Genomic DNA, 72,089 nt, shown 5'->3' with positions numbered 1-72,089 from the left:
TTGGCTGCCAAGAAGTTTCAAATCAGCATGCAATCCGCTGTAGTGTGAAAATTCATTCTGTGGCAAAGCCATTTTTCCGCAATATATTTTCTTCCAGGAATGCTGGAACCTCACCGTATACAGCAGACCTTCTGTGAAGTATGAAAATCAAGAGAAGGCGCTGATAACCTCATCGTTGAGTGCTGATAAAGTAAAAACACACGCACACAAGGCAAAAGAAGAGGTGTTGCCGGTAGTGGGTGCGGCTTGTGCTTTGTTAGCTCAGTCGCTAAAGCATTTGCACGAAAAAGGCTAATGTCCCCGGTTCGTGTACCAGTCCGGCACACATTTTCATCTGTCTGGATGTTACAAATAAGCATTGTTGTGTACATAGTTCCGCGTAGTCAGCGCGTACACAACTTTCCCACTAGAGCGCGCCCCCGCGAATGCGCAGCGCTCGTCCGTCTCCGCACTACGAGATGGCGTTGTCTTAGAGACGGACCAAATTCTGCTTCCTCCGATCCGCCTATTAATATGTAACGCAGCCAATGAGATTGCTGCCAACGTAGAACCTTTTCTCCTCGCGGATCACACTCGCGCAGTGATACCTGAACGCGTGAGGTATTATAATGAGTGTACAGACCTCCAATTAGTCAGTCTGCATTAGTCTGCAGTCAAGTTTCAGTCTGCGCCTAATACGATTATCACATTCCTGTACATAGCCATGAAGAGAAATATATAGACACTTTGTCAAGTATCAGAGATATGTGAGAATAAGATTAACGTACCAAGACCAAAGGAACTTCAGATTGTTAGTTGTAAACAGCATCCTGAATCAAGTTACGTAATATCTATGCTTTTTATTATTTTAATGAATGTGTGTGAAAATTAATCAAGTTCTGTTTAAAGTTGGTCACCGTCAATCTGCTACTCTAAGCGTGCAAGTGGCATTTCTATCGTCTGACCTAATGGCAGAAGATAAACACGCCACGATAAGACCACGAGGCATATTGCTGACACTCGCCTACTTCGTTAGAGCAAAAAGTCAAATAATCTGATGGTGTGTGTACCGAAGGTCTTACAGTACGCACACCACAAGCATACACTCAGTTGCAGACTAAAAATTCATTCCGGCAACTGGTGAGTTTGGGTCAAATTCCAAACCCCTCACGAAGAAGGGCCAGGTATCATTGTCGACGGCGACGATGTTAAGATTCCAATGGTGTTATTAGAGAGGAGTGTGTTACGTAGCAGTACTGGGAGTCGTCCTCTCCTTAATTTCTATTATCGCGCGTGACCACATGAATCAAATGGTTCAAATGGCTCTGAGCACTATGGGACTTAACTTCTGAGGTCATCAGTCCCCTAGAACTTAGAACTACTTAAGCCTAGCTAACCTACGGACAGCACACACATCCATGCCCGAGGCAGGATTCGAACCTGCGACCGTAGCAGTCACGCGGTTCCAGACCGTAGCACCTAGAACCGCTCGGCCACCCAGCCGGCCCACATGAATCACATCGCAACACTGTCACAATTATTAGTCTGATGTACCTACCGTCTGAAACGGGACACACACGGAGGAAGGAGAAGGAAATCACATCTCTCACGACCATTTGAAATTTTCCGCAATGTCACTATGTTAGTATATAGGTTTAGTCAATCAAATTACAATGAAATGAACACCCTTAGCTGCTTACAGGCGTTGACATACGTCAACGGGGACAGATGAAAATGTGTGCCACGACCGAGACTCGAACCCTGCTTACATGGCAGACGCTCTATCCATCTGAGCCACCGAGGACACAGAGGACAGCGCGGCTGCAGGGATTTATCTCTGGCACGCCTCCCGCGAAACTCACATTCTCAACGTATTGTCCCGCACTACATTCGCAGTGCCCCCGCCCATTATACTCATTACCCGCGGCACGTTGCCGATTCCCGTAAGAGTTCGGGCACTGTTTGTGCATTCGCACAGAAGAAGAAGATGGTCAAGTGGCCGGTGAGCCTTAACTATATATTTACTAACAAGGGAACCTCCCCATCGCACCGCCCTCAGATTCAGTTATAAGTTGGCACAGTCGATAGGCCTTGAAAAACTGAACACAGATCAATCGAGAAAACAGGAAGAAGTTGTGTGGAACTATGAAAAAATAAGCAAAATATACTAACTGAGTAGTCCATGGGCAACAGAGGCAACATCAAGGATACTACGAACACAGGCGCGCCGTGGTCCCGTGGTTAGCGTGAACAGCTGCGGAGGGAGAGGTCCTTGGTTCAAGTCTTCCCTCGACTGAAAATTTTCCTTTCGCAAAGTTATGATCTGTCCGTTCGTTCATTGACGTCTCTGTTCACTGTAATAAGTTTAGTGTCTGTGTTTTGCGACCGCACCGCAAAACCGTGCGATTAGTAGACGAAAGGACGTGTCTCTCCAATGGGAACCGAAAACATTTGATCGCAAGGTCATGGGTCAACCGATTCCTCCACAGGAAAACACGTCTGATATATTCTACACGACACTGGTGACGGCATGTGCGTCACATGACAGGAATAAATTGTCGACCCACCTAACTTGCACACTTGGCGAATGGGTGAAAAGATTCTTCTACCTTGCCCGATTTAGGTTTTCTTGTGGATGTGATAATCACTTCCAAAAAATTGATGAAAACATAAGAGTGTGTCACATAAACTTCAACAAATGAATGCAACAGTTTCACAGTCGCACAGTTTTCTCTGTGCTCTGTCAAAACATAAGTTTTTAAGGTTTTCAAAATTTTCCGTGTGTAGACCGTCAAATCCTGCATATGTCCAAGCAAATCTGAACATGTCCTGGAATTTTGCACAGCGAAGTTGATTATATGTGAGTGCCTGAACTCTGATAATTGTCTGAAAATAGAAAATTTTCACCCGAGGGAAGAGTTGAACCAAGGACCTCTCGTTCCGCAGCTGCTGACGCTAACCACGGGACCACGACGCTCTTGTGCTGACATTGTCCTTGATGTTGCTTATGTTTCGTATGGACTGCTTAGTTTGTATATTTTGCTTATTTTTTCATAGTTCCACACAATTTCTTCCTGTTTTCTCGATTGATTTGTGTTCAGTTTTTCAAGGCCTATCGACTGTGCCAACTTATAACTGAATCTGAGGGGGATGCGATGGGGAGGTTCCCTTGTAAGATGGTATCTGTTCTTTCGGACATGTCCGGAACAGTGCCCGCACTCTTACGGGAATCGGCAACGCGCCGCGGGTAATGAGTATAATGGGCGGGGGCACTACGAACGTAGTGCGGGACAATACGTTGAGAATGTGGGTTTCGCGGGAGGCGTACCAGAGATAAATCGCTGCAGTCGTCCAATCCTCTGTGTTCTAGGTGGCTCAGATGGATAGAGCGTCTACCACCTAAGCAAGAGATCCCGCGTTCGAGTCCCCGTCGGGGCACACATTTTCATCTGTCCATGTTGACGTATATCAATACCTGTAAGCAGCTAAGGGTGTTCATTTCATTGTAATTCCATTCTAGCGAGCTGCTTGGTCACCGATTGTATGTGTTCTTTCGGGCAGATACCATCTTAGTAAATATTTAGTCAATCAACTTGTGATATGAAAATTTCTGGCTGAAACAGTTTTCTACTTTTTAGGATGTCTCAGGCATATGTAGTTCCTGCTTCAGAGTGAGTATAACGTTGTTTTGAAGTTGCCTGCTGGGAGGGTCTACCAGTAAAAATATACTTAACCTTGTTTTATTACAGTCATTATGTTATTTAGAATTTTGCTCTAAATTTTTGTTCACATATCAGCACAGACGAGAATGCTGCAACAGACAGATTTTCTTTGCTTTGTATGTTTCATCATCCGAGTATGAAAAAGCTGCAGCTAATAAACGTAGCCACGCGTATGTTACAGTGATGGTAATGAAATCTAACTAAGACTGGCAGAAATATAAAAATAATGCTATCTGTTATGCTGAATAATGAGTTATTATGTGCTGAAATTCACTACTGAGAATATTACACGTTCGTACTTCAAGTGTTTCCACGGTTTCTGTGTCTCTCCAACTCCCAAGGCCGGAGAAAAAAGACACGGCCTTCGCTGAACCAGACACGGATCTGTGGCTCCCAGAGAATGCTGCATACCTGCTGCTTTTCCTCTTGAAGACCATGTCTTGTTCTCCGGAATATTTCTTTCCTTCTCTGCTAAATGGATTGCCTACCTTCATTGGATATCTCATAATACCGAATGGAACAGCGTAGCAAAAAATGTAGTTGGCTAAACCCTCGACAATAGGAGGATTTTTGGGAAGGTGGGCTTAGTTACCATTTTCACTACAAGTGAATGCGACAAAGTCTAGAATGAAGCATCAAAGTATTCTGCTTAAGAAACTTGCCCCAGTGTGAGTCTGTGGTGATTATTTGCTGTTCATAAATAACGTCTGTTACTTGTCCAATTTAACTGATCCATCTCCGTGTACTCTTAATTGAAGCGTGTCATCTGATTAAGATTTGTTCGGCCTCCGCTGTGTCGACCATTATGTAAACCATTACGACGATACTACCTGTCGTGCTCTAGGCGTTCAACCTAATTCTTGAATCCACAGTAGAAAGATCTCATGTCTCATGCGAGCTATCTAAAATTTTTTGATTATTTATTCAGTTCACTAACAAGCTATACGAGACCTCAAGAATGTAGATAAGCAGATTGTCAAATCCACAACTTGCTTGGATAAAACATTTATTTCTTTGAATTTCTTTTCAGTGTCAAGTCCAGAGATGCACATCCTCATGTTCTCGTCGAGTTTTGAGATTTTTTTCCTCATTATGTGATCAACGAATAATTTAAGCCATAAACTTTGCATAACATTGTCATTTATTTATTTACTGCTGCAAAACAAGCACGAGAACGTAAGTTCCCATAACAGTCAACAAGTGTATTGAATCCTCCTCCTTACATCTCACGAAAAGACCAGGATGATAAAATTAGAAAGTTTCGAGCCCACACAGTGGCCCTAAATCGCTCCAGGCGAATGCCGGAATGGTTCCTTTAAAAGGGCACGGCCGTCTTCCTTCCCTAATCCGATGAGACCGATGACCTCGCTGCCTGGTCTCCTCCCCCAAACAACCCAATCCTAACAGCTGTAAATACGAAACCGGCAAATAATTTCAGTAAAGTAGTTTGTGACCAATACTCTGAGTTTTAAAAACTAACACCAAAATTCCTTAGAATATCTCTCGGGCAAAAATTAATATTGTAACACCAACTACTAGGTGTCCAACAAAAAGCCTGCAGTAGATTAATACCGCAAACTAGTAGAAAATGGACTGCATTCCTCTACTACTGAAACTTCTTAATACAAATTTTCACTTTAACTGAAATAACTGAGAAGGTGAAACTTCTAAATTTAACTCTGAAGCTGCTGAGTGAAACTTAAGTATTGTCTCTTTTCTTCTGTTTATCATTTCATTTCTGATCTACAGAATTATGCCTGACAAATACAACTCAAACGCAATCTGACTGCTCAAATAATTAACACAAAAGAATGGCCCTGAATTAGAAGAAATCCTAACAATAACCCATACATTTCATAAGCCACTTACCCTCACAGAAAATCTTCATTACACGAACTACAGCGATACAGCAAGCACCAATACATCCACCTAAATAAAAGATTCTAACTACTGTAGGCTCTAACTACTAATAGCCATGTGGTTAGCAAAGGAAAGATTTTGTTAGATAGCAAACAATGTATTTAGCAAATTTTACCTTAATAATGTGACATGCAGTTCAAAAAATATATATAATCGTCCGTGACATACAGTTCCAAAAATTATATAATCGTCAACAATATTACATTTCCATGACGGACACACGTCCAGATCGTCCGCTTGCGCTAACACTTCATACCTCTAACCTTCATCACTGCTAGCTATTGACATCCAACCTCCATCACTGCTAGCTATTCACCTCTGCCAGTCCCACCAGGCACACACAGTTTCTTGCAAAGGTGGGACAACGCTGTCGGAGTCATTAATGCAGTCTATCGCGCTGCCAACATACAGATACATAAACAGGCTACTTACACTATATTCCCCAACTACAAATCCATGAATCGATTTATCATCTGCCATGTAGTGTCCCATATTGAAGAATTATCGATTTCCTTTATTTATCGCAAACCTGACACCGAATACTCTGTGATTTTCTATCAGGGATGTAGTTCTGCTGCTCTTCTACCTTAATAAAAGTACGTCTCCGCAACCTTAGTCATAGACGCTCTACGTGTCCTGTTACTGCAAAATTTTATTCATTACCTCCGCCAGACCATGAAGTGAACCTAGACATCTATCCATTCTTACCGATTTAGGGGGATGTTATTTTTCGTTTCTACATCTTGGTTCTTCTCTTCCCCACTCTTCTCATTTCCTTTCCAAGAACTTGGTCTCGGACCTCTTCCGAACCGTGTCATTCACTTTTAGGGTTCTATGCCTCTATCGACAGAAACGGAAGCCTTGTAGGATGTCTTTGTTGTCCGGTTGTCTGTCTGTTTGCCTCTTTGTCCAACTGTTAAAAACCCTTTTACTCAGAAATGGGTCCACCACCAAGTAGATATCTGTGTCACATACTGTGGTCTACAGTCCCTTGGCGATGTAAAAATTTGAAGCTTCTGATTCAGTTCAGACAAACGATACGGCCATTTATGTCACGTATTCTGATACTCGCAAACTCTCTCATCAAAACTTATAAGGTACTTCCCGTTGGCCTAGAAACATGAAAGTTTTAAAAAAAGGAAGGTTTCGAAGTACAAACAAAAGTAAAAGTACGAAAACTGTTAATTTGTAATTATATCACACGTAAAATATTTCTTTTCTCATTTATCAGACGTCAGCATTTAAATTAAAACAATCAGTAGTTCTGCATTGAGGCAGACTGGGTTGTAATGGTAACTGTCAAACATCATGCAAGAACTGACTTTATTGCTCACATGACGCGTTTCGGAATTTATCCATTATCATATATCCAGGAGCGATTACTGCACGTAGATACGGCGTTTCACATACAGCTTAAACGCCATATTGACGTGCAGTAAACAGTCATGGACATCTGATGATGGGTAAATTTCGAAACGCGCCACGTGAGCAATAAAGTCATTTCTTGCCTAATGACTGCGACCTCGCCAGCCTGAATGGAGAACTACTGATTGTTATAACAATGGTCACCAGCCTCCTGCATGACTTTGCGTCACATTTATGTTAATGAAATTGAAACATTCTTGGAATCACTGAGATGGGCCTGTATCTTGCCGGTATCAATGTCGATAACAGACAAAAATGATCAAAAATCGATTCCCGGAATGGATGAACTATCTATATACATAATTAAGTCTGTGTAGTCCTACTGGCTCCTGGCCGTTTCTTTCCTCAGTCCCCTGCATAAAATGCCCATCACCTTTCCCTTAGAACGAACCCACATTTCCTCCACATCTCATCTTCAGTATTTATAAAATCCCACACCTCATACATATCTGCTCTCCGGTATTTATAAAATCATTTACCATCTACATCAATTAGGCGAAGTATTTGGTAAAAGTTTTCATCTACTTATATTTTGATACCATCAGCAAACTCTGCCTCTTACATCAAAACAAGTAATCTGTATTTTACTTTATGAAACGCGTGATACTATTACCTCGTCAGGATCTTTAAAGAGAACGTCAAGCCACTAGTTAGCTTTGGTCTTTTTATTTTTCTCGCAAAACTTTTTCATCTCGTCACTATGGGTACGACATCGCACCAGTAGCGTCCACCCAGTTTGAGACTGCTTTCTGTTAATTGTTTGAATGTTAACTTACGAGAGCCAAACTTCTGTCTGTATTGTGCCCTTGAAGTTGCCAGTTGGTCAACTTCCCTGACTTCAGATACTTTCTGGTATCAGCTAGGTATGATACTTTGATTTTCTGGGACCCGTTTATGACATTAGAGAAGCTACTAATTAAGCATGAGTCCTCCACCTGTGTTGTATGTCCGTAAAATATTCGGAAGTCATTTCCGTGCTATGAAACTCATCCGTTGTATCAGTGAATACAATTCCTCTGAACTTTTGCAGATCCGTATACCATCTTGGATTTTGGGCGCGAATGTTTCCCGCAATATCCGTCGTTCCATTTTCTCGATGAAAGTGCAGTTCCTCGCTATTGATGGAATACCATTTACGTGGGGTGCTCCTGAGGTGAGAACTGGTTGGTTGTTTCGTATTTTTGCTTTGGTGGAAAGGATCTTCTTTTTGCAAATATTCTACATATTCCAGATGATGTGTACGCCTTGTAATTGCCAGTGTTGCCTATAATTTGAACTAAGTAGTTGAAAATTGAAACTGAGTGACGAAGTTATATGTCGTGACGAAGCTGCGGTCTACGTGTTTGGAACCAATCTACTGTGTCTTTTCGTAAGAAATATGGCGCTCAGTTTTGACGACGATCTCAGCGTAGTTAGCCGGAGTGGTAGTCCTGCGAATTATTACTAGGTCAAGAGCAAACGTAAGTATTTGATAATGTTTCTTTTACTTTTTGTTCCCATATTTATTGCACGTACACCTGTCTAGGATATTTTGATCATCTCACCTAGCAGTTGATGGGTGACGAATGGCTTTAATATCAGAGAGTAGGTATGTATGAGGTATGGGATTTGGTAGATATTGAAGAAGAGGGCTGGAACATATTTTCTTTACACTCATTAATATTTTTAAACCGCTTTCATAAGTTCTGAAATACTTTGAATGTTTGGGGGAGGACGGTGGGGTTGCGGAGTGTAATGGTTACCTCTGGAACAGCAGTGGACAGGAGAGTGGCATCATGATCCAACACAGCATCAGATAATCTCCAGCGGCTAAATAGGCTTATGTTTGCCGATTTTTCTAATAAATAAAAAGTATCAATAGATGATTACAAATTAGCCAGCAGCCATAAACGCTGACGGATTTCAAGTAAAAATAAGATGCATATTATTTGAAATTTTCCAAACGACAAACTGAGAAGAACTGCCGTTAGGAAATAAAGTCATCAGCTATCGAAATAAACAGACCCTCCCGAGTAGGATCTCCGTCTGAGGATCACCTTTTGCCCTGAAGACGGCAGCGACTCGTCGTGGCATGAATGCCAAGAAGGACAGGTGGTTGCAAGGATAAGGTAGAGAAGGTGGGAGAATATGGGCTGGGGGAAATAAATGAGAGGGAGAGAGGTTTCTAGACCTACCACAAGCTTCAATTGGTTGTAGGAACACGTTCTTCCATAATAGTAAAACTAAGGGACGTAGCGAGATGACAGCTGGATTACATAATTCAGAAATCAGATTATGGGCTGCAAAGCACATCCACGTGCAGACGTAGTTCCTTATCATAACACAATCTAGTAGCGCTGGTCAGCAGATAAAAATCCGAGCGAGTGTAGGAAAAACAGTGTACGATGGAATGGAGTTTTCAGCAGGATGAGACGAAGTGGGAATTACCTGAGTAGTTTAGTAGACAGTGAGTGAAAAATACGCAAATACGGACACAGTAGATAAAGCGAAAGTAAATGCGAAGAAGTCATAGACGAATAGGAAAATAGTCCAGTATGTGGATATAAGAAGAAATTGACATGAAATGCTGACAAGCTAAATCAGAATAGATAAGAGAATATGTAACGATATTGAGAAAGCTATGATTGTTGGTTAAAATTACGCCTCGTACAGACAGACCTAACGAAAGGTAAAATGCAAACGTGTTAACACTCAGGTGGAAAAACCTCTATTAAATGCAGAGAATAGAGCAGAGACATGGCACGGATGGATCCAAGGTCTGTACGATGGAGAGGAATGGGTCCGAAGTGTAGTAAAAGACAAATTGATGTAGAAGAAATAAGTAATCACTAATACAGAAAGAGTTTGACAGAGCACTGAAATATCACAGCTTAAACAAATCAGCTGGAGTCAGTGATATACTTGATTAAAGTTTCGGACGTTTAGGAAATGGAAGGAGCAATCTATATTTGGAAGAACTTTTTTATAGTCAGGTTGGTATTAATTAATTTTTGTTGTTGACGACCGGTTTCGACAGTTGGAACCTTCTTGCCTTAAAAATCTTTTTGGTTGCAGGACGTGTTCCATTATGAGTTTATCACTCATGCCATATCGTCATCATGGTGGAGAATATACAGCACGTTATACATATGTTTGTCGAAAGTAAAACCACATACGGATGAAAAGCACCTTGTATACGGCGCAATTCCGTACTCTAATGTATACAACATGTCATTTAAACGTAAACATTTGTGCAAATGTGCTTTTTTACTTTATATCGTGCCCTGTAAGAACTAACAGACCTCAGGGAAGTGCCACGTGTTAATGAACATGCCCATTTGCACAAGGTGCTTTTTTCTGTATATGTTTCTACTGTTTACAAACCTGTGTATAATGTGCTATATATCCACCACAATAGTGACTACATGGCACTAGTGATAAACTCGTAACGGAACACGATTTACAACAACAACAACAACAACAACAACAACAACAAAAATATTTTGAAGATCAGTAGACGTTAGTTTCAACTGTCGAAACCGGTCGCCAGCAATAAACAGTACTACAAGAGATCTTGGCTATAAAACGTGTTTTGAATGATATACCTTCTGAGATGCCGGAATCTGTTGGAGGTGCAGGAACTAGAAGAATATTTGGTTTCGTGTCAAAAAACAATAAAACCGGTGACTTACCATCGGATTTCCAGAAAAGCATTATTACAACATTAGTGAAGAAACCACGTGCAGATAAATGTGAAAACTATCGGTCTGTTAGTGACACAACTGATGGTAGCAAACTACTGATCAGAATAAAAGACATAAGAATGGAAAGAAAAACTGAAGGTGTGCTGGTGGACGATCAGTTTGTTTCAGGAAGGGAAAAGCTATCAAAATCGTAAATCTGTCGTTGTGCTCAGCAAAGTTAAGCAGATTGAATAAAACTCTGGAGCAATCTGTTTTACATTGTACTTATGCTAATGCTGATAGATTGCCCTGACAATCCTTATTGTGCTGTGTAATTCTACAAATGACATGTGACGCAGTAAACAGGCGTAGGTCGCAGCTTGTTACGTCAGCCAGCCCTTGCACACGTAAGCAACATTCGCATTAGCCACAAAAACAGCCATTAAGGCTGCTGCCTGCGATTGTCTTGACCTCAGCAGACAGCAAAACCGACGATTAAACACGGAGACAGGGTAATGCTGTGGGCGAGCTTTGTTTGAAAAGCGTACAAGGCGAACCGCCAACTATCGTGAAAAGCATCTGTGCTTCACCGAGTTTCAAAGCTACATTGTCGCTCATGTCTTCGGTGAAAAATATTACTTTTCCTACCAGAAACAGCGTTGCAAGTCCTACATAGTCGTTTTTATTCGTTTTTAGCTCCATGCCTGTGATTACATGAAAATAATTTGTTTTACATAAAAAGGTCATTTCGAAACTGATGCATCCTGTTTGTTTTCATGGAAACTACAACAGACACAGAAAACACAATTAGAAGTTACACAGAGCAACATTACAGCTACATATCTTTATTATCCCGTATACGCACCATCATTCGCTATGCGCTTTTGATAACGACGAACAAGAGGCTTCATGCTGCATTCATAAAAATGCGTCGCACAAATTTCAAGACAGCATCTGAAAGTGAGAAATATTGGCCACGTGCTCCATCTTTCGTAATCCCAAAAAGATTGACGTCTGAAAGTGCTAAATCAGAACATGTGGATATCGAAGGGCAGTTGAGCCAAATTTGGCAACCAATTCTATGGTCCTAAACGGTTGTGGGGGACTCTAATTGTCGTCACACTTCATTGTAGTAACCATCAGCAGTTTATTTTTACCCTCAATGCATTGAACATAAAAAGAAATAGCTGAACACAATGTACAATGAAGTTTCACGATTATTTGACAGCTGTAAAGCCCTACCTCATCACAAACCTCTCTTTACCGTTTCCCAAGTGGAAGACTGTTCTCTTCTATGGACTGAACGGGCAATTCGTGTTTTCAGCCTAGTCAGTGTCGTCTTGCAGAATTCTGCATTGACACTTCATTTAGGCTGCAAGGTATCCAAAAGAACCACACCCTGCTTATACTAAAGACTGTGAACATCATTTTGACTGCCGATGGTTCTGACACGAACATCTTATTTGATGGAGAACCTAGATCTCGCCACTCTACGCACTTTTAGATTACGGCTCGCTGTGGCGACACCACGTCGTATCTCCGATGACGATGGTTTTTAGAAAATTGTCGCCCTCAACTTCGTATTTGTTGAGCAGTGACGAATTCAGTGATATATTTCTGACCCGCATCTTGAAGAGCACAACACATCATTTTGGTAGACTCCCCTGCTACTGCTACCTGTCTCATGAAATTAGCTGGGAGATACAAAAATTAGTACTTCCCCAATACGCTAGATTGAAGGGTCTTTTTTCTTTTTCCGTGTTGGTATTCCTGTTTCTACAGGTTATTTATCAATTGACATTTGTTGTTCCCCGTTGCTATTTGAGTTTATATATTGCTATTTTGTCGTTTAGAGATAGATAGTGGAGCAGTGAAAGTTAGAAAATGCAGTGAAAGGTGGAGAAATCGGAACAGTGCCGACATATTCTTCTGTTGGAGTTCAATAGAGGGGTGACAGCAGCGTTGGCAGCCAGAAACGTTTTCACCGTGTATGGGGATAATGCCATTGGACAGGACGCGGCAAGAAAGTGTTTTTCTCGTTTTAAGGAAGATCGTTTTGGTATTATTGAATTTTGACGTTGAGGAAGACCTTCTGGGTTTGATGAAGTTCATTTAAACGCATTAACCCACAACGATCCATGTCAGTGTATTCGAGAATTGGCAAATGTGATGATTCCACCATTGTGCGACACTTGCATGCGATGGTTAAGGCTCAAAAACCAGCTGTGTGGGTACCGCATGTTCTGTGTCAAAATCACAACAACCAGTGGGTGGCCATGTGTGTTTCTCTGCTTGCTCGTCATCAACTGGCTCATGAACAACACTGACCGTCCCTATCCTGTATCATTAGCTGTAGCGAGAAATTGTGTCTTTATGCTAACATGAGGAAAAGAAATGAATGGCTGAGCCCAAACGAATCAGCAAGTCCCCTTACAAAGACCTGCTCGCTTCCACAGAAGATAATGTTACGCATCTGGTGGAACAGCGACGGTGTGGTGTTCTGCGAATTGCTTCCCCGAGGTGTAACCATCACTGCTAAGATTTATTGTCAATAAGTGAGACGTCTTGCAGACGCAATCCAAAAACAACGACTAGGAAGACGGCGTGAAGTGATGCCACTTCACGATAACAACCGCCAGCATTCTGCTAGTCTGACAAAAAAACACTATACAGGAATTGAGTTGGGAAGTCATACCTGGTCTTGTGACCACAGATTTTCACCTTCTCCGCTCATTATCGAACAACCTTCAAAGAAATTCCTTTCTGGCTGAAAATGTGCTCCGAATGTGGTTCGACGAGTTCTTCGCCTCAAAATCACACGATTTCTGCAGTCGCGGAATCTGAAAGTTGCCCCAGCGTTCGCAGACTGTTGTAAATAGAAAAGGAGAATGTATTATTGTTGACTAAAATCTCTGTTACGTGTACTTCTGTTATTTATCAAACTTATGGAAAAACGCTACGAGCTGTGGTGTCACCGCCAGACACCACACTTGCTAGGTGGTAGCCTTTAAATCGGCCGCGGTCCGTTAGTACACGTCGGACCCGCGTGTCGCCACTGTCAGTGATTGCAGACCGAGCGCCGCCGCACGGCAGGTCTAGTCTAGAGACTCCCTAGCACTCGCCCCGTTGTACAGCCGACTTTGCTAGCGATGGTTCACTGTCTACAAACGCTCTCATTTGCAGAGACGACAGTTTAGCATTGCCTACAGCTACGTCATTTGCTCCAACCTAGCAAGGCGCCATATTCATCTTCAAGAATGTATTCTGAACAGATAATATTCTGAATCATGTACCGTCAAGAGCGACGTTCATCATTAATGGATTAAAGTTAAGTATCAAACTAATTACGTCCGCTTTCTGAATTCTCATTCCTTGTCATATTCCAGACCTCACGTCAATATACACTCCTGGAAATGGAAAAAAGAACCCATTGACACCGGTGTGTCAGATCCACCATACTTGCTCCGGACACTGCGAGAGGGCTGTACAAGCAATGATCACACGCACGGCACAGCGGACACACCAGGAACCGCGGTGTTGGCCGTCGAATGGCGCTAGCTGGGCAGCATTTGTGCACCGCCGCCGTCAGTGTCAGCCAGTTTGCCGTGGCATACGGAGCTCCATCGCAGTCTTTAACACTGGTAGCATGCCGCGACAGCGTGGACTTGAACCGTATGTGCAGTTGACGGACTTTGAGCGAGGGCGTATAGTGGGCATGCGGGAGGCCGGGTGGACGTACCGCCGAATTGCTCAACACGTGGGGCGTGAGGTCTCCACAGTACATCGATGTTGTCGCCAGTGGTCGGCGGAAGGTGCACGTGCCCGTCGACCTGGGACCGGACCGCAGCGACGCACGGATGCACGCCAAGACCGTAGGATCCAACGCAGTGCCGTTGGGGACCGCACCGCCACTTCCCAGCAAATTAGGGACACTGTTGCTCCTGGGGTATCGGCGAGGACCATTCGCAACCGTCTCCATGAAGCTGGGCTACGGTCCCGCACACCGTTAGGCCGTCTTCCGCTCACGCCCCAACATCGTGCAACCCGCCTCCAGTGGTGTCGCGACAGGCGTGAATGGAGGGACGAATGGAGACGTGTCGTCTTCAGCGATGAGAGTCGCTTCTGCCTTGGTGCGAATGATGGTCGTATGCGTGTTTGGCGCCGTGCAGGTGAGCGCCACAATCAGGACTGCATACGACCGAGGCACACAGGGCCAACACCCAGCATCATGGTGTGGGGAGCGATCTCCTACACTGGCCGTACACCACTGGTGATCGTCGAGGGGACACTGAATAGTGCACGGTACATCCAAACCGTCATCGAACCCATCGTTTTACCATTCCTAGACCGGCAAGGGAACTTGCTGTTCCAACAGGACAATGCACGTCCGCATGTATCCCGTGCCACCCAACGTGCTCTAGAAGGTGTAAGTCAACTACCCTGGCCAGCAAGATCTCCGGATCTGTCCCCCATTGAGCATGTTTGGGACTGGATGAAGCGTCGTCTCACGCGGTCTGCACGTCCAGCACGAACGCTGGTCCAACTGAGGCGCCAGGTGGAAATGGCATGGCAAGCCGTTCCACAGGACTACATCCAGCATCTCTACGATCGTCTCCATGGGAGAATAGCAGCCTGCATTGCTGCGAAAGGTGGATATACACTGTACTAGTGCCGACATTGTGCATGCTCTGTTGCCTGTGCCTATGTGCCTGTGGTTCTGTCAGTGTGATCATGTGATGTATGTGACCCCAGGAATGTGTCAATAAAGTTTCCCCTGCCTGGGACAATGAATTCACGGTGTTCTTATTTCAATTTCCAGGAGTGTAGTTCTTCCCTCCCCACGCCAGCCTGCGTGAGCTAAAACGCGTGCCTTTCGGCCTCGATTCGTAACACGGTGTTGGCTCTTCTGCTAACACAAAACGAGCGTGTGCACCAACGCAGTAATATGGCTGGGACATTCAAAGTCAACAGAAAATAGGAGACATTAGTTTGAGAATGACCCTCGAATGTAGGTAAACTTGACATCGAAAACGTTTGATTGTCACTTGTGAAATTCGTAGAACCCTATTTTCAACGTATGCTGATGACACAAAACATTACGACGACAGCTAACCGCAATACAGAATGGTGTCTGGTGACTCTGCGGGCACGGGACTTGGTAAAGTAAAGACATCAGCGGAGCAGACATGAATGGGGAATCATTCTAGCGAGGATACTGGCCCAAGTGTGGGAATCCACTGACGGTAGCGACTTTAGCGAAGAGGAGATTTTTTATGGTCTGGCTTGTGGGGTACGAACGTCTCGTGAACGGAGAAGTTGATCGGTTGCTCGCTTTCTGCTGTCGTGAGCATCTGTGGAAAGTAGTTGGAGGACAGTGACACCACAAGTAGGTCGCAAGGAGTTAGACGTCCACATCTCGTCAGAGAACCACATGGTCGGAGGCCTATTCGGTGTGTAAACCAGAATAGGCAGCAATCTGACAGATGTGACGAGTACAATACTGTTGCAGGCACAAGTGTACTCGAGCACATCGTTCAGCGCAGATTCTTGGGATGGGTCTCCGTGGGAAACGACCACCAGAGTATTCCCGTTTCGACCCAACTACATCGCCATTTGTAATTGCAGTGAGCCCGGGCTCATCGAGATTCGACCGTGGATCAATGGAAACCTGTCGCCTGCTCGATTGAAGCAATTTTCTTGCTACTCCAGATCGATGGTGAAGTCTGAGTAAGTCTGGATGAGCCATCATCCAAGCGAACATCTACTGGAAAAAATCTCCCTGCGGCGGACCCTTAAGGGACCTTGACAGTTGTGGACTACGTGAAAGGTATTGCGGACCACCTGCATACGGGGTATGGCTATACTCGTATAACAACGGGACTGACACTGTCACAGAGTAAGCACGCGTGCGCCAAAGATGAACGACCGATAGCTGTGAAGCGTGAAGCCTTCTCAGTGGAATGTGGCATCTGTAGTGTCTGTAGACAAAGCAGTGTGGCCACGGCATTCGTTTGTGTAAGAGCTGTTATTTTGCTTTACCGGAAAAATGACAAGTAATAATAGAGCAACGAACTGTGAAGTTTCTCATGAAACTTGTAAAACCTGCTACGGGAGTCTATCTGTTATTAAACGACGTGTATGCTGAAGACCGTTTATCACGTAAGCGAGTTTTTAAGTGGTTTAAGAATTTCCAAGAAGGCCGAGAAGATGTTGAAGATGACTCACGCCCGGGACGCTTTTCAACATCAAAACTGGATGAAAATACCGAAAAAGTAGGCAATCTGATTCGATCTGACCGTCGGTTGGGTATTCGAGCGATTTCTGCAAGTGCAGGAATTGACAAGGTATGAGTAAGGCAAATTTTTCATAACGAATTTAACACTGGAAAAGTGTGTGGGAAACTGGTGCTGAAAATTCTCACGATCGAATAAAAAGAACTCGTGAAAATCTTTGTTCTGACACTCTGAATACCACTGAAATGAACCTAAGTGGAAACCTGAGACGGATCTTGGTTTTTCACTTATGATCCAGGAACTAAGTGGCAGTCCATGACTGGAAGGTCCCAACTTCAGGAAAAGCGAAGAAAAAAGACTCTGATGAGCAAATAAAGTTTCAAATCGATAATGAAATGAGAGTACGGCATTGTTGGTGATCGTTTGTTTCGAGATTCATGGAACTGCTTACCTTCACTGGGTTCCTAAAGATCAAACTATTAATCAGCATCATTTCTTGCCCAACTCCGTGAGAAAATAAGAAAAAACGTGTCCGGATTGTGGAAGAACAAGTCACGGCGTCTCCGTCAAGACGACGCGCCGACGCTCACTGCGGTCCTCTTAAGAGGTTCTCAGCGAAGCGCAGCAGCCCACTGTTTGACCGGCCACCTTATCGTCCCATCTAGCAGCGTGTGTCCTTTATCTGTACTCTGAGGTCAAATCTGAATGAAAAGGAACAACATTTCATTTCTTTGAAGCGGTAAAGGGAAATGCGGCATGGGTCGTCAAGGAACTCACAGAAGAGAACTTCCAGCACTATTTCCTCATTGAAAAATTCGAATGGACCGTTGCAGAGATAGAGGAAGGGGAATTTATTGAGGATGACAATAAGCATATATGTATGTATCTGAAACAAAATCTTGTAGACTAATAGTTCATTTATGTTATAGCCGCGCCTCGTATATTATTGCTTGATTTCTTCCCCGACGGCAGAGGCATCTTCCAGCAGGATAACTGTCCGACTGTCCATGTCACAAGACATTTCATTCTTTGCACATTGCTCTCCATCAATAGCTTCATGGCAACCACTTTCAAAATCTGTTACATTTCTCCCATTGTTGTATACTAAAACTGCAAAGTGACTCGGTGTTTCGTTTGTTGTTTACGAATAATATTATTTACAAATCATGGACAAATCAGTCTTTGTTACATGCTCTATTGGTCAGCTAAAATTCACGTTGGCAGTCAGAACGGCGATATTGGTCCGTCAACGTGTCGTGTGTTGTGGGCTTTTCAATAATAGCATCAGTGATCCTTGATTTATTGCTGAATCTCTAAACAGCCATAGGTACCTGCAGTTTCTGAATCAGGGGCTGTCAAAGTTACTGGAAGACAGTCCAGCGAATTAAGGCAGTTCGTGTTGCAGCAACATGATGGATGCACCGCCCATTCCCCACAGATTGCAGAACTTCTTAACAGAACATTTGGAAATCAATGGATCGGACGTTCTGACAACACAATTAGTCTGCGCGCTATCCAGAAATAACACATCTGGACTCCCGAAGACATGAGATATGAAGTGACATTGGGATCTGCTGGAAAAGGTTCAGGTAAATTCCAAAATGCTATATTGTATGTCCGAAATCGCTTTATAGCATGTGCCATTGCTCACGGTCAGCATTGTGAGCACTTGATATGACTGTAATAACGTGAAACACACGAACCGCACTTGAGTCATGTGTCTGCTTGTATTTGGTGTAGAAGCGTCGACATCTGGGAAACCTGTTTTTCTGAAGCCGGGAAAGTGGTTTTAGGTGTCGTTATCTTGTTAACTTTTTATCAAGTTCCTCTCAAGTTATGTCGATGTCCTCCTCGAAAGCTCTTTCCAATGCTGCAGAAAACGTATAGAATCCCATATACTTACATTGTTCAGTCAGATTGTGGAGGGAGAGGAAATGGCGAGAGAGTTGTGTGCATCATACATATCTGTTATCTGTAAGAAAAGGAAACAAGAGCACCCAAATAATTATAGCGGAATTACTGTTATGGTATCTGACAGCAGACTTTTTAGGGCTGTACTGAAAAACAAGGTGGAGATTGTGAGGGAAAAATCCGACAAGCAGGATTTACTGCTGCTCAATCTTGTATGTATCATATTTTTAGCCTTAGACAAATAAGCGAAAGGTGTACTCTAAGGATCAAAAAGTACACCTAATATCTATGGATTTATAAAGCCGTATGATTCTGTACCCATTAACACACTATTGCAAGTAATGGAGTATACAGGGTGAGTCACCTAACATTACCGCTGGATATATTTCGTAAACCACACCAAATACTGACGAATCGATTCCACAGGCCGAACGTGAGGAGAGGGGCTGGTGTAATTGGTTAATACAAACCATAAAAAAATGCACGGAAGTATGTTTTTTAACACAAACCTACGTTTTTTTAAAATGGAATCCCGTTAGTTTTGTTAGCACATCTGAACATATAAACAAATACGTAATCAGTGCCGTTTGTTGCATTGTAAAATGTTAATTATATCCGGAGATATTGTAACCTAAAGTTGACGCTTGAGTACCACTCCTCCGCTGTTCGATCGTGTGTATCGGAGAGCACCGAATTACGTAGGGATCCAAAGGGAACGGTGATGGACCTTAGGTACAGAAGGGACTGGAACAGCACATTACGTCCACATGCTAATACCTTTTTATTGGTCTTTTTCACTGACGCACATGTACATTACCATGAGGGGTGAGGTACACGTACACACGTGGTTTCCGTTTTCAATTACGGAGTGGAATAGAGTGTGTCCCGACATGTCAGGCCAATAGATGTTCAATGTGGTGGCCATCATTTGCTGCACACAATTTCAATCTCTTGCGTAATGAATGTCGTACACGCCGCAGTACATCTGGTGTAATGTCGCCGCAGGCTGCCACAATACGTTGTTTCATATCCTCTGGGGTTGTAGGCACATCACGGTACACATTCTCCTTTAACGTACCCCACAGAAAGAAGTCCAGAGGTGTAATATCAGGAGAACGGGCTGGCCAATTTATGCGTCCTCCACGTCCTATGAAACGCCCGTCGAACATCCTGTCAAGGGTCAGCCTAGTGTTAATTGCGGAATGTGCAGGTGCACCATCATGCTGATACCATATACGTCGACGCGTTTCCAGTGGGACAATTTCGAGCAACGTTGGCAGATCATTCTGTAGAAACGCGATGTATGTTGCAGCTGTTTGGGCCCCTGCAATGAAGTGAGGACCAATGAGGTGGTCGCCAATGATTCCGCACCATACATTTACAGTCCACGGTCGCTGTCGCTCTACCTGTCTGAGCCAGCGAGGATTGTCCACGGACCAGTAATGCATGTTCCGTAGATTCACTGCCCCGTGGTTTGTGAAACCCGCTTCATCGGTAAACAGTTAGAACTGCAACGCATTCTCTGTTAATGCCCATTGACAGAATTGCACTCGATGATTAAAGTCATCACCATGTAATTGCTGATGTAGCGACACATGAAACGGGTGAAAGCGGTGACGATGCAGTATGCGCATGGCACTACTTTGACTCAGTCCACCGGCTCTCGCAATGTCCCGTGTACTCCTGTGTGGGTTCATAGCAACAGCAGCTAACACACCAACTGCACCTGCTTCTCCTGTGACGGGCCTGTTACGGACCCGTTTGCGTGCTACGATCATACCTGTTGCATACAGTTGGCGGTAGAAGCTTTGCAATGTGCGGCACGTTGGATGCTCTCTGTCCGGGTACCGTTCTGCATACACCCTGCAGGCTTCAGCTGCATTTCGTCGACACTCGCCATAGATGAGTATCATCTCCGCCTTTTCAGAGTTCGAATACACCATGGTCACAGTTCCTACAACGCTACACTATCACAGACGTCTGCTAACACGGTGTACTACAATTGGTCTGCGTGAGGAGACGAATGCAGAATAACAATAGCAGCAAGCGCTACATGCGGACAGTGCGACAGCTAGACCAAACCACAACAGTGCACTACAGCCACACTCGTTAACACGGTCGTCACCGTAAACATGTCCCTGCAGATGCTGCTCGCCGACCGTTGCCCGTGTTTGTTACAACACTCAACTGAACGTCGGAGGTTTCAAGCGTCAACTGTAGGTTATAATATCTCCGGATGTAATTAACATTTTACAATGCAACAAACGGCACTGATTACGTATTTGTTTATATGTTCAGATGTGCTAACAAAACTTACGTGGTTCCATTTAAAAAAACGTAGGTTTGTGTTAAAAAACATACTTCCGTGCATTTTTTTACGGTTTGTATTAAACAATTACACTAGCCCCTCTCCTCACGTTCGGTCTGTGGAATCGGTTCGTCAGTATTTGATGTGGTTTACGAAATATATCCAGCGGTAACGTTAGGTGACTCACCCTGTATATGTGGAGAAGCACAATAAATATCCCCCATTCGAAGAATATGGCACAAGCCGCACGTAGTAGCCAAAGTAGGAAGAAAGTTGGGTGAGACATTCCAAGCATCGAAAGGACTTAGACAGGGCGGGAATATGTCGCTGTTCGCCGGCCGGAGTGGCCGCGCGGTTCTGGCGCTGCAGTCTGGAACCGCGGGACCGCTACGGTCGCAGGTTCGAATCCTGCCTCGGGCATGGATGTGTGTGATGTTCTTAGGTTAGTTAGGTTTAACTAGTTCTAAGTTCTAGGGGACTAATGACCTCAGCAGTTGAGTCCCATAGTGCTCAGAGCCATTTGAACCAATATGTCGCTGTTCTTGTTTAAAATATATATGCAGTACGTATTGGAGTGGTGGAATCAGTCATGAGGAGATTCGGGAACTCCTTTCCAACATGATGGTATCTACTCATTTGCAGATGACCAAGCACTGATAGCACAAAGTAGAGAGGAGAAGATTTTAATGGAATCATTTCAACGAGGGGGCTTAGAGTAAATATGAGCAAAACAGAATATGTCGTAATGGGAGGAGATGGAAGGGAAATAGGACAGCCGCAAGGAATTATTAAAGGTGTACAACAGTTTAAATAATAGGATCGATTATCCACTCCTCGGGAATCTGTAAAAAATGGCTCTGAGCACTATGGGACTTAACATCTATGGTCATCAGTCCCCTAGAACTTAGAACTACTTAAACCTAACTAACCTAAGGACATCACACAACACCCAGTCATAACGAGGCAGAGAAAATCCCTGACCCCGCCGGGAATCGAACCCGGGTACCCGGGCGAGGGAAGCGAGAACGCTACCGCACGACCACGAGCTGAGGACTCGGGAATCTGTGAAGTAGATGTTGAACGCAGGGTCCAGCAGGCAGGAGAGACAAATAAAGTGCTAAACGGAGTTCTGTGGTGCCGAGTAACATCAAAAGAAACAAGGGAGAGAATTCTGCAAACAGTAATGGAAAGTATACTAACATATGGTGCAGAAGAAAGGACCCTTGGGGAGCAGCAGAGAAATAGACTTTAGACAGTAGAGATGCATGGAATAAGGCGAGCAGCCAGCGCATGCAGAACGAAGAGGAGAAGAAATGTGGGAATTATGGAGATAAACTTGGAGGAAGGGAGTAATGGGAATAATGAGAAAGGGAAGACTACCATGATCGTGAACTGACGAATGGAAATACATGGCAACTGCTGAAGAGTGAAGAAGCCCTTAAAAGTGAGTAGAAATGACATCATGTAACATATAAAGGCGCTGTTTAATTTATTCTTTATCGTGTGACCGGTTTTTGTATGAGTATTTGTAACTCTTATTGTCAGCAAAAGTCGCACAATTAAGTTGACATTGAACGGCAGCTTACGGTGTTACGTGACGTAATTTCTACAGTGAAGTCATTGCATAATTAGATAGCTATAAATGTCGAAAATTACTTGCGTACGTCAGAAAGTTTGTCACATCGCCCGCTGTGACTTACGGAAAATCGCACCTCTGAGTACTCACATGGTCGCCATGTATTTTGTGTCGCTGTCTCAGTTGCTGCCACCTGCATTGTAAAAAGTGATTCGGCAATATATCAGGCGAAAACTTAAGTCTGTGTTTTGCACATTATTTAAATCCCACGCAAATATAAAGAATCCTCTTTTGAGAGCTAGGGTAGAAATTTAAATCACGTCTCCCCTCTACCACCAAGGTAAAGAGTAAGCTACTTACGACAGACACACGGCATGAGACTTCCAGAAGTAGTTTTAAACTGTCAGCGTGGAGGGGAAAGGAAACTCGAACGACCATCCAAGGGGTGCAAATTAGCCGTAACTGGCTTTGGTCATTTATTTACTTAACCTGATCTCTTACATTAGATAGGGGTTTCACACATATCATACCTGTTTACATCGTCTTTTCCGAAGAAACAATAATTTTAGTATGATAAATAATATTAATATGATTTGACTGTTTGAAGTGGAAATGTGAGAAAATAATACTGAGTATGAAGTAATAAAGTTAATGCTGGCATTACTTGTAGCACAGCAGCTGCTGCCAATAATAGTGATAATAGCGATAATAAGGACAATAATACCAATAATGGTAGTGGCAGGTATAAAAAGAATTTATCGATGTGTGAGATAAATATTTTATGGTGTAGTTAGTTCTGGGGAAAAAAAATTTAAGGAGTCTGCATCAGCCAAGAATACCTGGAAAAGAGGATGACCTGGTTGGCAAGAACGACGTACAAGGGTAACACGTAGGTACAGGGACAGTAGCAATCCTTATTGTTGCTTTAGCAGATAGGCCTTAATTGTCCTCTGAAGCTGCAGATGTTATTCTTTCTCTAATACGAGAGTTGTCCAGGAAACAATGCACCGCACTGTTTCTTCAACAATTCCTTATTGAACATAATGAGAATTACACACACGAAAGAATGGTGTCTTATTTACACACACTATTTTTCCACGTAATCTGCATCCCGTTCTATGGCCTTCGACTAGCTCGAAACAAGGGCGTGTATGCCCTCTCGATACCAATTCTTGTCCTGGCAGTGGAGCCAGGGCTTCATTGTGTGAGTCACCTCCTCATTGTCCTCAACATCATCTCAGGTGTGACAGTCGTGGCCGGTCTACCCGACCGCTGCAAATCTTGGAGCTCCACCGAACCGCCTTCTGATGACCCCACCCTCCATGCCCAGAGACTACCTGTACTTCTGTCGACAGCAGATGTTCCATAGGCGTCTGTGAATATTCCCCACAGTTTCTTTCTCTGAAGTGAGAAATTCATTGACGGCTCGTTGCGTGTCACGTACATCACCTATAGGCGCCTGTCGGAAGTGGTGGGAACTTGGTGCGCTCACTCAGGAGACTTCAAATAATACATACGTAACGTTTCTCATTTGTAGCATTGTTTTCTGCTGAGAAAAAAATGCGGTGCATTACTTTCTGGGCAACCCTCGTACAATGTGGAAGGCAATTCCAGAGTCAGGTTCCTGCTACTGAGTAGGGACATAGAGGAAAATGTCTAAATGATGGTGTGGGAGAGGAAGCAGTTTGCTCTGATGGGACCCGGTGTTTATGTCGCGTTGTTCACATAAGATCGTTAAGGTAGAGATATGATGGGCATTATTCGTTGATGAAACTTGTAATATATCGATTATTCCTTGCTACTGTAGTGTTATCTTGAAGCTGTGGGGAAGGAGGACAGGCGCTCCAAGGCGCGGAAGCAGAGACGATGCTGAGGGCATACGAAACTAGGGAAGATATTGTTACATGAAGTAAACCGTAAGAGGAGAGCCTTGAGAAAATGCAGACGCCCCCAGAAGCGGTCCCAGGGCGTTAGTTACTCTTCAAGGAATTAACATGTAACTTCATATGTCGTCTAGACGCTGTAGTAGGTTGTCACCGTAGAACTTAGTAACCAACAGGCACGTACTAGAGTATAAAGCCAGCTTGATACCAGCCCTGAAAACAGCAACGTCGGTAGGCTCACAAGGGCTAGTAAGAGAGCGAAAACGCCAAAAAACTGTTGACCTATCAGTGCCTACTCTGTGGAGCCGGAGGGGCGGGGCTAAATGACGTATAACAATAATGTTGCAAGCCTTATTTGGCAGAGCCGTTACGTTTAGCTTTCAGCTGAACAATGTTGATACAAAATACGGACTCAGTGCAACTGTATTAACATCACCGCCTTAGGAGCAGTAGAGGGGACCTAACTAAACCATGAATGGCAGGCACCTGCAAGAGACCTACGGGATTGGCTGTGTGGCTTTAAGTGGGAAAAACAGTGCCCCCACGCGACTCTTTAGAAACACTAGATTCCCCATTTTGGCAGAGTTCTCAGACAGACGATCTGGGAGCCGAATCCGCGTCCGTCGACTCCAGCCTCCGTCCAGTTCCGCGTAAATCTGCTCTCTCTCTCTCTCTCTCTCTCTCTCTCTCTCTCTCTCTCTCTCTTGGAGTGCCTCAGTGAACATTGTCACATTCATTATGTTTTGTTTTGAAACTAATTTCTTGCCTTAAGATGCTGCTAGTATGAGATAATCACTCTGCGGCGGAGTGTGCGCTGGCAGATTCAAACTGTGTGCCGGCCGAGACTCGAACTCGGGACCTTTGCCTCGTGCTCAACCCAAGCACGACTCACGTCCCGTCCTCACAGCTTTACTTCTTCCAGTACCTCGCCTACTACCTTACAAACTGTACACAAGCTCTCCTGCGAACCTTGCAGAACTAGCACTCCTGAAAGAAAGGATATTGCGGAGACATGGCTTAGGTACAGCCTGGGGGGTGTTCCCATAATGAGATTTTCACTCTACTTCGGAGTGTGCGCTGGCTGAGCCGGCCGAAGTGGCCGCGCGGTTCTGGCGCTGCACTCTGGAACCGCGAGACCGCTACGGTCGCAGGTTCGAATCCTGCCTCGGGCATGGATGTGTGTGATGTCCTTAGGTTAGTTAGGTTTAACTAGTTCTAAGTTCTAGGGGACTAATGACCTCGGCAGTTGAGTCCCATAGTGCTCAGAGCCATTTGAACCATTTTTTTTTTTGTTCGCTGGCTGATATGAAACTTCCTGGCAGATTAGAGCACTTGCCCGCGAAAGGCAAAGGTCCCGAGTTCGAGTCTCGGTCCGGCACACAGTTTTAATGCCAGGAATTTTCATGCTTCTAGTGTTTGCTACTGTGGTTAGCATCCCTTCCTGGGACTACTGCACCGGCTTCTGTTGTAACAGTATCATCCATGCTTTTTCTAACCCTAGAACTAGCCTCCAGTGTATTAGTTAGTCCTGTCTGGAATAAACAACTATTTCAAAACCTTGTTTGTCCAAGAGTCTCCACGAGTTCCCTACCGAGTCTCACCACCTGCATTTCTAGTAAATGCCTGTACCAGTGCTGGCTCAGATAGAAGAAAACAATCAAATGCCTTCACTGTGAATTGTCCTTCTGCGTTCTGCTCTGTACCGCTCGGAAGCGCAGACTGATCAGCAACCCCTTTTTCCCTCTCCCACCTGTCAGGACACGACAGACTGTAGAGAAGGACATGGAAATCTTTTCGCTTGTCTGCACGCAAGCAGGATAGCCGTACGTATGTTGGTGAAATATGGCCAAAGAGTCAAACATCACAGATATAACGAACACAAGCATTCATAACCAGTTGTAGTCGCCGTGAGCTTTCCTGAGAAAGATCTCGCAGGGTAACATCGCCGTAATCAGTAAGGGTAAGTGTTTGCACAAGTTTCTTTTTCAGACGAAGGGGGAAGACCTTTTTATATTTTTGTAGGGCATGGAGAGATGCTGATGCCTTCTTGCACATCGTAGTTACGTCCCCAGTACAATTTAGATTTTCATCTGCTATTCCTCCTAGACTCTTTGCTGGAGAGACGTTTATATTTGTCCCATTTATGGTTAAAGATTGTAGGGATTCCAGATATGTCGGCCAATGAACCTAGAGTGAGCAACCAGTACCGCATGGGTACCACGTTTCCTGTTTGCCATTTCGATAATGCACACAGGCCGTTATTGAGATTCTCGATACCTGTCTTGAGGGTCATTGGTTTTGCACTTAGATGCAAATGGAGGTCATCAGCATACAAGTGTTATTTGCAGCAGAACAAAACTTATGACACATCGTTTAAGTGCAGTGAAAAGACTATATGACCTAACACCGAACTCTGGGAGGGACCTGACACTACTTACCTCCATTATGACTTTATGGTGCCGGACATCATGCACTGCCGGTGTGACGTCAGGAATGAGCGAAACCATGGCACTGCACTTCAGTGCTTAACACTTCACTGCTTAACTTTCTACATGCGGACGACTTGTCTCGCCTAGCGATAAATGATTATCTACTAAAAACTTCCTCGTGGATCAATTCATGTGTAAGTGAAAACCATACCAAAAGCCCTACAGTAGTTTTTAAGATTAGTCTTCACATATAGACTCCAAAACGAAGTGGGGGACTTATCATATTTTAGCCAGTTTGCGCAAAAATGTACAAATTATGTACACAAACCTTCCGTGGTGTCACCGCCAGATACCACACTTACTAGGTGGTAGCCTTTAAATCGGCCGCGGTCCCTTAGTATACGTCGGACCCGCGTGTCGCCACTAAAAGTGGTTGCAGACCGAGCGCAGCCACACGGCAGGTCTAGTCTAGAGAGGCTCCATAGCACTCGCTCCAGTTGTACAGCCGACTTTGCTAGCGATGGTTCACTGTCTACATACGCTCTCATTTGCAAAGACGACAGTTTAGCATAGCCTTCAGCTACGTCATTTCCTACGACCTAGCAAGGCGCCCTATTCAGTTACTATAAGAACTATCTTCAAGAATGTATTATGAACAGATAATATTGTGAATCATGTACCGTGAAGAGCGACGTTCATCATTAATGGATTAAAGTTAAGTATCAAACTAATTATGTCCGCTTTCTGAATTCTCATTCCTTGTCATGTTCCATACCTCAAGTCAGTATAGTTCTTCCCTCTTCACGCCAGCCTGAGTAGGCTAAAACGCGTGCATTTCGGCCTCCACTAGTAACACGGTGTTGGCTCTTCTGCTAACACAAAACCTTCCTTGTGAATCTGTGTATTAGAGACAAGCAGTATCAATCCGTACAGTACTTCCTGAGATTAGCCTTCACATACCTACGGACAAACGCGGTGGCGGCGCTTTCATTTAGTAATATGTCCACATGACGGAGGGACGGAGAAGAGGAAAAAGAAGAGGAGGGGGAGGAACTTTTATTAGCATCTGTAGTATGTATCAGTTTTTTAAGTGATCCCTTTATTTCACTGTACATATACAGAAGTGCCCAGAGAAATATTTTTCTGCAAGGTAAATGGTTGGAGGACTTAGCAGCTTACCGGTAGAGTTCACATACTACGTTGAGGTGCTTGCACCGCAGTAAAAATGTTTGTGGAAGGTCAGAGGCGAAGCTTTGTAGTGTCAAGGCGCGGTGTGTACCTGCGGCTGCGTGGTCGTGACTCACTTGCCGCCTGAACACATTCCTTGTGTCGTGAAGCCACTGACGTCTGCGAGCAACTGAGGCTTCCTCGAATGTATGCGTAGTGCACGTCACAGTGACACCCAGGGACGTTTCTCGAATGCATCCTCAACCCACGTTTAATGTTCACTGTAATCGCTGCATACTCATACCTCTGGTAACTTTCCAGTTCGAAACGCTGTGAAATAAAATCACATACACGGTTAAGATTTTTTTTTTTTGGTAGTTATTTCCTGCTCGTTACTTTTCTTTTCTCTCTTTTCTTTTTTCTGCCATATCCAAAAGTGGTGGTATAGCGGGTAGAACACTGGACTCCGGGCCGGCCAGGGTGGCCGAGCGGTTCTAGGCGCTACAGTCTGGAACCGCGCGACCGCTACGGTCGCAGGTTCGAATCCTGCCTCTGGCATGGATATGTGTGATGTCCTTAGGTTAGTTAGGTTTAAGTAGTTCTAAGTTCTAGGGGACTGATAACCTCAGAAGTTAAGTTCCATAGTGCTCAGAGCCATTTGAACCATTTTTGAACTGGACTCCGGCCCTGGAGTTCGCCGTTCGCTGTGGCCAAGCGGTTCTAGACGCTTCAGTCCGGAACCGCGCTGCTGCTGCGGTCGCAGGTTCGAATACTGCCTCGGGCATGGATGTGTGTGATATCCATAGGTTAGTTAGGTTTAAGTAGTTCTAAGTCTAGGGGACTGATGACCTCAGATGTTAAGTCCCGTAGTTCTTACAGCCATTTGAACCATTTGAACCCTGGAGTTCCCAGGTTGCATCCCGACTAAAGGCGATGACCTTTCCTCGCTCCAGTCCCTCTAGAACAGCCACAGGTCCACTCAGCCTGCTATCAAATCAGTACTGGTGAGCTTTGCAGTGGAGTGAGGGAAAGGGGGGAGGTAAGGGAGGAGTGGGGGAGAAAAGGTGATCGAGGCTGGTGTCCTGTAAGCTACGCACGGTGAAGTCTGCACCCAGAAATGTCGACGAAAGATCCACTAAATCCTCCTGTCCGAACTCCTCAACTTGCCAGGCAGGTACCGGGTGATTCCAAAACACGGAACAGATTGAGTTGTTTGTTGCATGCAAACTACGAAAGAAAGAAACACAATCCGCATGTCGCTGGATAGAGGGAATTTCAAAATTTTGACACAGCTGCGCTATTGTTTCTTTGTAGCAACATCGCAACTACACCACAAGAGAAATCATTTTGTGTGTTGGAATTTGCGTGAAGTCAAACCATTATTCAAGTGAAACGTAGGTGCCACTGTCGATTCAGCAAGAAGCCGCCTCTGCAGAAGCAGATTTATGATTGGCATACAGAATCCTTCAAGTTGGTTGCATATGGAAAGGGAAGAGCACTGGTCGGCCATGGATCTCCGATGAATACAGGGTGAAAAGTATTTAAGCCGACAAACTCTGGGAGGTTGTAGGGGACATCAAAACAAATATTTTTCCCTAATGTCATTTTTTCCTATGAAGAGTATTTAAACCGGTAGAGGAAGATTTCTCTGGCGACAAATTAACTAAACCAAGAAACACTTTTCCCTTTTTTTATGACAAAGAGTCAACACATTAACACAACCCAATTTCAGTTCTAGTAGATTTTCAAAAATGCCTCCATTGACGCGTAAACAAAGGTTACACCGTCGGATCATGATCTGTCTGACACGGGCAAAAACCCCAGGAGTATCCTGAATTGATCCTGCTGCTGCTACTATCCGGGCAACCAGATCTTCTTCTGATGGAACAGGAGTTGCGTAAACAAGGTTGCGCATCTCTCCCCACACAAAAAAGTCCAGAGGGGACATATCTGGGGATCGAGCAGGCCATGGTACGGGACCACCTCTGCCAATCCACGTTTCTGGGAACCGTCGGTTCAGGAAACGACGCACACGACGACTGAAATGTGCCGGCGCCCCGTCATGTTGGAACCACATGCGTTGTCTTGTAGGGAGCGGGACGTCTTCCAGCAATTCTGGCAATGCTCTGGGTGGATAATCAACTGGTTCCAGGTTTTGGACACGCTGTAAGTGAAATGGACGTAACAATTGCTCTCGAAGGACTGTTCTTACATTCGTCTGATTCGTCCCCATGCTCGTGCAATTGCACGAGTGCTGATTGAAGGATCCCGCTCCACATCCTGCAAGACAGCTTCCCCAAATTGCAGCGTTCTGACAGTGCCACGGTGTCCCTGTCCAGGTAATCTGCTAAATGACCCGGACTCACGCAGACGTTGGTACACAGTAGCAAAGGTCGTATGATGCGGGATACGGCGATTAGGATATTGTTGTTGATAAAGGCGCTGTGCAGCTCGTCCGTTGTGGTGCGCTACGTAGTACGCACTAACCATATCAGTGTATTCACTCCAGGTGTGTCGCTCCATTAGTAAACAGAGACAATGCACTACTACACTGGTGGACAGCAGTTGCCTACAACTGAAGAGCGTAATAAGCCCTCTAACAACTGAAGATAGTAAATACGGCCTCCACCGGTTTAATTAATCCTCATAGGAAAAAATGTCATTAGGGAAAAATATTTGTTTTGATGTCCCCTACAACCTCCCAGAGTTTGTCGGTTTAAATACTTTTCACCCTGTATGTCGAGCGCACGCCACATGTGTTCATACGGAGCACTCGGAAGTCCACAAGATGGGCAGGCCATAAATTTCAACTTCTTTAAAGAAAGTTGTGGCGTGCTCTGAAACAACGCCTGCATATGAAGCCTTACAGATTACAGTTTCTGTTGAATCGCATCCGAGCGACCATAACGGAAGGTATGAATTTTGCATTTCATTTCACCAGGATATGGCAGAGGACCTTTTTTTTTCGAATGACTCATCTTTTCGGACAAATCGACGTTTAATCCACTGGGTAAAGTAAACCGCCACAATGTAAGCATTTGAGAGTCACAAAATCCTGGCATCGTCGTCGTCGAACATGAAAGACTCATCGAAACTGAATGCGATTTGTACCAGTTCTGTTCACTAAATTTATGGATCTTTCTTTTTTTGTGGTGACAGGAGTGGCATAGCTGGACATTCTCCAAAGTTTGTTGTTTCTCTGTTTCACGAAGATTCCAGTTATTTCATTTTAATGCGTGACGGTGCCCCCTTCACTTTCACTTCGAGGTGCGGCGCTACGTTAACAACACCGTCCCAGAACGTTGGACTGGAAAAGGTGGACAAGATCTTGTTCATTGTTTTTGACCTCCTGGGTCACCAGACCTCACATCCAACGATTTTTTTTCTGTGGGGGTACAAAAAAAGACAGACTTTGTCCCTCCTATGACAGCTACTCTTCAAGAGTTGAGAAATCGAATTGTTGAAGCTGCTAATTCAATAAACAGGGTCCTGTTGATTCATGTGTCGAACAAAATGGACTACCGTCTCGATGTTCCTCGTACAACGCGTGGTGTTCATGTTGACTGTATGGCGCGATGTCGAGTGTGAATGTAAAACTTGGAATCTTTCTATATCCACCGACAAGTGCGATGTGTTTCTATTTTTCATTGTTCGTTAATAATAAAAAACTAAATCTATTATTTCTTTTTGAAAGAATGTGTAGAAGAGCCGAGGGCTCCTTAGTTGAATACTTATGAAGAGGACTTGAGATACTCGAAGAAGAGCCAAAATTTTTATAGTCGGAAGTGATTATAATTTTTCTTAATGTTTCATACCTAAGACCAGATCATCAGAACCAACATAAATCGAAAACAGAAAAACAAAACTACAAACAACGATTTGAAAAATCATTTCTATTCTACTTGACAAAGAATACCTTAAAATAAATACAAAATTAAAAATATCTATACTCGGAATTCTGAAATATGGACTTAGTTTCCAACGAAAAATTTTTGGGAAATGTGTTCAAGAAAGTGAAGCCATTAAAAGTAAGTTTGCGAATTGGCAATGAAATCCTAAAACAAGGCAAGACATTCACCGTTGGCAATAAAATCCTCAAAGAAGGCAAGTCACCGATGGTGATTACATAAGAGGGGAGGTGCTTTTTAATTACAGCTAAAGAACAGTTTCCTGACGAAATCTGACAGTGAAAAAGCAGTTACACTTTCATTAAATACAGTGCCACGTCGAGTTGGAGATACTGTTTACAATTTATCAAGTTAGTTACAAGAAAAGATACATAAGTTTTCTTGGTAATGAAGAGCCCTGGACGAATCTACAGACGTCTATGATATTGCTCAAGCCCTGTTGTTTCTTACAGGTATCAACACAGACTTGGGAGACACTGAAGAACTAGCAGGACTGATTTATTTGCAGAGTAAAACAACGAGGGCTACAGTTAACTTCAGCTGAAAAGTACAACCTTTGTCTTTCTCAGCGTAAGTACGTTACAACAGATGTGTGACAAATATGCAAGATTTATTGGAAGACCAAATTCAGAATGCGGAGCCAGTGATGTTATCATATCCTTGACAGAGCACTGCGTTCTTCATCAGAAAGCACTTTGTGCAAACTCAGTGAATACATTGTATGATGAAGTCTGTAATTTCTGTTGTCAATCTCATTCGATATCAAAGTCTGAAACATGTCAGTTCAAGTCTTTCCTAGAAGAGATAGTAACTTTGTGAAGTGATCTCCCTTCTTTGAGAACAGAGACTGAAATATTTCTGATTGAGGAACATAATTCTTTGGAAGTACTTTGGGACAAAGAAGGTTAATGGAAACTAACTTTCTTGACTGGTGTTGCTCTCCATTTGAATAAACTGAATAAAAAACTTGAAAGGAAGAACATTATTTGTGATTTTTACACACGTTTCGGTCATAAACTTACACTTCTTGAACACAATAGCAAGTAGAAAGTTTGCTCACATTTCGCCAATTGCCAGTCGTTGAAGGTTGCCACTCTTGTTCGCAATGGAATTTCTTGGTGACATGAAGAAAGAGTTCTCTTCCTGGTCCTCACACTTAGATGCTGATTGCAAGGAGATCCCAGTTTTCCAGAACACCTTTTCTTGCGACGTGTAAGGTGTACAGGCAGCGCTGCCAATGAAAATCATTGATCTGCTGCCGGACGAAACTGTGAAGTAAAAGCTCTAACAATGAGGACACGTAGCAGTTTTGGGAGTTTCTTCCAGGAGAAAACTACCCCAAGATCAAAGATACTGCACGAGGTTTTTTTTTGTCTGTATTTGGCACCACCTACAGGTGTGAATAAACATTTACTTTGCTAAAATTTATAAAATCTAAATACAACGGTATCTAAGTACGGATATTTACGAGATATTTTACTCGTACACCAGACTAAGCTAGAGCGGCAGTTTGAGAAAATTTTGCATTCAAAGCACAAATTTTACAGCTTTCACTAAGTGTACCAAAGGGGAGTAAACTGCACATGAGGCTTTCACTGAATATTAAGTTTGTGTCAAATGACATTAAATTTCACAATAATTTTCTTCTTTCATTTCTGAGAAAATTTGTTATCCGCCCCCGAGTCAGATTCAAAAGTTGATTTGTGGCCCTCATGGATTAGTAATTAGGAGACCTCATGTATATGATGCATTTAATGCAGATAATATCATTATCATACAAACAGAAAAGGCTTATGCAGAAAAGGATTATGCACTTGTGTATGTGACGTAAGGTGTTCATAGTTTCTTTTCCTCTGCGTGTGGCTTCAAAACATGAAAACAGTTCTGCATATCAATGTCTTTATTAACAAGCGGAGATTAATGATCATTATAAAATCGTATATCACGTGAGACATTCTTTAAATGGACAGGGTATGCCCTAAAAATTACATTATCGACAACATCTCCGTCGACGGCATCCGGCGCGACGTGCGCCGCTCACTGTTGAGCGAGAAATACGGGCTCCGCAACGAATTTGTGACGTTAGACTAGTGCATTGTCCGCCATACTTTCGATCGCTCGGCTCCGTGCAGAACCCACGGGAAATCAATAAGTCAATGAAAAGGTACCCACTAAAGGTCTTAACTCTGTCACGCGCTATCGAGAGCTTGCATGCATTTAAACCCGCAGTTAAGAATTGTCAAACTCGTCTGAAACAGTTACTCGCTTCCTGCCAAAGGCGGGCTGCTGGCACTCGTAAGATCTGCAGAGTAACGTCCCGTGACGTGCGCGCCGCAGCCTGTATTTCTCGTGGGCCTCGGGTGTCGCATCCCCTATCGAGGAAGGAAACAGCTGTCCATCAATTTTCGTGACCGTACGGATCGCTGCGCGGAGTAGCCGCACGGTCTCGGGCGCCTTGTCACCGTTCGCTCGGCTCCCCACGTCGGAGGTTCGAGTCCTTTTCTCGGGCATGGATGTGTGTGTGTTGTCCTTAGCGTGAATTAGTTTAAGTTAGGTTAATTAGTGCGTAAGCTTAGGGACCGATGACCTCAGCAGCTTGGTCCCATAAGACCTTACCACAAATTTCCAATTTTTTTTTTATTTTATTTTTTTTTCCCCGTACGGATCACAACACGTGAGGCGGGCATGACGTTCAAAACAATAACATTCGTCTCAGTTAGAGCGAACTGGAGGTTATGATTTTTCTTTACTGCAGGTTACTTTAACCTCGAAGTTACATTGCTTATAAATGTGTATTCATGTGGACTGGATTGTGGATAAGGGAGAAATTGAAGCGTCTGCAAGAATTAATTCCAGAGCTTATTTAAAATGTTGTACAAACTATTTTTCCTTATACGCCTTCATCAACCCCGAATGTGAGATGGCCATGCTGATTTACAAGCAAAAAACAGGCCAAATCCAGCCAGCACCAATTCCATTTAACATACGCTATTTAATCGACGTTGTTCAGTACTGTGTCTTGACAACGTAAGTCTAGGTTTAGAAACTCTGAATAGGAGATCCATTCTGGCAGACGAATCAAAACGATTGTTCATTTATTTTGTGTTCTATGATTACATGCTGTTTCAAAACACCAGTACACTGAGGTCTCCCGAAAACGCGTCGGTATAAGTACAATTTGTTGCAATAAGATGACAAAATACAACATATTAGTGGTTAAAGGTGTAATTTAAAGAAGTATCCTAAGGGTACTAACTCGTAAATTTTCTTTTATATTTTATAGATGACTCAGACTAAGATGCCTTTTAATTCTTTTGCAAATGTCTTCACGCTTTTTATTCTGCGTGGTAGTTTGTTTTACCAGATGATCAACGTGGTTTGAATATTTATTCGCATTTGCGTGTTTCATGCTTAATTTGTAAATTACTGATAATGACAACTTACTCCTGAGTGAGCAGCCTTATATGTACATATAACACATCGATTGATTATATGTACCAATAACCAATCTATGTGTTCTCCATACAGCCTACCTTCTACATACAGCAGTATTCAAAGAACTGCGACTGACGCCCGGACAACAGGGAATTCAAATGTATCGAGACTAGAAAAGAGTGCACTGATAATGGCTAGGCACTAGCCGAAATCTGGATCCGCCAAATAAAACCTACAAAAAAAGGACGACTGATTGCTCCCCTCTATAATTTATAAATAATATCACAGACGATGAGTGCACCAAATTTCCTAATGGAACCAGACTTGCCGACGTGGTGTTCACATACGGAAAGGCAAATGTTCAAAGTGGTTCAAATCGCTCTAAGCACTATGGGACTTAACATCTGAGGTCATCAGTCCCCTAGACTTAGAACTACTTAAACCTAAGGATAGCACACACATCCATGCCCGAGGCAGGATTCAAACCTCCGACCGTAGCAGCAGCGCGGTTCCTGACTGAAGCGCCTAGAACCACTCGGCCACAGCAGCCGGCAAGGCAAATGTCAACGGGCGGTAGGCAGCAAGGTTGTATCAGGAGACCTACCCCAGTCAACAACAACAACCACCGCAGTCAATGTTTACAACAGTGTTTCACCGTTTGTCTGAGGCAGAGTCGTTTGAGAAAACAGGAAATCATGAATGACGTACCCGAAATGTTCGGACACCGGACTTGGAGGAGAATGTGATTAACACTGTGGAAGGCGACCACCGTGCTAGTACGAGGCAGTTGGCCCACCAGTACAGGGTAAGTCAGACGACCGTGTGGAACATTCTCCATGGCAACTGTTACTACCCTTTTCATTTCCAGCGTGTGCAGCGCTTACTAGCGACAGACTTTCCACATCGGAAGCATTTTTGTCAATGGTTTTTTCACCAGGCAACCAGGATTCCGGGATTTGTGTCATCCATCCTTTTCACGGATAAGAGGAGTGGTTTCTTCAAAAACAGTCATTTTTGGGATAGTATGCGGAACCTCCATGATATGGTGACGAAGTACAGGCGGAATGTGTGGGCCGGGATTATTGGCGACCGTATGTGGGGACCAGTCTTCCCTCCAGGTTGTCCAACAGGCCGTAACTATCGGCGTGCCTTGCGGGTGACTTTGCCTCCACTGCTAGGAGATGCTTCGAAGGGTTATATGGCTGCTACATGATGGTACTCCAGCCGACTTCGCCATTAAAGTCAGGCCGCATCACATTCGTGTCTTCCCTGATCGATGGATCGAACGAAGGCGTCTAGTTGCGTGGCCTGCTCGTTCACCGGATCTCAACCCGTGCTATTTCTGGTTATGGGGCCACCTCAAAAAGTATCGTGTGTGCAGAGCCAATTCCACATGTGGAGACACTGGACCGGACGGCGTATTTTCTCATCGATCAATTAAAAAAATGGCTCTGAGCACTATGGGACTTAACATCTCAGGTCATCAGTCCCCTAGAACTTAGAACTACTTAAACCTAACTAACCTAAGGACATCACACACATCCATGCCCGAGGCAGGATTCGAACTTGCGACCGTAGCGGTCGTGCGGTTCTAGACTGTAGCGCCTAGAACCGCTCGGCCACTCCGGTCGGCTCTCATCGATCAATCCCTAGGGTTTGTACACGATGGAAAAAATCATCCTTTATATCGAGAGGAATACAATTTTACTTAAAAGTAACTTAAGAGTTGGTATTTACTCGTTTCAGTATAATGAGGATGTGAAATTTGTTTTATGTCGGAATGTGTCGTTTGTTAAGCGTAAGCATCTTTGTACCAGATTACGACTTCAACAAATATATACTCTGAATAGGTAAAATATTTCCGGTGTTGGAGTTATGTATGGGTACTTTCCGAAAGCCAAAAATTAAAAAAAAGAAAAGAGGGTTCGTATTAGTGGTCTTTCACAGGTTCTTTTTCTTCTATTGCATTGCGCCTATGCAGTACATAGGGGGAACCCGAACTTCTCCGACAAAAAACTGGTAGGTTTTTATTGATATTCTTGAGTATAGCCAGCTGCTGGTGGCCGAGCGGTTCTAGGCGCTTCAGTCCGGAACCGCACGACAGCTACGATCGCAGGTTCGAATCCTGCCTCGGGCATGGATGTGTGTGATGTCCTTAGGTTAGTTAGGTTTAAGTAGTTCTAAGTTCTAGGGGACTGATGATCTGAGATGTCCCATAGTGCTCAGAGCCATTTGAACCATCTTGAGCATAAGAGACCCGTGGTCTCCTGTGTCTTAAAAAAAATGGTTCAAATGGCTCTGAGCACTATGGGACTTAACATCTGTGGTCATCAGTCCCCTAGAACTTAGAACTACTTAAACCTAACTAACCTAAGGACATCACACACACATCCATGCCCGAGGCAGGATTCGAACCTGCGACCGTAGCAGTCGCGCGGCTCCGGACTGAGCGCCTAGATCCTGTGTCTTATTACAGATTAACTGCATTTCGTTTGACTGTTGCCGACATATTTCTTACGAGACTCTCCACAATCGTGGTTAAATTAAAAATTTGTGATTTTCTTACCGTCTCAGCTGCACATTTGTTTTATGGTATCGTCACCTATGGACCTAAAAATAAAACAAGTTGATAGTAAGTACCTATCTTCTATTGTGTTCTTCGTTTTTTCTCCTTATTGTTATTTCATACCCTCGTCCTATATGGATAGCGAATCAGATGTTTGCCGTACAACATTCCGCTCTTAAGCCAATAGCCTTTTGAAACATATGACAAAGACGAAAACAAAATATTATTAAAGCTGAAAAATTTAAAATTCGTTTGACATATAATATAAAGGATGAATTTTGATAAAGCAGTAAAAAAGTTAAGACTGTTGTCTTTTCTTTCTATATTCAAATAGCTAAAAAACAAAAAAATATGTATGTTTTAAAACATACTACAAGAAACTGACGTTTTTTTTTTTTAGGAAAAGCAGTGCTTTTGCGCTTAAAAGCTGAAGGATCCGTACTGAGAGAAAAGAATCTAGGGAGGAGAGAACATACCCTATACGTTTAAGCGAACTGGGTAGAAAAATATAGCGGTCCGTTAGGTAAGTAAACTATGGAGGTGAATATTGGTGTTGGGGTGGACTGTGGGGAGACAGAAGGAGAGTAGGAGTTTGGTGTATGGATAGGGCAGCGGCAAAGGGAGGAAATGGATAGGGAGATATGGAGTGGGATAGTTGGAGAAGATACAGTTGGTAGAACGGATGAATACTGGGGCGGCTATCACTGTCTGCCAGAAGGAGTCGATTGAATTTGCGATGGGATAGGATATGGAGCGTGTGTAGGTGTAGTGACAGTTGGATGCGTTTGTAAAGGCGTGACACCATAACGAGACTGGTGATCAGACGTGACACAATCGGGTTGTTGGAATCTAGTTTGCGAATAGAGTAGGATATGCGGAGGTGTTCAACTTTAGCACATGGGAGAGAAGAATAAAAAAGAGAAACCATGGGCAGAGTAGGTGAACTAAAATTCATTTACGATGTTTGGCTTATACAGACAATCTAGCGATTCTTTCGAACAACAGAGAAGACACATTAAGTTTCTTGAAAAATTCCTTGAAATAGCAGCTAAAAGTAGACTGAAAATTTCTTATCGAGAAACCCGGTACATGGTCAGTTCTCCTCGATACCTAGATGGACAGCCGGCCGCTGTGGCGAGCGGTTCTAGGCGCTTCAGTCCGGAACCGCGCGACCGCTACGGTCGCAGGTTCGAATCCTCCCTCGGCCATGGATGTGTGTGATGTCCTTAGGTTGGTTAGGTTTAAGTAGCTCTAGGTTCTAGGGGACTGATGACCTCAGATGTTAAGTCCCATAGAGCTCAGAGCCATTTGAACCTAGATGAACAAAGCATGTTGACACAGTATGGCAAAATATCTCAAGAATCCAAATTTAAACAACTAGGAGAAATCATGTGGTTCATGGTGTGGGTTCCTGTAGTCATGTCCTAGTTCATGAACCACGGGCAACATATGCGTGGCCAGGTAAGTGGTCCCGACAGTCGGGATACCAGTTACTTTGGAATAAGGCTGGGCATCTCGGACATATTCTGAGTCGTGGTCACCTTTATGCTCATACGGCAAAGACTACCAAATCCACCGGTTAGTCCCTCAGCCGTTAGGGGTAAAACTCAATGGGACTCGGGGCAAGTAAGGCTAGCAACCTGCTTTCTTGGTACTTTAAATATGATGCTGGCAACAATCAGAGCAAAATGCCTCGGACCTTGACAAACCAGGGACTCCTAAGATACGACTTGGCAAACAAATGGTAATGAGATGGGGAGCTATTAATATCAATGGGGGCTACTCTGGGAAGAAGGTAGACCTGGCAGAGGCTGGAAGTAAGATGGGGCTGGACGTTTTAACTGTTAGTGACATTCGGGTAGGGGCGAGAAAGAAGAGGAAGTGGGAGAATACAAGGTCTACCAGTCAGGAGTCAAAGCAGGAATAGCACAATGGGGTGTAGGGCTTTACATCAGGAAAGAAATGGAACCCAGCGTAGTTGCAATAAGGTATGTAAACGAACGACTGATGTGGATAGATTTGACAGTGTCTAGCAAGAAAATTAGGATTGTGTCAGTATATTCGCATTGTGAAGGGACAGATCAAGATAAGATGGATAGTTTTCGTGAGGCACTCAGTGAAGTAGTCGTTAGAGCAAAGGACAAGGACAGCGTTCTGCTCGTGGGTGATTTTAACGCCAGGATTGGAAATCGAACAGAAGGGTATGAAAAGGCTATGGGTAAATTTGGAGAGGATATGGATGCCAACAGGAACGGGAAACAACTCTTGGATTTCTGTGCCAGTATGGGCTTAGTAATCACAAACTCCTTTTTTAAACATAAGAACATTCACCGGTATACTTGGGAAGGCAGGGGAACCAGATCTGTCATTGACTATATAATAACAGATCAGGAATTCAGGAAGGCTGTGAGGGACACGCGTGTATTCAGGTGATTCTTTGATGACACTGATCAGTACTTAATCTGCAGTGAAATTGGTATTGTGAGGCCGAAACTGCAGGAGGTCAGGTCCATATGTAGGAGGATAAGAGTGGAGAAACTTCAGGACAAGGAAATCAGGCACAAGTACATAACAGCGATCTCAGAAAGGTACCAGTTAGTTGAATGTAGTCAATTACAGTCATTGGAAAAGGAATGGACAAGGTACAGGGACACAGTACTAGAAGTGACTAAAGAATGTCTTGGAACAGTAGTGTGTAAAAGTAGGATGAAGCAAACAGCTTGGTGGAATGACACAGTCAAGGCAGCCTGTAAAAGGAAAAAGAAGGCGTATCAAAAATGGCTACATACTAGAACTCAGGTAGACAGAGAAAGTTATGTTGAAGAAAGAAACAAAGCCAAACAGATAATTGCAGCATCCAAGAAGAAATCTTGGGAAGACTTTGGAAACAGGTTGGAGACTATGGGTCAAGCTGCTGGAAAACCATTCTGGAGTGTAATTAGCAATCTTCGAAAGGGAGGTAAGGAGGAAATGACAAGTATTTTGGACAGGTCAGGAAAACTGCTGGTGAATCCTGTTGATGCCTTGGGCAGATGGAGGGAATATTTTGAAGAGTTGCTCAATGTAGGTGAAAATACGATCAGTAATGTTTCAGATTTCGAGGTAGAATGGGATAGGAATGATGATGAAAATAGGATCACATTTGAGGAAGTGGAGAAAATGGTCAATAGATTGCAGTGCAATAAAGCAGCTGGGGTGGATGAAATTAAGTCGGAACTCATCAAATACAGTGGAATGTCAGGTCTTAAATGGCTACACAGGATAATTGAATTGGCCTGGGAGTCGGGACAGGTTCGATCAGACTGGACAAAGGCAGTAATCACACCAATCTTTAAACATGGAAACAGAAAAGATTGTAACAACTACAGAGGTATCTCTTTAATCAACGTTGTGGGTAAAATCTTCTCAGGTATTGTTGAAAGGAAAGTGCGAGTATTAGTTGAGGACCAACTGGATGAAAATCAGTGTGGGTTTAGGCCTCTTAGAGGTTGTCAGGACCAGATCTTTAGCTTACGGCAAATAATGGAGAAGTGTTATGAGTGGAACAGGAAATTGAATCTATGCTTTATAGATCTAGAAAAGGCATATGACCGGGTTCCTAGGAGGAAGTTATTGTCTGTTCTACGAGATTATGGAATAGGAGGCAAACTTTTGCAAGCAATTAAAGGTGTTTACATGGATAGTCAGGCAGCAGTTAGAGTTGACGGTAAATTGAGTTCATGGTTCAGAGTAGTTTCAGGGGTAAGACAAGGCTGCAACCTGTCTCCACTGTTGTTCATGTTATTTATGGATCATATGTTGAAAACTATAGACTGGCTGGGTGAGATTAAGATATGTGAACACAAAATAAGCAGTCTTGCATATGCGGATGACTTAGTTGTGATGGCAGATTCGATTGAAAGTTTGCAAAGTAATATTTCAGAGCTAGATCAGAAATGTAAGGACTATGGTATGAAGATTAGCATCTCCAAAACGAAAGTAATGTCAGTGGGAAAGAAATATAAACGGATTGAGTGCCAAATAGGAGGAACAAAGTTAGAACAGATGGACGGTTTCAAGTACTTAGGATGCATATTCTCACAGGATGGCAACATAGTGAAAGAGCTGGAAGCGAGGTGTAGCAAAGCTAATGCAGTGAGCGCTCAGCTACAATCTACTATCTTCTGCAAGAAGGAAGTCAGTACCAAGACTAAATTATCTGTGCACCGTTCAATCTTTCGACCAACTTTGTTATATGGGAGCGAAAGCTGGGTGGATTCAGGTTACCTTATCAACAAGGTTGAGGTTACGGATATGAAAGTAGCTAGGATGATTGCAGGTACTAGTAGATGGGAGCAATGGTAGGAGGGTGTCCACAACGAGGAAATCAAAGAAACACTGGGAATGAACTCTATAGATGTAGCAGTCAGGGCGAAGAGGCTTAGATGGTGGGGTCATGTTACACGCATGGGAGAAGCGAGCTTACCCAAGAGACTCATGGGTTCAGCAGTAGAGGGTAGGAGGAGTCGGGGCAGACCAAGGAGAAGGTACCTGGATTCGGTTAAGAATGATTTTGAAGTAATAGGTTTAACATCAGAAGAGGCACCAATGATAGCACTGAATAGGGGATCATTGAGGAATTTTATAAGGGGGGGCTATGCTCCAGACTGAACGCTGAAAGGCATAATCAGTCTTCAAAGATGATGATGATGAGGAGGAGGAGAAATCATCTAAGCCTCTGGATTAAATCGTGAAGTAAACAAAAAAGAAAATCGGTGTATTACAGAAAGCTTGTAGAAATACAGGGAAGAGATATAATAAAAAATCAATATCTCGTAGCGCATAATTAAACATTAATTAAATAGTTATATCCGACTATAATCTCTTTAGGTAGAGCATTAAATAAAGACACAGACAAAGAAGAATAGGAAACACTAAGGAAAATTTTTGGTTCTATTTGTGTTGTCTTTGGAAAGGAAGTGTGACTAGGTACATAAAAATTTGGAAAAATTCTCCGGTACTTTCAGGAAAAGAAGATTGAAATTTTATGGCCGCTTTCTCAGAATGAACTATAATAGACTGCCCACAAGGATTCTCTACCGTGCCCTCTCAATAAAAGTTGTAATCAACAGACTACTTGAAACTTAAAAAAACTTCAGGGAATAGGCATTACAAGGAAAATTCTACAGGACGGAGTTGCATTCGAATTTTAAGTTGACAAGCATCAGTTTCAAGCCATACCAAGTATTCTATGTAAGAGAATGTGGACAGAACAGCGCAAGGAAACCACTGTAAGAACAGATTTTGGGAGAAAAAGAAAGGAAGTACATCAGCGAGATAAGTTCAGTCGCGCTCCGTAGCTGGACATAACGACGTGAAAAGACGTACATCCTTGAGCTTATTCGACATTCTAGAGATCACTCTCCGTTGGATCTATGGAATACGACTATTCTAATGTAATGTAAAAAGTGACACACGCGTTGTTATTCCACTGTTGTTCCTTGCTTCTCTGTGAATGTCATAAGGCATCGATACAAATGAAATTTCAACTTTAGAGTGCATTCTGAAGATTGACGACAGGTACCGGTATTGAAGCTCCAAGAACGGCTATAATCAGATGTGACTCTACAGGAGACGGGAGCTGCAGCGCAAAAGAGAAGCAGTATCGACCGGCAGACAGTAACGAGTGGCTTGTTTAGTAGTCAGGTCGCATGCGAGGGGATAATAGCCGTCTGTCGTTAGGTCGTTAACTTCGACGTTGGAGGTCTGCATGATGTCGTCTGGACAACGGCATGGTAAACAGCGAGCAGTTTTTAAAACACAAGTAGATCTTGTAGCTTCTTCAGTTTAATAAAACTTAACTGTTCAAGACATTAAAAAGTAAATGAAAAATCACCTCATATCACATAATTCTTGTGTTAAGCGATATGCTGTTATTTTGTGTTTTAATTTAAAATGTCACCGATATTTAAAAAAATCAATATATTGCATTTATTACCTGGCCCCTAGTAAATGTTAAATGTAACAGGATATAGCACAATGTGAAATTCTTAGTGCTGTACAAAATCGTTTCTGAAAAATAAGAAGTTACAGAAAAAACTATATGAAAGCAACCACCGATCCCTCTTCCGCCGATCCTTTGTAGATATTTTTCACATTGACTGATTGCATAAGATAACTATGGAATTGCTCTCGTGTTGACAACTGGTACAAGGTAACTTGCGTGGTACAAACCAGCATGAAGTTCAAAATTTTAGAGGAAAGAAAGTAGAGTAGATATGTAATGTTAGTGGATAGACAGAAAGTCAGCAATATTTGACAGTGAAATTAATAGTAAAGCTGAGTAGATACAACATCCAATAAATGTTTTAAAATTAGACATTGTACTAATAGCCCTACATAGCCGCATGCGAAGACAAGTGCAGCAAATGTTCGCAGTAATTGTAACTGCAAATATATAATCTGTTTATACTTTCCCAAAACTTGCAGTTTCAGTTTTATTCTGTTGAAAATAACGTACACAGAAGTTAACATTAAAACAAAGAGACGGGCAAAAATGCTTAATATATAAAGAGAGGAAAAATGATTAACTAGAGTCCCTATGTACACAACCCTTCTGTCGCCAATTCCTGTCGAAAAGTCTTTTCACGTACTATTTCTAGTAACGCAACACGATAAAGGTTTGTTGTGGTAGATAGAGATATATTTTCCAACAACTCTGGGTGCACGCATGTACCTAATGCAGACATCGACACTAACGAATGAGAACCACAAAAGTAGATCTTGTTAGTCAAACTGCTTCAGTCAGGGCACAGTCTCGGCGCAAATACATGAAACGGTATTTTAGTGGTCGAGAATAATCTGCCTTATTTTAAAGTGCTTGACTGAGCAATATGGTAAGTAATATTTACAAAACTTTGAAGTCTAATCTAAGCCAGATACGACCACAATAATTCTGTAAGTTTAAAACGTCATCTTAACAACTAGAGGATGTTATGAGCGAATAATATTGATTTTCGTCAATAGTGAAAACAACGAAAGCCCTTGTAAATAGGGACAACTTACGGGAGATGGCAAAGGTTTCAATTTTTACAAATGATGATATGGGAAGCTCACTCATACGCCACACATGCAGGTCTTTCCACACAAACTGTATACGATATGTTTAGTGTTATTTTGCAAATGTCATTCGAGTGTACCAATGCCACTGATTATTCTTACCAACCGAAATCACACGTCAGGACACTCCAACGTACCTCTGTTCAGTGCTGTAATAATCTTATTAGGCCTGCATAGGGACAGTGAAGAAATACATTTTGCAAAGTTCCGTAACACGTCGTTTCATCAGCCTTTTAAAAATTCATTAAGTTCATGAACGTCAAGTGGTGGGCACTAGAAAACAAATTTGTATAATTCTTTAATAGCTACACATTTCCCTAGTCATTCGCGTACAGACTTCTAGAAATGCTGAGAAAAAATTGTGAAATACTTGATTATATTTGGCCTTGAGGACCCATTAAAGAACACACAATAAGAAATAAAACAGCTCGACGAGCTTACTGCGTATCTTCAGTCACGATTACAATAGTAACATTTCGCATACCAAGGCGAAAACGTCGCAACACACAGTGTAGAAATTTGAATAGTGTACATGAGTACTTTCGTTTCACGGAAACTAAAGATGGCTCTGAGCACTATGGGACTCAACTGCTGTGGTCATCAGTCCCCTAGAACTTAGAACTACTTAAACCTAACTAACCTAAGGACATCACACACATCCATGCCCGAGGCAGGATTCGAACCTGCGACCGCAGCAGTCACACGGTTCCGGACTGCGCCCCTAGAACCGCGAGACCACCGCGGCCGGCGGAAACTAAAGACAAAAGATCGAACTCGTTTTTGTTCCACAGATTATCCTGTTGAAAATGGAGCCGTTTATCAATCGCCCATGCTCAAAGACTTCAGTGAAAATTAAAAAAAAAAAAAATGTTTCGTAAAAGAGAAATAATATGTGATTCAGAAACTAATCACTCACTCATCATGCACTGGGCGAATAATGGACTTGAGACCCTATCAGAAATCAATCCACGGTAATGTATTTGTATCACTAATAATACCTGCTAATATAGCATACCAAGTATTAAACTGCCGCTGTAAAATTTTAGAGGTGTGCAAATGTCTTTAAATGTTGATTACAGAATTTAACTTACATTTCAGTGCCTTGAACAAGTGGTTCTCACGTGACTGGGCTGTTTGTAGGCTTCGTAAGAGTGTTACTTTTTTGTCAGGTCAAGTGAAAGGTGCACTTTTCATAGGCTTTTTTGATGTCACTGACTACTCAGTTCTAAATGTCATAGTGTACGCAGAGCGCTAATGAGAATGCACATCTCTGGTGTCGGAGCTCAGGCGTTTCAGCGAAATCCTTGGGAGGGCGCCGTGTTTCCTAAGCGCCCTCTCCAAGTCGTTATGCTTGCTTTGCACGTCAACGGTGTCATCATGATTTGACGCGTAAACATTTTGTTTGTTTGCTAGAATTCCGCTTGGGCAGTAATTATAAGAAGCGGGGAGGTTAACGAAACACGCCGTCGTGTTGTCCACAGTTTCACTGCTGAGGTACGTTCAGGTAATTGTTTCTTTAGCATGAGGAGCAAAACTGCAGACAATAGTGTGAAGTAATTATGCGCTTTCAGCCTTTTGTAATTTTAAAGGCTGTAAACGCGTCCTCCTACAACAGTAGGTTCCAACCATTACTATAAAAGTTATCCCTCACCGAAATCAAATATTAGACAATATATATGAAGATAGTAACTGTTCTCGAAAGAACAGATACCATTGATTACCGTGCAGCTTCTTTAAAGTAAATGAAAATTAATTGAAACCCACAGCTGCCGACAGGTGTTGTTGACATACCTTGATGGGGACAACTGAAAATGTGTGCCCCAACCGGAACTTGAACCCGGGATGTTCTGCTTACATGGCAGACGCTCTATCCATCTTTTTTTTTTTTTAATAACATTTTGTTCGTTGCATCTGCTCGGAGCGGACGTCGCAAGACAACCGTTTCAGTTCGTCGTTGAGCTATTAACTCAGTTTCTTTTATTACAGAGGGCAGCTAGCCCCTCTGACCGAAAACGCTGATTTACCGTGCTGGCATTAATTACCATTGATTCTAGAGAAGCTGCACGGTCATCAATGGTATCTGGCCTTTCGAGAACAGTTACTATCTTCATATATACACTCCTGGAAATTGAAATAAGAACACCGTGAATTCATTGTCCCAGGAAGGGGAAACTTTATTGACACATTCCTGGGGTCAGATACATCACATGATCACACTGACAGAACCACAGGCACATAGACACAGGCAACAGAGCATGCACAATGTCGGCACTAGTACAGTATATATCCACCTTTCGCAGCAATGCAGGCTGCTATTCTCCCATGGAGACGATCGTAGAGATGCTGGATGTAGTCCTGTGGAACGGCTTGCCATGCCATTTCCACCTGGCGCCTCAGTTGGACCAGCGTTCGTGCTGGACGTGCAGACCGCGTGAGACGACGCTTCATCCAGTCCCAAACATGCTCAATGGGGGACAGATCCGGAGATCTTGCTGGCCAGTGTAGTTGACTTACACCTTCTAGAGCACGTTGGGTGGCACGGGATACATGCGGACGTGCATTGTCCTGTTGAAACAGCAAGTTCCCTTGCCGGTCTAGGAATGGTAGAACGATGGGTTCGATGACGGTTTGGATGTACCGTGCACTATTCAGTGTCCCCTCGACGATCACCAGTGGTGTACGGCCAGTGTAGGAGATCGCTCCCCACACCATGATGCCGGGTGTTGGCCCTGTGTGCCTCGGTCGTATGCAGTCCTGATTGTGGCGCTCACCTGCACGGCGCCAAACACTCATACGACCATCATTGGCACCAAGGTAGAAGCGACTCTCATCGCTGAAGACGACACGTCTCCATTCGTCCCTCCATTCACGCCTGTCGCGACACCACTGGAGGCGGGCTGCACGATGTTGGGGCGTGAGCGGAAGACGGCCTAACGGTGTGCGGGACCGTAGCCCAGCTTCATGGAGACGGTTGCGAATGGTCCTCGCCGATACCCCAGGAGCAACAGTGTCCCTAATTTGCTGGGAAGTGGCGGTGCGGTCCCCTACGGCACTGCGTAGGATCCTACGGTCTTGGCGTGCATCCGTGCGTCGCTGCGGTCCGGTCCCAGGTCGACGGGCACGTGCACTTTCCGCCGACCACTGGCGACAACATCGATGTACTGTGGAGACCTCACGCCCCACGTGTTGAGCAATTCGGTGGTACGTCCACCCGGCCTCCCGCATGCCCACTATACGCCCTCGCTCAAAGTCCGTCAACTGCACATACGGTTCACGTCCACGCTGTCGCGGCATGCTACCAGTGTTAAAGACTGCGATGGAGCTCCGTATGCCACGGCAAACTGGCTGACACTGACGGCGGCGGAGCACAAATGCTGCGCAGCTAGCGCCATTCGACGGCCAACACCGCGGTTCCAGGTGTGTCCGCTGTGCCGTGCGTGTGATCATTGCTTGTACAGCCCTCTCGCAGTGTCCGGAGCAAGTATGGTGTGTCTGACACACCGGTGTCAATGTGTTCTTTTTTCCATTTCCAGGAGTGTAGTTAAATGGCTACCCGGCCATTGACCTTCGCCTGTGCGAGTGCGCACAGGTTGCCCGAACTATTACGGGAATCGTCAACTTAAGTGGGTGCGAGTAACGAGTGGATGGACAAAGTATCTATTAGGTACATTACGTATGTAGATTGTGCACAGTTGGGAATGTGGGTCTCACGGGAAGCGTGCAAGGCATAATTCCCTGCAGTCGCGCTATTCATCTGTGTCTCGGTGGCTCAGATGGATAGCCGGCACGGTAGCTCAGCGTTTTCGGTCAGAGGGTTAGCTGCCCTCTGTAATAAAAAAAACTGAGTTAATCGATCAACAACGAACTTAAACGGATGTCTTACGACGTCCGCCCCGAGCAGATGCAACGAACAATTATGAGATTAAAAAAAAAAAAAATGGATAGAGCGTCTGCCATGTAAGCAGGAGATCCCGGGTTCGAGTCCCAGTCAGGGCACACATTTTCAGCCGTCCCCATCAAGCTATGTCAACAACACCTGTCGGAAGCTAAGGGTTTCAATTAATTATCTTTTATTAGACAATATCCCAACAAATTTTAGCGTCTAATTGATTTTTGACTGAAAAAAATATCCTCTTCTACTTTCAAAGTGACGGAAGATAAATAATATTCAGTTAACACTTGAACAAATAAAACACCTTGTTTTTCTACGTCATCTTACTAAACATGAAAATAAGTCGATCAAAGAGTAGAAACTAAGTGTTTCTAATTTTTCTTTCAAAATGGTTAAAATGGCTCTGAGCACTATGGGACTTAACTGCTGAGGTCATCAGTACCCTAGAACTTAGAACTATTTAAACCTAACTAACCTAAGGACATCACACACATCCATGCCCGAGGCAGGATTTGAACCTGCGACCGTAGCGGTCGCGCGGTTCCAGACTGTAGCGCCTAGAACCGCTCGGCCACTCCGGCCGGCAGTTTTTCTTTCAAAATCTGTTTGGATTCGCCAACATACATCGTACGTAATGCTCCAAAATCAGTTCAATTCTTTATTGATTTATTTTTTTCGTTACTTCTGTAGTCGAAAATTTCCTTTCACGTCTGCAAGCTGTGAAAAATAAAATCGGTATTCTTAAGGCTTTCCAATAACAATGAAACATTGTCCATTAATATTTGTTACCATTTTGTTTGATTAAAAATCTATTTTGACTATGCTGTCTTCGTACATAGTGGCTCAGTTTTCACTATCTGAAAATGTTCCTTCACTGACTGAAAATGGAGATATATTAGGACTTACTAGGGGAAACAGGAACCCAATTAATGAACGAAGAACAATCTGAAGAGAGAAACACATGTATGACCGCAGTGGAAAACAAATGAAGATGTGCAATACATATTGCTTTGTGAATGGATGGTACTTAAATCATGGAAACTCTCCCATGCATTCCCGGAGATAGGAAAATGTCTAGATGACGGAGGATTACATTAAAATCTATAAGAGCAACGTGGATGCAAATACCTGGGGATCGTAATGCATGGACAACCTAAAAGAGACGTTTATCCAACAGCGGATATAAAACGTCCGTTGCCGGCCGGTGTGGCCGTGCGGTTCTAGGCGCTTCAGTCTGGAACTGCGTGACCGCTGCGGTCGCAGGTTCGAATCCTGCCTCGGGCATGGATGTGTGTGAAGTCCTTAGGTTAGTTAGGTTTAAGTAGTTCTAAGTTCTAGGGGACTGATGACCACAGATGTTAAGTACCATAGTGCTCAGAGCCATTTGAACCATTTTGGAAACGTCCGTTGATGATGTAACAAATGTTAGATTCTTAAGAAATAGTGACAGTACATATTATTTTTAAATTAGTTTAGAGATGTGAGTAAACGGTAATCGTTTTGTTTTTATTTTTACCCCTCATAAAATGTAATTTTAGCCTGCAGGGCACGATTGCACCAGAACTAGAAGCTGCCGTTCTAGGTGTATCACACAAGATTTCGTTGTGTGAAATCAACCTTCAACACATTTCTCCAATTTCTTACACTCCTTAGTTGTTCAGGCTAACAAAACACACAGATACACAAACACACACACACGCGCGCGCGCGCGCGGACACACGCACAAACATATACTGAAGAGCCAGAGAAACTGATAAACCTGCCTAATATCGTGTAGGGCCCCCGCGAGCACGCAGAAGTGCCTTAGCACGACGGGGCATGAACTTGACTAATGTCTGAAGTAGTGCTGGAGGGAATAGACACCATGAATCCTGCAGGGGTGTCCATAAATCCGTAAGGGTACGAGGGGGTGGATACCTCTTTTGAACACCATGTTGCAAGGCATCCCAGATATGCTCAACAATGTTCGTGTCTGGGGAGTTTGGTGGCAAGCGGAAGTGTTAAAAGTCAGAAGAGTGTCCTTGGACCCACTCTGTAGCAATTCTGGACGTGTGGGGTGTCGCATTGTCTTACAGAATTTCCCAACTCCGTCGGAATGCACAATGGACTTGAATGGATGCAGTTGATCAGACAGGATGCTTACGTACGTGTCAGCTATCAGAGTCATATCTAGACGTATCAAGGGTCCAATATCACTCCAACTGTACACGCCGCACAGCATTACAGAGCCTTCACCTGCTTGAACAGTTCCCTTCATATATACAGGGTCCAAGGATTCATGAGGTTGTCTCCATAACCGTACACGTCCATCCGCTCGATACAATTTGAAACGAGACTCGTCCGACCAGGCAACATTTTTCCGCTCATCAACAGTCCAAAGTCGGTGTTGACGGGCCCAGGAGAGGCATAACGCTTTGTGTCGTGCAGTCATCGAGGGTATATGAGGGGGCCTTCGGCTCCGAAAGCGCATATCGATGATATTTCATAGAATGGTTCGCACGCTGACACTTGTTGATGACCATGCATTGAAATCTGCAGCAATTTGCGGTAGGGTTGCACTTCTGTCACGTTGAATCATTCTCTTCAGTCGTCGTTGGTCGCGTTCTTGCAGGATCTTTTTCCGATGTCGTACATTTGATGTTTTACCGGATTCCTGATATTCACGGTACACTCGAGAAATGGTCGATACCGGAAAATCCTCATTTAATCCCTACCTCGGAGGTGCTGTGTCCCATCGCTCGTGCGCCGACTATAACACTACGTTCAAACTCAATTAAATTTTGATAACCCGCCATTGTCGCAACAGTAACCCATTTAACAGCTGCGCCAAACACTTGTTAGCTTATGTAGGTGTTGCTGACCGCAGCGAGAGTAATACTGCTGGCTTATAACATATTTACCTAATTTCTGAAGAAATTTGTAAGTTCTGAATCCACATGTGTGTAAAGATATAACTATTACATAAATCATTGTGTGTAACAAGCAAACGGTTCACATTATTACCATAATTCATTGAAGAAAAACTTGTAGAAAAGTTTTGTGTGCAACGTATCGCACCAATTAACCTTGCCAACATTTGTTATACTCTATGAAAATACGTTGTGCTGCCTCTTAACGTTAGACAAGAACCAACTTCCGTTCAGCGTTAGCACATCGGGGACGGAGGTGTACACAGGCCAAGAGTTCGGCTGTTCACTTACTCAATGGAGGAGTATACAGAGTCAATTTGCGTTTTCGTCATAAGTCATTAGCAAGTCGCGGTTTGCAGTAATGCTTTGCTCTGTGACACACAGTGAGTACATACTAGGAATTACTTTTTCCCGTTTGACTAGCGTTTTATCAATAGTGTGTGGAGTGTGTTTTCTTTATTTCTCAAAAGAGTTCGTATTCTCTTCCTATTTGGTTGCTACAGAACTCCAGCTTTCCTTCTTCTGTCATTGCATGGATGTATGGTCTCTTCGTGTCAATGAGGTAATCTATACGTCACAGTTTCGGTGTTTCAACGCGCGGTCGTCTTCCTTTTCTGTAGTTCAGCTGAACCCTTGCTTTCTGTTATATTAACATTTCGTTTGTACAGGGTGGCGCACGAAATGTGTTACCAATTGTTTCTTTCACAATTTACGACGCACGTTAGATATCCCGCTAGGATCTCTACAGCAGTACCAGCAGAGCTTGGAAAAAGAAATGAGTTACGAAATGACGTGTAATTCACGATACTGCCGCTAGGAGACTAGTAAGCAGCAATGGCTGATAACGGAAGACTGACGACACAGCAACGATCGGCAATTGTGTTACTTTTTCATGAAACGAAAAGCCTTGTTGTGACTCAGAGGCGTTTTCGACAACAGTTTAACACACGATGGGTCCCTTGCAAGAAGCACATCCACAGGTTGTACGATAAATTTGTACAGTAAGGAACAGTATTGGAAGCGTAGCGACCTCGGCCTAAGCCTGTTTGTTCACCGGATAATATTGAAGCGGTACGAGTTGCTGTACAGAGGAGTCCCGGGAAATCGTGTAGAAAGACAGCAGTGCAACTGGGAATATCCAGACGCTCCGTTCAACGCATTCTTAAAAGTGACTTTCATATGTACCCATACAAGATGACCTGTGCACAAAAGCTCACTGTAGAACGCAAGCAGCAGAGACTACTGTTTGCTCAGTGGGCAGAGGGTAGGGAAGAAACTCTCAACAACGTTTGGTTTTCAGACGAGGCGCATTTCGATTTTGACGGTGTGGTTAATAAACAAAATGTACGCTTTTGGGCCACTGAAAACCCACAAGTGCTTCATGAGCGACAACATTATGCTCCGAGGATTACAGTGTGGGCAGCAATTTCCAGTCACGGACTTACTGAACCCTTTTTCTTTGAAGAAACTGTGAACAGCAAGCGTTATTTGAGCATTCTTCGCAATAGCTACATTCCACAGCTTCTTGCTACTGCCTTGCCATTCAACACGCAGTGGGTCATGCAAGATGGAGCAAGGCCACATACTGCAAACACTGTGTTGGAGTTTTTACACGAGCATTTCGACATGCGGATCATTTCACAAATGTTTCCAGGTCGCTTCAATGACGGACAAAATTGGCCCCCCAATAGTCGAGACCTCAATCCATGTGACTTTTTTCTTTGGGGGTACCTAAAGGAAAAAATTTTCCCGAAACGTCCACGTGATTTAATGGAGCTCAGAAGACTTATTCTTCACGCTTGCAGTGAAATTACGGAAGATATGTGCCGTAGGGTAATCACTAACTTCAGTGTTCGTTTGAAGGAAGTTAGGAAACGAAATGGTGGACATATTGAACATGTGCTGAGTTAGAATAAATCTCCATGGACGGCTCTTCATTGTAGTATATGTTCCTTTCAGATTGTATTGACAATAAAGTTTATATTCAGAAACAAAATGGTAACACATTTAGTGCGCTATCCTGTAGGATAAGCAATTGCAACTAACGTTATCAATTGTTCCAAAAATATATCTGCACACATTTGATGCTGTGATCGAGAATGTTTACAGCAGGTGTTAAGATAATTCATTCACTTTAAATCACGTTTATTAATATAGTACTTTCGTAACAATGAGTTAGTATCAGAATTGCTGTATCATGACCGTGTGATATTTTCCGCGGTGTAATAACTGTAAGGACTGATCAATTAGAGGATACGGAACAAGAAAGGTCCAATGAACTTAGCCGCGTGGGATTAGCCGAGCGGTCTGGGGCGCTACAGTCCTGGACTGTGCGGCTGGTCCCGGCGGAGGTTCGTGTCCTCCCTCGGGCATGGGTGTGTGTGTGTGTGTGTGTGTGTGTGTGTTTGTCCTTAGGATAATTTAGGTTAAGTAGTGTGTAAGCTTAGGGACTGATGACCTTAGCAGTTAAGTCCCATAGCCGGCCGTGGTGGCCAAGCGGTTAAAGGCGCTACAGTCTGGAACCGCGCGGCCGCTACGGTCGCAGGTTCGAATCCTGCCTCGGGCATGGATGTGTGTGATGTCCTTAGGTTAGTTAGGTTTAAGTAGTTCTAAGTTCTAGGGGACTGATGACCATAGATGTTAAGTCCCATAGTGCTCAGAGCCATTTGAACCATTTGAAGTTAAGTCCCATAACATTTCACACACATTTGAACATTTTTTTCCAATGAACTTATGTCTGGAAATGTTTGGTTTACATGATAGAGATCATTTATTCAATCATACTTTGTTACAGAGACTGCGGTCTAATAGCGTTGTACCATGCAGCCACAGTTATAACATGCACGCTTTCCTCCTAGAGGGTGGTACTGTTCCTCATACGCCATGCGCTAGCGCCCTCTCCTGCCACAGTAATTTGTAACGTTGTATCCCAGTCACTTCTCTTGGTGACTCACCTTGTAGTGGATGTGATACAGCGCTGTGCACAATGCTTCCGTATTCGATTCGAGAGCTTGCTGACGTGGTGTTTAGTTACCGAAAGGCAAACGACAACGGGCGGCGGGCAGCAAGGTTGTATCAGGAGACTTATCTTTGCCAACAACAACGACAGCATTTAACGTCTGCAACAGTGTTTCGCTGTTTGTGTGTAACAACTTTTGATTGAATAAATGGTCTGTATCATGTTAACCATGCATTTCCAGACATAAGTTCGTTAGACCTTTTATGTTCTGTATCCTCTTGTAATGTCTCTTGCAGCGGTCTCTCCGCGATATTTTCAGAAATTTTATAAATTATATAACTCAGTACATATCTCGAAATATCTCTTCTTATCTTACCGATTCCTCAACTTTAATATACGATGATTATCAATGCGAAGTAGTTTCAAGCCCTATTATTCCTTGGAGCGTCCATTTACTCCATGGAATAGCTTCTCTGATATCTGTTTTCTCCTATGAGAAGAATGAAGGAGATCTTGCCGATTAGCCGTGAAAGAAGGAGGATGTATATGTACGTATTGTTGAGCTAGTCGCCATCTTGATGAGATTCTGTATGAGAAGGGATTTAATACATGAACTAAACTAAAGTAAGTGTGTTCGCGTATTATTTAACTGATTATTATTGACAGTGTCTGCTTACTACGCTGTGTTGCACGGGATCAGTGGGGAACGTCTGACTTACACTGGACGAACCTGCCGTTTTGTATGCTCAAGATATCCAGTTACTTCAAATAAATAGGCTAACACGGTCTTACCAGCAGATCTCCGGTCTTCCCCATGTGATCACCGAAAGTTAATAATTATTACAAATGTTTCCAGGAGATCGACTGACAATTTTCGTCGCACCGAGACTCTGAAATTGCTTCACTGCCTTATGGAATTTAAGTTAAGCTCAATTTAATCGGGATAGAACAGTATTGAACTGTGTGAATGTGATAAGCCTACTTTGTGAATGAAAATTCCCTTAATATACGCATGTTTTTTACTATCCTGATCAGAGAAGCTAAATCAGGCCGGTGTGAGACAGGTTTTTAAATTTTTTGAATACCACAAAAAAATATTAAACTCTCATCGATCAATCCCTGAACTTTGTACAAGGAGCAATAAATCACCATGTATAAAACGTGATGGGTTCTGATTTGTGACTGAGTTTTGACTTTCAAATGAGTTTCTTTCTTTAGTTTTACGTTACAAAAACTACTTTTCATTTTGCATGGCATTTTTCCAAGTCACACATTGATCTAAATTTTCAAGATATTATTTTCAGTGTATGTTCTTCTATTATCTGGGACACTGTTTTCAATTTCGGAAATGGGACATCGGTCGCAAATGTTTTAAGAGTACTGTTTTCTAAATTCTCCCTTTACGTCCTGTTACCTTTAATATGCAACAGTTCCGAAATAACAACCAGAATATACTGGACAAGCTGCTATGTAAATTAAACTTCAGTTTCTCCGGTGTTCTGTCAACCAGATATTAATATACAGGACAAAGATTTAAATTACGTGTTCAACTACATCCCTCCCCGCCATTCTCTATTTGTTTCAGAGTGAAAATAATATTAAAACACGGCCGTCACTTTTATAATTAAATAATTTTTGGCCTGTAATGCATGATTCAGACACGCCTGGCTATTACTGGCTGTGCTGAACTAGTTCGCAGCTGAATAATTGTCGCATGAATTAATAAGGTAAATGTAAACAGGTTGTCGCTAGTAAGTAGCGATAATTACTGAAGTTAATATTTCTTCTTGTGCGGTGATGAATTGCTAAATTAGTAGCGTGCACTTTTAAATGATGTACTAATCACATAAACGTTGACTAAGTCAACAGGCAGTTTATAATGCCTGAACAGTGAAGCCACCAGGCATTTCCAAGTGACTGTCATTCAATTTTCATAGAGAGTCTGGCCAGTTTTACAATTATTTTTTGCCATCTTTTGGCATCATTTGTTTTCTCGATGCTGGTCTTATACATTGCCAATTATCTCATAAGCTTCGTGTTTGCGGACTCAGGTTTACTGGAACGCTTTCGCTTCTGTTATTGTATACTTTTCCCCCGTGTTAGTTACCGTTACTAATTATTCCAATACATCCTGTATGTTACACTGCGTGCAGTGGTTTCCATCAAATAGTTTCAGTGAACAATCAGTTTATTTGACGTTAATGCGTAATAACTTCTTTTCCTGAACTGCAACCTTACGTGACCTTCATACTAACCGGAAATCGGCAGGATGATATTTAATGATTTCTGGTATTCTCTCAGTTTAGTAAGGTTCGCCGTCTTGTAACGGATTGCTCCAGATCGATGTTTTTATAATTTATTATTGGAATACTGGATGTGTTGAGTTTCTGACATCCGGTACTAGGTTGCAGTCCAGGGTATACGAGAGTAACATATAAACGCGCGGAAACAGTGTTATTCGACAAATATTCAGTAAACAATATATGCCGAAACGCAAGGTTTAGCATACCAGGATATTTTGGTGTAGAAATTAGCGGTTTCTAGAACTACAATAGGCGATTTTCCTCCCATTATTAGCGAAAGATAATGGGGTTAAGCAGTCTTATTTAATAGAACACGAGTTAATCGGTGGTAGCCGAGACTGGTTAATAGATCTGGCGACAAATTGAAGACAGGGACATGATCTCATGGCGAGTTCTCGGAATTTTAACATCCCAGACGTGTAACGTGTTAGGTGCCCACCACTCCAGGGCTTCAGATGTAGTCTGTCCTTTCCTCCGTCCTCCCTAAATAACTGTCTCTTGTAAGATTATATTTACATGAACAGTAAACAAATTATTTTGCAATTGAAGATGGTTAACCCACGAATTTATAGATCTGGCTGTAATAAAAGAGATCTGCAGAAAAACAGCAAAATAAGAAAGTGTCAGAATCAAAAACATGTCGTACTCAATGGTATTCAAGGCACCGTTAACACACTCCTAGAGTCAATCCAAGATGACATTAGTGTCAGCACCCTTATCAACTGCAGTAAAGTTACGTCGAGAGCGTTACGAAGATGGCAGCAGAATCACCAAACTAGGTAATCATCGAGGATACGTAAAAACAAAGTCCATTTCATAAAAGAAATTTTATTTAATTTATTTATAGAGATTTTCCACTGTACAAAGGTTTAACTCCATCGTAACAAATACCAGAAAATTATTACATCTGTTACATAAGATCTTAATTTATCTTCTCAGGACGTCCTTCCAAGTGTTTCGATCTTGCATATCCTCTTCCTCTTCACCAAATCCTCTCATTGTTAATTGTGCCTCTTGACGCCACGTGGTCACAGGACATCCTCTTCTCTTCTTTCTCTCCGGTTTCCATTTCAGGATCATGTTCGGTTTTCTGGCTCCCTCCATGCTTCTCACATGCACGTACCGTTGTAAGTTCCTTCTATTCATCATGTCATGTACACTTTCTCTTACTGCCATTCTCTTTATTATTTCGTCGTTCGTTATTTTCTCTTTTATAAAAATTCTCGGCTGATCTTCTCCAGACGTTCATTTCTACTGTTTGCAGTTTCTTTACGTGTTTCAGATTAGTAATGCAGTTCTGCACCCCGTACATTACTATGCTCTCTTGTGTCGATTTATATATGATTCTTGTAGTTTGGATTATTACATATCTGCTACATAAGGTTGAGTTCAGAATCCCAAAGACCTTCCTTGCACTGCTAATTCTTCTATTAATTTCTACCCCTGATTTTCCCTCCATCTCTGAAATGGATTGTAAATAACAGAAAGTATTGATCTTCTCAATATTCTTTCCCTCTATATATAAGTTATGTGGGTCATTAATGAAGTACTTTGTTTTCTGAAAGTTAATCTTCAACACCCACTGTTGTGTCTAGTTCATACAGCATAGACACAATGAGGTAGCTAGGTGCACGCTAAACTAACGCAGACGGGCTTGAAGTTCTGGAACAGGAGACTTATTAATGCACTAAAGAAAAGTACGTAGTTTTATGATACTAAACTTTATTCTCTTGTTGGAATACATCTCTCTTGAATATTAGTAAGCTATAAGCACTGATACAAATGGCGCCTTGCTAGGTAGTAGCTATGGACTAAGCTGAAGGCTATTCTATCTGTCTCTCGGCAAATGAGAGGAAAGCTTCGTACGTCTGGTCGCAAGCTATGTAGTCCGTACAACTGGGGCGAGGTCTAGTCCGTGTCTTGTGACCTGCCATGTGGTGGCGCTAGGATTGCGATTACACAGTGGCGACACGCGGGTCCGACATGTACTACAGGACCGCGGCCGATTTAAGTTACCACCTAGCAAGTGTGGTGTCTAGCGGTGACACCACATTCCTCCCCCGCAAATCGGCGAACGGTCGTGAGATAAGGCTTCCGCCCGCCGTGGGGAGGACCCCATGTTGACGTATGCGATGAGGTGGGGAGCCTAACAACAGGCGAGGCTGTGCCACCCGCACCCGGCCATTCGGTCCGAGGGGGGCTAGGAAACGCCTGCAAACCTAGTCCAGGGTGCACGTCAACATGAGGTGTATGCGCACGTAATGAGACAAGAGGGGCCGAAGGGTCGACCTCCATGTGGTCGGAGCACCCGACGGGCGAAGACGACATCTGGTCCGGAGCGGGCAAGAGGTCCATGGCGGAGGACGGCTGGTCACGGGAAGCTAGCGGCGGCGCGTGACCCAGGGAGGCGTGTGGCGGCTGCAGCGAAGCGTCCACTGCTGGCGGCGCCGGCGGCGGCTGCGGCGGCGGCGCGACGCCATGAGGCAAAATGGAAGGCAGCGTCGGTAACACCTGGGGATGAGGCGAGCCAGTAGATGGGTCCCCAAGGCGCTGACCTGACGGCACCGTCGCTGAAAGCAGACGGGGAGCGGCAGAACCCAGGCGACGACAGAGGCGCAGCTGATTGAGATGCCGACGCACCTCACCAGAGGCCCCCAACACCAAATACATCACGCGGCCGAGGCAGCGAAGAATGCGCCCTGCGAGCCAACGCTGTGAACCGCGATAGTTGCGATAATAGACAACGTCGCCAGGAGCAAAAACCGGAGTCTGCCGCTGCACAGGAACCTGATGCGGCGGATGCAGCAAAGACATCAGGGTGCGATGAGATCGACCATGGAGCAATTCAGCCGGCGAGCGACCATCGCGGGGCTGAGAGCGATACGAAGACAAAAAGAGCAACAAAGCGTCCTCCCGAGAATGAGACTCTGTCAATTTCAACATCTGTGACTTGAAAGTCCGGACCAATCGTTCAGCGGCACCGGTCGACTGAGGCGAAAACGGCGCGGATGTCAGATGTTGAATACCATTGGCCTTGCAGAATGACTGAAATTCTGCGGACATGAATTGTGGGCCATTGTCGGAATCAATAGTCTGCGGAAGACCCTCAATGCAAAAGATAGCAGACAAGGCTTGGATTGTGGCAGAAGACGTCGTGGAAGACATCCGGACAACAAAAGGAAAATTACTGAAAGCATCGACCACAACCAACCATCGAGCATTCCAGAATGGACCAGCAAAATCGATGTGCAAGCGTTGCCAAGGGGAAGTGGCTTTCGGCCATGCAAAGAATTTCCGCGGTGGTGCGGATTGTTGTTCGGCACACGCCACGCAAGAGGAGCACATATTCGTAATCGCAGCATCGATTCCGAACCAAGTACAGTGCTGACGAGCAAGCTGTTTCGTTCGCACTATACCCCAACGTCCTTGGTGAAGAAGCCGTAAGACAGAGGACTGTAACGAACGTGGGACCACGACTCGGGATTGATCATTATCGGAACGCAACAACAAAACACCACGTCGGACAAAAAGTCTCTCCTTGTGAGCAAAAAAACGGCGAACCAAAGGATCTTCGATCCGTGACTTTGACAAGGGCCATTGCGTAGCAACAAAACGCAAAACAGTAGCAAGGACAGGGTCAGCAGCTGTGGCTGTAGCGACACGACGAAAATCAATCGGAAACGATTCGACCACGTCATCGGTTTCCGAATCAATGAACATGCAAGCAAGTTCGGAAGAATCGAATGCTTTATCCTCAGCAACAGGCAAACGGGACAACGCATCAGCGTTGCCGTGCTTAGCAGTGGACCGATACAAGATATCGTAGCGGTACTGCGAGAGAAAAAGCGACCAGCGAATGAATTTCTGCGCTGTACGTGGAGGTACAGGCTTGGTCGGATGAAAAAGCGATGTCAAAGGTTTGTGGTCCGTGATGATGGTAAAGTGACGACCATACAAGAAGTCAGGGAACTTGGTAACACCAAACACGAGAGCTAAAGCTTCTTTCTGTATTTGTGAATAATTTCTTTGCGCAGATGAGAGCAATTTGGACGCAAAGGCAATAGGGCGATCATGCGAGCCATCCTTGTGCGCAAGCACAGCACCGATCCCGAATTCCGAAGCATCTACCATCAACAAAAGGGGTTTTCGGGGATCGAATGGCGTAAGGCAAGTATTTGAAAGTAACGCCGATTTCAACTGGCGAAAGGCGCGTTCGCATTCCGTCGTCCAGACGAACGGAACACCTATACGGCGTAAGCGATGAAGCGGAGCTGAAATGGAAGAAGCATTGCGCACAAACTTTGCATAATAATTAATTTTACCCAGCACACTCTGTAGCTGTTTCAAATCTTGCGGAGCAGGTAAGTTCTGTATGGCACGGAGGTGCTCTGGACTCGGATGTATACCTTGGGCATTTATGACATGCCCCAGGTAGGGTAAGTCCCGAGCAAAAAACACACATTTGTCCTTCCTCAAGCGAAGACCATTTTGACGCAATACCTGAAATAATGTTCGGAGATTTTGCAAATGTTCGGCTTCTGTCTTTCCTGAGATCACAATATCGTCCAGATAGTTCGCAGCAGTAGGGACCGACGCACACACAGTTTGTAAATATTGCTGAAACAAAGCAGGGGCGGATGCACACCCGAACGGCAGTCTTTTGAAGCGATACAAGCCAAGATGCGTGTTTACCACTAAGACGCGCTGGGATTCTTCGTCCACAGGTAGTTGCAAGTACGCATCTGCTAGGTCCAATTTTGAAAAGTAGATTCCCGGGCACAGTTTGTCAAAAAGATCTTCCGGGTGGGGCAAAGGAAAAGTAGCAGTCACAAGTTGTGGATTCACAGTTGCCTTGAAGTCCACACAAAGTGTCAATTTTCCGGAAGGTTTTGGCAAAATTACCAAGGGTGAGGCCCATAGAGAAGCCTGCACACGTTCAATTACACCTTGAGATTCTAAATCGTGCACAGTTCTGGCGACCTCATCACGCAATGCGTGGGGAACATTGCGTGCTCTGAAAAATTTCGGTTGCGCGTTGTCTTTCAGTTCCAAATGTGCAGCATAGTTCTTAGCGCAACCCAGGCCCGGTGCAAAAATGTCTGCAAATTCTTCACAAAGACTAGAAACACTGGCGGAAGGCACAGTCTGATTCACTGATAGGACCTGATTTACTATAGACATATTAAACAATTGAAACAAATCTAAACCAAACAAGTTCACTGCAGTAGAAGAACGAAGAACGTAAAATGAGAAAAGTTTTGTTTGTCCCTTGTATGTTGCAAGAAGGCTGCACTGTCCTAACACAGGGATCTGCTGTCCTGAGTAACTAGTTAACTTAACATTTGCGGCACGCAATGGCGGTTTGCCCAGTTGTTTGTACGTGTCGTGATTGAGCAACGAAACTGCAGCTCCGGTATCGAGCTGGAATGGTATCACTTTGCCTTCAAAGTCTAAGTCCACAAAAAGTGTATTGTCCTGCTGACGACAAGAGCGACTGTCACGTGCAATTTGAACTGATACAGGTACAGAAGCACTTGCGACTTTACGTGATTTTCGGCGACGTCGACGCACATTTGTGGTGGGACGAACACAGTCACTGTTAGCTAAAGTGTCACTGGACGGGTGGGAATGAACCACATGAATGTCCATGGGCGAAGGTCCACGAGCCTGATTGTCCTGGGGTCGATTCCGGCGCGAAGCAAAAGGCCTGGAATTTGTGTGATTGTCTGATCGAAGCTTTTTTTGGAAAACTTTTTGAACATGTCCTTTCTTGTGACAGTAAAAGCCAATAGCTTGGCGTGACGGGCAATTTTCACGCGAATGTCTAGTTGCACACCGCGGGCATGATTTCACTGCAGTTGCTTGCTTACGCGGCGCACGTGTTTGCAAGGTAGGCTGCCGCTGCTGCGATGGGCGCGAGGGCCGCTTAGCGTCCCGTGCAGCGGGCCCGGCGGGCCGGTGAATGTGACACACTGCTGGCGAAGTTTCAAATGATTCCTGAGCAAAGTCAAGTGTGTCTTGCCTATCCAATATGTCTATCACTTGTTGAAGGGAGGGATTTACTAGTTTCAAAATCTGTTCCCGTATGCGAACATCAGAAACGTTCTGTGCAATTGCATCACGCACCATAGTATCGGAATAAGGGAGGCCACATTCACATTCAAACGCACACTCCCTAGTAAGTCCTTGCAAAGTTGCAACCCACTCCCTATTAGTCTGACCGGCCGTACGTTTGGTACGAAAGAACGTATACCGTTTTGCAACTACATTTACTGTTTCTTTGAAATAGGCATCTAAAGCAGACAAAATTTCTTCGTAGGACAGAGTTGCTACGTCGCGTCGGGGAAACAATTTCACTATCACACGGTAGGTAGACACACCGACACAAGAAAGCAAAAACGGCTGCCGCTCGTTACCTTGAATTCTGTAGGCTGCTAGATGAAAGTGGAACTGGCGAGACCATTCGTGCCAGGTCTCTTCGGCCGCCACGTATGGCCGAAAGGGAGGTGCAACAGCGTTTTGTGGCAGCGGTAGCGAAGAAGCGGCGGCCGCCGCATCGTTTTGCAGCGCACGTTGACCCTGGACGAGCTGTCCAAGGGCTTCCAATAACGCCTGCGTCTGCTGATTCTGCAAGCGAAAAAAGTCGGACAGTACATCTGGAGATTGTGGCGAAGCCATGACACAAGCAAATTAATACAAACATCCCATCCTCGTCGCCAACTAATGTTGTGTCTAGTTCATACAGCATAGACACAATGAGGTAGCTAGGTGCACGCTAAACTAACGCAGACGGGCTTGAAGTTCTGGAACAGGAGACTTATTAATGCACTAAAGAAAAGTACGTAGTTTTATAATACTTAACTTTATTCTCTTGTTGGAATACATCTCTCTTGAATATTAGTAAGCTATAAGCACTGATACAAATGGCGCCTTGCTAGGTAGTAGCTATGGACTAAGCTGAAGGCTATTCTATCTGTCTCTCGGCAAATGAGAGGAAAGCTTCGTACGTCTGGTCGCAAGCTATGTAGTCCGTACAACTGGGGCGAGGTCTAGTCCGTGTCTTGTGACCTGCCATGTGGTGGCGCTAGGATTGCGATTACACAGTGGCGACACGCGGGTCCGACATGTACTACAGGACCGCGGCCGATTTAAGTTACCACCTAGCAAGTGTGGTGTCTAGCGGTGACACCACACCCACTTTCTGTATTCCATTGATAATTGGTTACATATATAATTTGCATCCCCCCCTTTTGTGCTATAACTATTTGATCATCAGCAAATAGTAGGTGATGTAAATAAACTCCATCTTTAATTTCCAGCCCCATCCCATTGCAATTACGAGACCATGTCTTAAGTCTTATGTTTATGTACTGTACATTATAAATAATTTTGACCATATGGGGCAGCCTTGTAACAGACACTTGCTTGTTCTAAATTTCTGTGAAAGTGTATTACCAATTTTCAATTGAAATATGTTATCTTTATTTTTTCTTATATTATTTTAATTAAAGGACACTGTATGTTCGCCATATGTAATGCTGCCTAAGATAGTTTCTCGAGGCAGTATGTTTTTCTACATCTATGAAAATGAATCTTATGTTTTTTTGATTTTTCCCTATCTTTCTCTAAGATCTACTGTAAAGTGAAAATATTGTCTGCACATGATCTGCCAGCTATGAAGCCACATTGTTCTTCGTGGGTTTTAGAATTTACTTCCAGCTTATTTTAATTATTTTCTCAAAAATTGTCATTAATATATTTATAACACAAATTCCTCGATAGTTCTAGCTGCTTTTGCGATCCCCTTTCTTCATTTCTTCATGTACTGAATCTCCGTTGAACATTTTTTTTGAATAGCCGTGTTATTAGTTTCACTATATTCTCACCACCATATTTTAAGAACTCCAGATTGATACCGCCAGGTCCAGGTGATTTACCATTCTTCCCTGTTCTTAATACCTTACTAACCTTGCTTTCTAAAGTTTAGATCTCCTTCGCTTCTTATGCCTTTTCTTCCACTGTTCCTTTCTCCAGGTACTCTTCTCAACCCCCATTTAATAATTTCCGGAAATATTCTTCCCATTCCTTTGGTGATATCAGTTGAAGATTGGTCTTGGCTTTCGTCTCGTGTCGAAGTCCTTTTAATACTGACCACGCTTCTTTCGCTCTACCAAATTTATTTTACTATTGATATTGGCACGTGTCCTCTCCCATACTTCCTTCTTTGCTATCCTTAGTCTTTTTTTATCACTTAACTCTTCTTTTCCTTGTTGATTGTTCTTGTTGCTTCCGATTTATCATTCAGCCGGTGGTCGAATGCGTTCCTCTTTTTCTTTAACTGCCACCTCTACTTCCTGCGACCACCATTCTGCTGTACGGCTGTTTCTCCTTGTGCCCAGCACCTCTGTAGCTATATTTATAATAGTGGATTTTATGTATTCATATATCTCCTCTGTACTTTTTCAAATGGGTCTTCCAATGTCCTTTCCATTCTGGCAGCAACGAATGTTAGTATAATTTCATCTTGTAGGCTGTCAATACTTACGTGTATATTTTGAGCTTTCTCAGCACAATTCGTTTTGGTGTTATTAGAGTTATTCTTTGCATTCTTCCACGGCCAAAAACTCTTCATTTTTACTAGATAATGGTTTGATCTACACTGGGCTCCTCTATAAGATTTAACATCTGCTGCCTTGAAACTACTTGCCTGTCTAATGATAGCGTGATCTATTATAGAACAAAGTTCTGTCGTATTCTGTTGTCAAGTATATTTATGAGTGTCCTCGTGTTTCAAAAATGTATTTGTATTTTTCAGATCAAACTGTTCACAAATTTCAATCAACCGTTCTCCATTGTCATTATATTCCATCTCTCCACACTTTCCCAATATCGTACATGATTCTCTAATTCCTCTTCTTCCACTCATATCCCCCATGATACTCAGTTCCTTCCTCCTCGGATTTTTCCGTAGTCCCCCGAAGGCTCGTCCAGATAGCGTCTTCCTCATGGCCTCTTGCATCATTATTGGGTGCATATAACCAATAATTACAACTCCCTGACAAATAGTCATTTCTACCTCAATAATACGTTCACTAATAAATTTCCATTTTGTGATTCTTTTTTTCCATGCTTTCTTTATTGTAAAGGAGACTCCTGCCTTGGCTCTTATAGTTTTGGACCCCCTACTCCAATTGTCTACATAATTACCAAGTTCTTCTTCTTCTTTGCCTTTCCTTTTAGTCTCAGAAAGTACAACAACGATTTTGATCCTGTCAAATTCTGTGGGTCATATATTCAACTTAGTGGAGATACCTTGCAACTTTCCAGAATCCAAATGTCATTTTCCTTTTTTCTTCGTCAGTTCGTCGTCCAAGATTCCAGTTTTCCGCAGGCATATTATCAGGTTCTTTAGCATTTTAATTTTTTCACGTGACTGAGGAGTTGGCACACTGCACAACCTCCCAACCTGGGGGGCCAGGTCACTTATTCTCAAAGTTTTCTTCCTTCAGACTCAATCAAATTGTATAGCGAAAGTGGTGTTATTAGAGCACGATTTATTGCTGGATGAAAAAACAAAACATTATGAGTCTGTGGGTGGAAATAATTTTATGGAATAATATAATCAGAGTAGGTTCTCTTGTGATGAATAGAGAAGGTGATACTGCCACCTGTATGCGTAATTTCAGATCAAGGAAATTTAGGTTGCCGTTCGCCTTTTGGATTTCTTTTGAAAATTTAGTTTTATCTTGGAAGCCGTTAATGGTGTTACATAATAAACCTAATTCTTGGTCATTTCCATCAAACGCAAAAATTAAGCCGCCTACATAACGGGCATAGAATCGTATTTTACTCATTAATTCTGACTTAGTTTTGACGAAGCCATCTTCAAGGGAGATAATGAAAATGCCAGCTAGGATGCCAGCTAAGGAACCACCTATCGCAAGACCAAAGGATTGAACATAAAATTTACCGTTAAAAGTAAAATAATTGCATTTGAGCACTACTTTCAACAACCTCATCAGTTCTGTAATTTGCATCTCAGTTAACTTTTTATTTATTAACAGCTTTTTTCAATGGCTTCAAGTGTCATTTCAATAGGAACGGTCGTGTATAGGTTTGTAATACTAAAGGACAACAGCCTAGCATGACGAGTACATTTGAGCGTTTTCATGTTACTAATCAGGTCTTGCCTATTTTTAACGGAAAAATTACTCTTAACAGTAAAAGATGCCTGGAGACTACCTTACAAGTGCCTAACTGACTTGGGGTGAGCACTCCCTATACTGTTTCCGGTCGGGCGGATCGGATGCTGGTTCTTGTGAAGCTTAAACTGCCTTCTTACAACGGGGACTTTGGGTTCATAGTCACGAACCATTTTTTTCTGAAATTACCCGAAAAAGTTTCCAGTAGTGTTTAAACAGTTCCGAAATTCTTTTTGCAGGTTAACGGTGGGATCTGTACTAATTGCGGCGATGACATTTTCCTCAAATATTTTAAGTTTCATCTCCATACTCATTTTTGTAGGCAATAACAACTGTATTCTCTTTATCGGCTTTAGTTATTAAACCTTCATTATTTTTCAATTTACGATTTATATTATTAATCACTTTCTTTTCTTTAGTACAAATGCTACTCATAGCTGCCATTTATTTTCCTGTGATGTTGTAACATTCATGAGCTAACCTAATTTATTGGGCCTTTATTGAATAGAATTGGGGAGAAGAGGATCTTGTGGCACAACTTGACTAGAAGAAGGGATCGCTTGGTAGGACATCTTCTGAGATATCGAGGGATCACCAGTTTAGTATTGGAGGCCAGCGTGGAGGGTAAAAATCGTAGAGGGAGACCAAGAGATGAATACACTAAGCAGATTCAGAAGGAAGTAGGCTGCAGTAGGTACTGGGAGACGAAGAAGCTTGCACAGGATAGAGTAGCATGGAGAGCTGCATCAAACCAGTCTCAGGACTGAAGTCCACAACAACGACATCTACTACTTTGTCTAGACCAATTTTAAGGCCAACCACAAAGTCGTCTATCACACCAGAGTCTCTAAGCCTAGCGGCTACATTGTACTTTACAACTTTTTGTGTAATTAGGCCTGTCCGGCCGGTGTGGCCGAGAGGTTCTAGGCACTTCAGTCTGGAACCGCGCGACCGCTACGACCGCAGGTTGGAAGCCTGCCTCGGGCATGGATGTGTGTGATGTCCTCAGGTTAGTTAGGTTTAAGTAGTTCTAAGTTCTAGGGGACTGATGACCTCAGAAGTTAAGTCCCATAGTGCTCAGAGCCATTTGAACCATTTGAACCACGTCGTGCTGCAGCACTTGTGCGTGCTCGCGCGGGCCATACACGATATTAAGCAGGTGAACCACTTTCTCTGGCTCTCCAGTATATGTTTGTGTTTTCTTAGTCAGCGTCTTTTAATAAAGGCCGGCCGTTGTGGGCGAGCGGTTCTAGGCGCTTCAGTCTGGAACCGCGCTGCTGCTACGGTCGCAGTTTCGAATCCTGCCTCGGGCATGGATGTGTGTGATGTCCTTAGGTTAGTTAGGTTTAAGTAATTCTAAGTTCTAGAGGACTGATGACCTAAGATGTTAAGTCCCATAGTGCTCAGAGCCGTTTGAATTAGGCCTTCTTACACCGAAAAGTTGATCTGAGTTTTGTTTAATACTCTTTCTTTAGGGTCACTACTTCTGAAAAATATATTTTTATAAATATCGAAACATAGGCTCAGGGCTAAACAAAATTTTAGTTTGCAACTGGTTGACTGATTTTTTCAACCTCTTCAATAATCAGTTTACTTTTTCCCATCTGTCTCATCTGCATTTGATTGCCCCTTATGATGTGGATGTAGAGGTTTAAAAGGAAGAGCACTTGTTGAGCCTCAGCAAGCAACAGCAAATTTAGCATTTGGGGATGAGACATAATTATTGTAATTTTTTCCGACGAGCTACTATTTCGCAGCTGCAGCGTCTCAGGATGTGAGATCGAAAAATTTCAGACTATTAACTTCGTAAAAGTCTTGCAATTGTTTTGAGTTATTAGAGCTATACAATATTTATGAACTTTAATCATAATTTTATGGTAATCATTAACTCAATTCACTGTCACCAAGAACTGCACCCATGTCCTGGTATCCTGAGTTGCGATGATCACATTATGAAAGAAAAATATTACTGATGTAAAAGATGATAAATAAGCTGGCCAGAAAATATAGCTAAAAGGCCAATCACAAAGTCGTCTATCACGCCAGAGTCACTATGCCTAGCGGCTACATTGTACTTCACAACTTTTTGAATAATTAGGCCTTGGGCCTTGACAAATATGTGTACTGATGTCTCAGCTCACTTCTGCTTGTCCCAGTTATTTGGAAAGTCGTCCACTTTTATTTGTAAAATTCTTGGGCGCTGATTGTAATTATTGGTAAAGATTTGTTAGTAAAAATTAGTAACAGTAAAGATAACAGTGAAATTACAGTGCCTCGTTATTACTGCGTCACTTGATTCATTGAGTCTTGATTTTGTCTAAAATTTGTTTCAATAGCTCTAAAGCTAGGAATATATACTTGTAATTCACTATTTTTGTGATTGCTTGTATATGCAAATGAATTTCCGCCAAGTAATGACCGACGTCCCCATACACTCGTTACGTAAGCTTAGATTCGACCCCACCGAGTTCGTCTCAAATTGTTCGCTTTAGAGCAGGTGACTGTGTTATTTCCATACAAAATTAAAATTTATTAACCTGTTGTTTTCTCATTTATGACAAATTCGACTAGCCATTCAAAATTAATCTTTGTAATTACATACTTCTGCATTCAGCTGCTATTATGGCAGTACATCCACTTGACATTTTAACGATTAGCTGTGCACTTCTCCACATCGTTAATGTCTATTTCCCTCGGAATCGATGCCTTACCGAGAAATTACGTACACATATTCAAGATTGATTATAACGTATACTGGACAAGGTCGGAACGTTAGAACCAGGTTCTGAGTCGTTAATCTGCCGTTTGGATTCGATTCAGGTCCGGCTAACCTCACTGTCCCGTAAGCCACCGTCCTGCGCATTACGCTGTACTAGCTGAGTTCTGTCATTGGTTTACGTGGTAAGAAATAACTCTTAGTTGACGCTCGTCACATTAAACAAGTGCTAAGAGCGTAAAATATTGAAAGAGGAAAAAAAGTTCGTTTGAGCGATAGCTCAATATCGCATAGTGTTTAGTATAGAATTCTTTACCATTTGAGTAATTGTCACCCTAAAGCTTTGGCACAGTGTGAGAAGTTGATGTGTATTTAAGGAGGCATAGTATCCGAAACTCCGCGTATTTCATTATCGAAACAGGCCTGAAAACAAGAGTTGATACCTCTCACTTGGTTATTCATTTTTAACAACACTAGGTGCAAAACCCGGCTGGCCCGGGTGTTCATTTCGCGAATTTCCTATTAGACGCGAAATCAGAAAACGAATTGTGTTTTTAGTGTAATGTCGAAAACAATTCATTTCCATCTATTCTTGAAAACACCCTTGAAATTATGAAACAGTCGTACAAAGAAATATGCGTAATGTACAAGTATATAAGTAGATTATCCCGTACAATTGGTGTACGCTGGGGACAACTGCTTCTCGTGACTACAACACGATTTTGTAAACGTCTCTATGGCAACGCCTTTTCATTACTCTGGAGACGGCTATTGTTTTCGCCCACAGCCGGAGCAGTCCACCTTTTTTACCTACCGTCCGTTATTGTATCTCTATTAGTAATAAAATTATCGAACCTCTCATCAGCTCCACAGAACAATGATTTATAAATTAGGGAAATAACTTCGCGTTACAGAATTTATGAAGCAGTTTTGCATATAATAATAATTGTACACAAAACACCTTACGCTAAAATTTTATTAAAACCTAATGAAAATGTCTTTAAGACCCCTACCGCCCAGCAGGAAAGATGGAAACCCCATCAGCGAGCGATAGGGGCCAGGTTCACTAACACTGGTCTACAGCCGTTTGCGTTTCTCAGTTGAGAGCTGTCAAAAGCTGCCAGGTGTCGGGGATTTTCTTAAGTTGTTTGACTGTAGGAGTGTCTTAGTAGTAAAGAATAAATATGTTGCAACTTCATTCACGATACGGCATTTTTTACACATCTTAGTGTTTGTGACTTCGTATCTCGAAATATGTGTCTTACAACGATATGTTTGTGTAGCTACATTCAGCGGCGTATGTGGATACTGCCTGCGCAGTATGTTGCAAATAGAGTTAGTAGCAAAACAGTAATACATTTTAGCTTCATGCATGATGCGGTACTTTTTCACTTATCTCTTTGTTTACGATGCCATGTCTGCTGCACTTTGATAGGTTGGTATTTCTTACCCACACGGCGATGAGTTTTGCCTGACAGTAAGATATATGTGTATCAAGTTTGTCTGGAACCTGTCCAGTGGTTTAGGAGAAAATACGGAACATATACACACACATCTATGCATCCATTTTTATATATTTATGGATTATTCTTTACTTACTTTGTGTCGAGTGTATAAATTATTTCATGGAGAATCGCAGTGTCGCTGTACAACGCCTTGGCCACAATTCCGATAAGTACACCAAGCAAAAATGTGTGTGTGTGATGTGTTGTTACAGGGCTGACTAGTTGCGTGGTGAATGTGATGTACACTCTCCGTCGAAAAGCATAGCTTTTAAGGAAATAATTGCCACATAACGGCCGTTGGTGTATGGAGGATGACGTGGTATCAAACCTAAGGACGTAGGTACTGCAGGTAACAGGCAAACGCAAGAGAACGAGGACAGT

The sequence above is a fragment of the Schistocerca nitens genome, chromosome 2, assembly GCF_023898315.1.
Source record: "Schistocerca nitens isolate TAMUIC-IGC-003100 chromosome 2, iqSchNite1.1, whole genome shotgun sequence".
NCBI classification, from domain to species: domain Eukaryota; kingdom Metazoa; phylum Arthropoda; class Insecta; order Orthoptera; family Acrididae; genus Schistocerca; species Schistocerca nitens.
This window is presented reverse-complemented; position numbering follows the sequence as displayed.